At 30.1% G+C, this 72,089-nt stretch overlaps 4 protein-coding genes across 6 annotated transcripts; 1 reads left to right on the plus strand and 3 right to left on the minus strand.

The window, feature by feature from the left end:
* The first annotated feature begins 13,173 nt into the window (after positions 1 to 13,173).
* On the plus strand, positions 13,174 to 16,075 carry LOC124931710 (protein IMPAIRED IN BABA-INDUCED STERILITY 1-like). Its single transcript, XM_047472236.1, has 5 exons — positions 13,174 to 14,334; positions 14,432 to 14,659; positions 14,736 to 15,323; positions 15,405 to 15,537; positions 15,769 to 16,075. Exons 1-5 carry the CDS (start codon positions 13,399 to 13,401, stop codon positions 15,786 to 15,788), a joined length of 1,905 nt encoding a protein of 634 aa, XP_047328192.1. The 5' UTR covers positions 13,174 to 13,398; the 3' UTR covers positions 15,789 to 16,075.
* Positions 16,076 to 16,103: 28 nt separating this feature from the next.
* On the minus strand, positions 16,104 to 17,072 carry LOC124930083. Its single transcript, XM_047470448.1, has one exon. It carries the CDS (start codon positions 17,070 to 17,072, stop codon positions 16,104 to 16,106), a length of 969 nt encoding a protein of 322 aa, XP_047326404.1.
* Positions 17,073 to 34,380: 17,308 nt separating this feature from the next.
* Positions 34,381 to 35,816, minus strand: LOC124931345 (probable xyloglucan 6-xylosyltransferase 3). The gene has a single exon (XM_047471789.1). The coding sequence runs from the start codon at positions 35,657 to 35,659 to the stop codon at positions 34,421 to 34,423; it is 1,239 nt and encodes a 412-aa protein (XP_047327745.1). The 5' UTR covers positions 35,660 to 35,816; the 3' UTR covers positions 34,381 to 34,420.
* Positions 35,817 to 42,808: 6,992 nt separating this feature from the next.
* On the minus strand, positions 42,809 to 45,076 carry LOC124932921 (pentatricopeptide repeat-containing protein At5g61370, mitochondrial). Of its 3 annotated transcripts, none has more exons than XR_007098798.1 (3): positions 43,280 to 45,076; positions 43,090 to 43,201; positions 42,809 to 42,852 (listed from the first exon to the last, which is right to left on the minus strand). XR_007098798.1 is itself a non-coding variant. In XM_047473634.1 (3 exons), the coding sequence occupies exon 2, from the start codon at positions 44,760 to 44,762 to the stop codon at positions 43,323 to 43,325; it is 1,440 nt and encodes a 479-aa protein (XP_047329590.1). In that variant the 5' UTR covers positions 44,763 to 44,827; positions 44,947 to 45,070; the 3' UTR covers positions 42,809 to 43,201; positions 43,280 to 43,322. The 3 variants fall into 3 exon arrangements, 2 of the variants coding, with proteins under 2 accessions (XP_047329590.1, XP_047329589.1); XM_047473634.1 differs by having other exon boundaries at positions 42,809 to 43,201; positions 43,280 to 44,827; positions 44,947 to 45,070; XM_047473633.1 differs by having other exon boundaries at positions 42,809 to 43,201.
* Between the last annotated feature and the right edge of the window lie 27,013 nt (positions 45,077 to 72,089).

Below are 72,089 nucleotides of genomic sequence, written 5' to 3' on the forward strand. Positions count from 1 at the left end.
TTTATAATTCTAGCTAGGGTTGAACGTTGATTGAGTTGAGTCAATTTTGTTGATAAATTTAAATATGATCTTAGTACGTTGATTATAAATTATAATCTATGAAAACCCCTGACCGTGTGATTGAATTATCATATATCAAATATCATATATATATATATATATATATATATATATATATATATATATATATATATATATATATATATATATTGATGCTTAATTTTTAAAGTGCTCAGATTGCCGGGTCGAGAACTGTGATTAATTTGGATATATGTGAGAGTAAATGAATACTTGGGTCGGATTATGGGTTGACCCGTCCATAATTGTCGGGTCGAAAGCTGTGATTAATTTGGATATATATGTGAGAGTAAATAGATCATATGGTCGGATTGTGGGTTGACACGCCCATAAACTTAAAACGGTTACAAATAAAATTTAAAAACTATATGTATGTTTCGAACTTGCAACATAACAAAGCAAATATAACTCTTTAATCAACTAAACTAATAAGACTTTATATTTTTAAATTAACACCAAATATTATGAACACGGGACATTCTTAACAATATAAGTTCGACTTTTTAACTAACAAATATATATATATATTTAAATTGATGCTTAATTTTCAAAATGTTCGGATTACCGGGTCGAGAACTGTGATTAATTTAGATATATATGTGAGATTAAATAGATCATATGGTCGGATTGTGGGTTGACCCGCCCATATTTTAAAACGGTTAAAATAAAATTAAAAAAATTATATATGTATTTTTAGAACTTGCAACCTAACAAAACAAACACAAGTACAACACTTTAACTAATAATGCTTAATTTTTAAAGTGTTCGGATTGTCGGGTCGAGAGCTATGGTTACTTTGGATTTTCAGGCTGCCGGATTTTCGGTTCAACGGGTAGATTGACCCGGTTTAACTGAGTTGATTACATTTCCGATTATTTTATCAACCCAGCCCGATTTGACAACCAGTTCACCGGGTTTATAAGTCCAGCCTGGACCAAATTTTAAAACTGTGTTTAAGAAAATAAAGGTCATATATATCTGAGTGTCAATAATTTGATTTTATTTAAATAGATATCTGATCAAAATATATATTTTTTTTATATCAAAACTCTATATTCAACTAATTAAATACTTTTCCATTCGAAATAAATATATATAATAGTTAAGGGATGAGTTTTGTCATCAAAGTCATCCTTGACAATTTCTCATTCCATTCCATTCTTTTCCTTTCTATAACATACTCATAACGTCTCATATTTGATTTAAAATATTGACCCATAATTTCAACTCTAAAAAAGTATTTTCAAATCACCAAATTTATTTATAAGCAATTTTTAGACTTTGAAAAATAGGATTTACATATTGAATTTAAAGTCAATTTTTCTTCATAACCAATTAAAGAAAAAGTCACTGTGGTGAATATCAAAATTTAATTATCAATTTGAAGACAATTAGGATAGAGGACTTATTTTAGAAATATCAGAGATATTTTTAATTTGTTGTATAATAATATTTTTATTATTATTGGTTGAGTCAGCCGACCAACTATAATTAACTTTTCAATGAGTTGCTAAACGTGCTGTTTTAAAATATAGACTTTGACTGATCTGATTATTAATTTCAAATCTTATAAAAATAACATAAATTATCTTAATATTTTATAAGGCGATGTTCTCGATGTTTGTTGACAATTTTCTAATTAGTTTTTTCAAATGTTCTTATATATAGTAAAGTTTTGAAGTCAAGATATGCAATATATTATATTCAAACTTAAGATCCTGTTACAAATAATAGTCCACTTGTCTAATTAAATTAATATAGGCTGTTTTGTATTTTTTTTTTTCATATATATAATTACTTGTTATGATTTATATGATCTACTGAAAGTATAACTTATTATCTAAAATAAATATCATACTTATAAATTGCATTATGATAAAAACAATTGATTAGATAAAAAGAATGTGGCCTTGTCCATATTTCATAAACAAAAAAATATTATAAACTTTGATTTTTTTAACAAAATTATAATTATATATAACAAAATATTTGTTTTCATTAAAAAAACGGCTTAATACCATTTTATTAAAAAAAACCAAAAGTAGATAATGAGTTTCAAGAAACAAAGTTAGCCAAACCCTAACTTTGTTAAAAATAACAAATGAGTTTCAAGCAACCAAAATAAATTACAAAAATAAACAAAACAACTAACACATACAAACAAATTTTACCGAATTTTGGATTTGCTTTTCCTTATAACAATTTTGAAAGGGATATTCCATCTTTTACTTACTTTTAGATTTTCTTCATTTTCCGGAATTCCTCTCTTCTAAGTGTATATTAGTGCATTTTCATATATGACTATGTCTTTCCAGATTTTTTCCTCTCATCTTTGAATCAAATTATAAATTCTTGTATTACGCTCCCTCGAGATATGGTATAACAGGGCTCCAAAGAATTTAAAATTTTTTTAAATAATTTAAATAGATCTTTCATTTTTTTTTTAAATGTGAAAAATTCAAGATTTTACTATTCTTGATTAAAATTATTCTCTTGAAATAATATATTGCAAATTTGCAACTAGTAAGATTTTTGTGGGTCATAATGATCTGATGCAATTATGATTTAGATTTATCAAATTAGTTTACTTTAAAAGTGCAATCTCCAATGTTCATTGTAGAATCTAAGCTGGATTTGTGATTTACTACCTTATATTTTGGGAGGATGTTGTTGGATTTTGTTTAGACTTCCAAACATACAAAATGTTAATAGTTCAAGTTTACTTTAATTTATAAAGAGTAATATAGTATTTTAAAAATTATATTATAACACTAATTCTATTATATAATAATAATAATAATGTTTAATTTTTAAAGTATTCGGATTGATGGATCGAGAACTGTGGTTAATTTGGATATATACGTGAGAGTAAATGGATACATGGATGAGATTGTTGGTTGACCCGCTCATAATTTAAAACGATTAAAAATAAAATTAAAAATTTTATATGTATGTTTTGAACTTGCAACCTGACAAAACAATTACAACTCTTTAACTAGACATAATTGGGATGTGGTTTGCCGATAGATAATAGACCGATATCAATTGAAAGTAGTTAAAAAAAATATGAATCAAATATTTGATTGACCAAAGTGTGAGGTCACAATATTAAATATTAAAAAATATGAATCAAATATTTGATTGACCAAAGTGAAAGTATAAGGTCACGAGAGGTTCATTTGGAAAAAATATGTGATGACATATGTGAGAAGATAAGTTTTACGTTTTATCGAAGTGAATAAAATGTGGAATGAGAGCGTTCTATTTTTTTAATTTAATATATTATTCGTGATTTATTAAGAATTTTAAACATTGAAAATATATTATTATTTTTTTATTAAATTTATTTTATTTGTATTTTATCCGTGTGCTTACAAGAATCTTCCTAATAGCTCTAATATTTAAAAATGCAGCAGCGAAAAAGAAAGAAGTCAAAAATAAAAAGGAGGTATAGAGAGAAAATATAATAGATTTTCACGTGTAGTTTAACAATGTTCACCAAACAGACGATCATAGATTAAAACGGAGTCCAATTGAACTGAGATTTTGTCGAGATGTTGGTAACTCATTCATCTACATTTTCAATGGTTGGATCAAAGTTTAGATGTCTCAAAGTTTAATTTTCTTTGGATTAAAGTTTTTCAGACAAAAAAGCTTGTATCTTTTTGGTTATTCCCTTTTCAGTTTTTTTGCGCTATTAATTGTTGTTATACCTTGATTGTATACCCGACATTTAATTATAGTGAAGCTTTGATTTGGACGTAAGTCCCATGGTTTTTACTCCTAATTTGAGGAGATTTTCCACGTAAAATATTGTGTGTTTATTATGCTATGTACTTCCAATTTTTTTTGGAAAATTGTTAAAATCATTTCATTAAAATCCCAAAAGTGAGAGAGTCAAGAATCAAATCTAGACAAACCCTAGCTATGATTAAAAGATAACAATCAAACGATCTTCTATCTATCTTTTATATTTCCTTTTCAAAAACTGGTAGTAATAAATTATTTTTGCTTCAAAAGTTAATTCAGTTGCGGTATAAAGATAACACTTTTATGAATGATCACTTAAATGAGTTTTAGGGTGTTCTTGATCGGATGTTATGAACAAGAATTAAGTTTAAAGATTATGTTCAAGAACTTTGGTTATTGACTACTTTGCCTGATTCGTGAAAGACTTTTAAAATTTCTTTTTGTAACTCTGTTTCTAATAGTGTAGTAACTTTAAAGATTGCCAAAATTTGCATCATGAATGAGGAATTGAGAAGAAAATCTCAAGGGTCTTCGATAAATTCAAATGTGTTGGTTATTGAGAGTAGGGCGAGACATATTATTAAAGGTGAAAAAGATAATGTGATAAGAGTCAAAGTAAATCTAGATCAAAGTACAAGTTAGCTAAATGTTTTTATTGCGGTAAAAAGGGCACATTAAGAAAGATTGTTTTAAGCTAAAACGCCAAATGCGTGGACCTAAGAAAAACAAAGACAATGGTGGAGATCGTGTGTCAATATCGACTTCAAGTGATCTCATCAATGTCCATAACATAAATCCATTAACCTTGCATGCCATGAGTTAAGTTGGGTATTTGACACCAAAGCTTCCTTGCATGTTACACCAAGGAAAAATATTTTACGTCTTATACTTTAGGTGATTTTGGAGTGTTGAAGATGAGTAATGATGGATTAAGTAAGGTTATTGTTATTGGTGACATTTTCTTAGAATCTAGTAATGGTTAGAAATTGTTACGATATTCGACATACTCTAAATATTAGACTGATAACAACTAGAAAGCTTGATGATGATGGTTTCACAAGTTGTTTTGGTTCTAGAAAATAGAAGCTTTCTAAGGATAACTTGATTATAGTTCGAGGAGATAAATATTCTAATTTATATTTGATGAAAACTTTGATATGCAAGGATCATGTAAATGTTGTACGTAGTAAAGATGCCTCCAAGTTATAGCACCGAAAACTTGGTCACATTAGTGAAAAGGGGTTGAATTTGCTAGTTAAGAAAAATGTTATTTCTGGTTTAAGTGAGACATATTTGGAGAAATGTTCTTATTCTGTTGTTAGAAAACAAATTAGAGTATCGTTCAAGTATAATCTTCTTTTAAGAAAGTCAAAAGTCTTAGAGTTGGTGCATTCAGATGTTTATGGTCCTTTAAAGATACGAAATATTAGTGGTGCTCTTTATTTTGTAACGTTTATTAATGATCATTCCAAGAAGTTTTTTTATACATGTTGAAGTCTAAAGATGAGGTTTTATACAAGTTCAAAGAATTTCATGCTCTTGTTGAAAGAAAGATCGAGAAGAATATCAAGTGCATTCGTAGTAATAATGGTGGTGAATATTGTGATTCATTTGATGCATACTACAATTAGGGGTGAGGAAAATTACCGATATTAAAGGTATATCGAAGATATCCTACCGCAATATATCAAAAATATTAATTTTTAAGGTATACCAAAAAAAATGTAAGGTATGATACCGATACCGAAATTATTGGTAAGGTAAAGGTATGAGATTTTTAAAATTTTGGTATATCGAGATATACCAAAATAGTATTTATAAGTTAAAATATATATAAATATAAATATATATAATACTTATAAGGAAATATTTAAATAGATTTGATGTTAATTTAATTATAGATGCATAATATCAAAATATAATTATACTGAAATATTATTCAATATATGCAATCTCTACCTTACCGACGAGATTATTTTTTTTAAGTTAATATGTTTTTTAGGTATTAAAGGTATACTACCGATACCGTATCGAAATCAAGGTATACCGAAATCAAGATAAGGTAATGTATGAATTTTTTGTATATCAAAATTAAGGTATATCGAAATCAAGGTATACCGAAATCAAGGTAAGGTAAAGGTATGCATTTTTTGCATACCGAAAATTTAGTTAAGGTATAAGGTATGGATAAAACATGAAAGTATACCATACCGACCCACCCCTAACTACAATCACTGCGGCATCATACATCAAAAAATACCACCAAAGACTCCTCAGTTGAATGACTATACAGAAAGGATGAACAAAACAATTATTGAGAAGATTAGATATTTGCTTTCAGAATCAAAGTTACCTTAAACATTTTGAGGTGAAACATTACTCATAGTAGTACATGTTATTAATTTGACTCATACAATAATTTTAGATGGTGAAGTTCCAAATAAGGTATGGACTCTTAAAAATATTTTTTATGATCATTTACGTGTATTTGGATGCAAGTGCTCTGTTTATATTTCAAATGATGAAAGATCAAAGTTGGATGTGAAGAGTTGATAGTGCATCTTCTTGGGTTATGGACAAAATGAATTTGGTTACAGATTGTACAGTTCTATTGCAAAGAAGTTTGTCAGAAGTCGTGATGTCATCTTCTATTATGAAGATGAGACTATTGAAAATATTGATAAAATTAAAAATAGGGAGTTGAAGGAAAAATATGAGTGGATAAATTTAGAACTAGCTCAATTATCTCATTCACCTAGTTCAATAGAAATCAAGTGCAACATGTTGATTCTCATGATTAACATAATGTTCAAATGGAGAATATTAATAACAAATGAAAGTAATTATCTATAATTATAACTAGAAGATCGACAAGAGATCGATAACCTTCTACGAAATATTATATTAATGAATATGTGTTAGTGACTAATACAGATAATCATAGTCATTTGAAAAGCTATGGGTAGTGAATCCAAGCATAACTAGGTTGATTCTATGAAAGATGAGATGCAATTTCTACATGATAGTAATCATACATTTTTGAGTTGGTAGAATTATTAAAAATGAAAGAAAGATTTGAAAACATGTGTGACAGACTGACGCAAGATGATCATACTTAAGCTCCACGACATAAAGCTTGTTTGGTTTTTCAAAGGGTTTAGTCACATAAATAAAATTGAATTTGATGAAATTTTCTCTCTTGTTATTAAGATGACTTCAATCAGAATTATATTGAATTTGGAAGCTAGTCTTGATTTTGGAAGTTGAACAGATGGTCGTGAAGACGACTTTTCTTCACAGTGATTTAGAGGAAGAGATTTATATGGATCAACATGATGGTTTTGAAGTCAAAGGTAAATAAAATTGTGTTTGCAAATTGAATAAGAGTTTGTATAGTTTGAAGCAGAATCCACGACAATGGTACAAGAAGTTTAAATTATTTATGAAACATCCCGGTTATAATAATACTACTTCTGACCATTGTGTGTTTGTGAAAAAAAAACTTTCTCCTAATGATTTTGTTATTTTGTTACTTTATGTTAATGACATGTTTATTGATGGTCAAAGTTTTGTGAGAATTGATAAGTTGAAACCCCGGGAAAGTCATTTGCTGTGAAGGATCTTAGACTAACAAAGCATATTCTTTTAATTAGAATCAGTCGTGACAGAAAGATGAAAAAGTTATTGTTGTCTCGAGAGTGATATATTAAAAAGGTGTTATAAATATATGGATAATTATAAAAGTGTAGGCACACTTTAGCAACTCATTTTAAATTGAGCTATGAATATAGTCCTTTAAACGATGATGAGAAGGAATATATAAAAAATGTTTTCTATAGTTATGTTGTATGTAGTCTTATGTATGATATGGTTAACACAATGTCATACATAGCTTATGTTGTTGGTACATTGAGTAGGTTCCTTTCAAATCCGGCAAAAGAACATTTGGATGTGATTCCCTCTTCTAGCCTAGCGGCAATAAGAAGTGGATAGTAATCCTAAGTTCCTAGGTTTAAACCCGTCAGGCGACAAATTTTATACCTAGTTAAATGTGTTTACACGCTACATACTTAATCCGTTGTCCCATTTTAAATCATATCTTCTAGCCTAGCGACAATAAGAGGTGGATACTAATTATAAGTTAATAGGTTCGAGCCCGTCAGGCGGCAAGTTCTGTACTTAGTTAAATGGTTAAGTGTGTTTGCAGGCTTAGTTAAATGGTTAAGTGTGTTTGCAGGCTATATATTTTAATATGTTGTCCTGTTTTATCCACTCTTCTAGCCTAGAGGCAATAAGAGGTGGATATTAGCCCTAAGTTTATGGGTTTGAACCTGTCAGGCGGCAAGTTCTATGCCTGGTTAAATGGTTAAGTGTATTTGTGGGCTACATACTTAATCCATTGTCCCATTTTTTTGGAAATGGTGAAGTGGATATTGAGATATTTTCAAGGCACATCAAGTATGAGACTTTACATTGTAAATGAGAGTCCGAATTTAGTTGGTTATACCAACTCAAATATGGAAGATAATGCTGACTCAAGAAAACCCATTTCAGCTACTTGATTACTTTTGGAAGGGATCACCTCTTCTAGCCTATCGGCAATAAGAGGTGGATACTTACCTAAGGTCCTGGGTTCGAGCCAGTAAGGCGATAAGTTTTGTATTTAGTTAAATGGTTAAGTGTGTTTATGGGCTACATATTTAATCCGTTGTCACATTTTTTTTTAAATTTGGAGGGAGGCTATTTCTTTGCAATCAAAACTACAAAAGTGTGTTGTATTGTCCATCGCGAAGGCTGAACTTATTGCAGCAATGAAAGCCTGTAAGGGCTAATTTGGTAAATAAATTATTATGTGAACTTGGTATTATGCAAGAGTTATGTGTTTCTCTGTGATAGTCAAAACACTATTTATTTGGCGAAAAATCCAATGTTTCATTTTAGATCTAAACACATTGATGTAAGATATAATTGGATACGATGTGTTAGATGAAAATTGTTGATTTTAGATAAGGTGCATACAGACGATAATGACGCCGATATGATGACTAAGGCTTTACCACATAGCAAGTTCAAGTTTTGTTGTACAACCTCCGGGTTGACAATATCCTTCTCATAGTTGTGAGGAAGAGTTTGTTGAATTTTTGTTTGGAATCCCAACTACATGAAAATTTCCAATAGTGGTTCAAGTTCATTTTAATTCATTAAGGGTAATATAGTATTTACAAGGTTATTTTGTAGCCATAATTTTAATAGATGTAGTATTTGAAAGAGCGACAGTGAAAAAGAAAAAAAGTCAAAAAGAAAAAGGAGGTAGAAAGAGAAAATATAAGACAATGTTCATTAAACTGATGACTAGAGATTCAAACGGATTTCGATTGAACTGAGATTTTGTCGAGAGGTTGGTAACTCATTCCTCTACATTTTCATCAGTCGGATCAAGGTTTGGATCTCGAAGTGATATTTATGTTGCTTAAAATTTTTTCCTTTTTTAAATTTTATTTACTCGTTTGGCACCAAAAATTTTGTAGATTTTTGGTTATTCCCTTTTTAGTTCTTTTGCGCTATTAATGATTTTTATACCTTAATTGTATATCCGACATCTAATTATAGTGAAGTTTGGTTTGGACGCACAGTCGGCCCTGGGGTAAGATAACTTATGTAGTTGCATAGGGTCCCAAATTTTGGTTATATAATAGTATTATTAATAATATTTTTTTCTTTTTTTTCTCTTTTAATATTAAATATATATAACTTTTTTTTATCTCTTTATATCTCATTTTATATTATTACAATTTTTTTAAAGGCCACAAAATTTAAATTTATATTGACCCTATTTGAACGTAAAGTCCATACTTTTTACTCCTTAATTTAAGGAGATTTTCTACTATTTAATGTGTTTATTTACTTCTAATTTTATTTGTGCTTTATTTTCTACTAAAATTTTCAATAAGTAGAAAATCAAATATACATTTTTCTAACCAATTATGTGGTGTCGGATTTGGCTAGTGCTTTCCTTTAGTTGTAGCTATGGCCATTTTCAAGAGGTCATAGTTAATAGTTAAGAATATGTTTGATTATCGTCCTCTTAGTTTTTCTAGTCAAATCTTATATGAAAGAGGATTTATATATTTATTTATTTTATTTTTTTTGGGAGCTTTTTTTAGGTTGTTATGTTATTGAACATAATTAGTAGTAGATGACTTGTTCTTTGACTCCCGAATTCTCTAAGGGATAATGCATTTTTATATATGTCATATATTGCTTCACTTTTTTGAACGAGGCATCTATCTATTATAATATTTGTAAAAGAAGTTTTGAGAATCTTTAAGTTTCTATTTTTTTTTCATCTCTATGCATATCATATGGGGTTGTTTGTCTCCCAATTGTTTAGGTATTAAATATTAACTTATTTTATTTCTTGTAGCATTTAAAAAATAAAGCTTTGTTGTTGGACTCTTTGATTTAAACTTAATTTATTTTTTAGATGAAAAACTTCCTAATTTAATTTTTTCATTTTATAAAGATAAAAATATTATATCAAAATTATAGTTCTGATCAGTGATCAATGGATTTGAATTTTTACTCATATGTTTGACTATGATTAAATCAGAAAAAAATTCAAGTTATTAACACATGGTCACGGCCAATAGAAACAAACAATCCGTAAGGAAAAAGCAAGCAGTAGTAATAGCTGTTAGACAGCACGGTGTCAGTAAAAGATAAAATAGTGGGCAATGATTTTTCACTTTTATCACATTCTTCTTTTTTTTTTCTTTTTCACTTTTGACTTTTATTTAATCATTTATTGTACCACCTTCAAATTTTATTTAAATTTTAATATTGTGTAGACTAATTTATATCTTCTAGACCCATGTGTATATACACAAATGTGATAAAGGGTTATTTTAATTTTATTTTATTTAATTTATAATCGAGTGAAAATAATTTAATGAATTATCTTAAATAAATAAAATTAAATAAATTCTAATATTTTAATGAATAAATTAATATACCATACATACAAATAGAATAATGAAATTTATAAACACACCAAATATTAATAAATTATATATATATATATATATATATATATATATATATATATAAAAGAGTACTTAAGAAATAAATTAAAATATATAAATTAGAATAAATTGAGTCAAACTAATCCTTAAGATAAGAGTAATAAAGAAATTGAATTAGGAAGGTCTTTAGTCAACATCAACCAAACCAAACCACATGTTCAAACCACTTGGAATTGTAAATTGCTTTACAAAATACATAAAATATACTTATATAATTTTTTTATCAAACTTATATTAACTAATAATTTATTAAAACTTATGATAATTATAAATACATATGAATATTTTAATTTAAAAAGATTGATTTCTCAATTTATTTATTTATTTTTTAATTTTAAAAATTAACCAATCTCTATTTTCATTATTTCTCACTTCAATTTAAGTAAATGGATCGTTTAAAAATTATAATCGAAGTCATAATTTTTTATTATTTAATTTATTAAAGTTTATCGTTTTTATAATAAATAATATTAGACTAGCTTAAATGAAAGTAGTAATGCATGAGAGATCAATGTTAATAAATTTGATTAAACTTAAAAATGAATTAATTACTATAAGAATCATTGTAGTTTTTTTTTTTTCTAAAAAAATAGCATCTTCTCTATAAACAATAATTAATCTATTTTTTTAAAACAGCATAGTTAATATAATAGTTTTTGTTTTTTTAAGTGCATGTCTTCTTTGCTAAAAAAATAAATAATTCTTATTTCATCTTTATAATATTTAAGTTTTAAATATAAAAATATTTCAATAATTCAACTCATGTAACGTTTGATCAAATAATTTTTTTAATTTATATTATCTAATAACCCCAAATATGAGTTACACAAACACTATATGTTTTTCTTGCCATTAAATATGAATTATTAGTCTTTAGATACAATATTACTATCACTTTAATATTAATTTTATCTATAAAAAGATGTTTATTTTATAATCTTACCAAGATAGTTAAAATAAAATAAAAATTAGGTTGATTAGTACTAAGAATACCCTCCGTTTTTAGTAATATATATATATATATATTATATTTATAAAAACAAATAATTAAATAACCAACTTCTTTTTTATGTTTATTTTTAGTATGGAGAGGTGTTTCATTATTATTTTTACCACTCAAATGTGATATGATGTTGTTTTTGTTTGTTACAACATTTTAATTAGTTGAATCGGATTTGTAGTCTTGAATTTTTTAAAACGAAATAATATTTTTAATTTTTGTTGGGTCGTTTGTTGTTTGTACCTTCTAATCGTGTTAATGATCATTTCTCTGAGTCGTGTCCGTCTTCTTGAATAAGACAATTCCGCATCCGTTAAGGCCGGATAATTTTAGTGAATTGGTCTGAACCACCTCTCGGGCGAGTTTTTCTTGATGTTTAGTGGGGTGGTGGTCCACGACGTAGGCGCAAGAGGAATTATTCCCCCTTGTCGTGAACCATTGCGATTCTTTCTGCCACGATTCTGATAAGGACAGGTCGACTGGTAAAAAAAGGAGATGGTACCGAAGCGGGAGCAAATGAGATAATGTTATCAGATTTTAAAAAAAATCTAATAAAAAATTCTTGGGCCTTGTTCGATTTGAATTATTTAAAATAAAAACATATTTTCACTCTCCATCTCCTTCATCCTATCACTCAATTCATTAAATAAAATATTAAAATATTTGATATTTTAAATAATTATTTATTATTTTATAATTATATATTAATACCCTTTAAACTTTAAAAAAAAATTATATCTCTTTAAAATCACTACTAATCCATATTTTTAAATAACTCATATTTTAACCATAACTCCAATCCAAATAAGTCTTTGAAATTCATTTTAGTCTATAAACCTTTTTACATGTATCCTCTAATAACTTCTATAAATTTCTCCCTATTTTGACCATATTCGTAGATAGTTAACTCATTTGACATAAATTATTTCGACGTTGTTTACTAATTTTCGGATAATAACAAATTTCACTGCCGCTCAAAATATTGGTTAGAAATTCTTCTGACATCGCTTTATTGATATGTTCGACTTGCTCTTTCATCACTTATTGTTTTGAGACACCTTAACAAATTGCATAATTATTAAAATTCTAATATTTGTTATTTTTTTATTATTTAAAATTAATATTTTATTTATAACCCGTTATTTATTTAATGAGATATAAAAAAATAGTTTAAATTTTATATATAATTAATTAATTTTATAATAATAAAATTTCACAACAAATAGAAGACAAGAAATTTTTAACATCTCTCTGTTCAACTAACCCATCCGACAATGCCACTAGCCTCCATTTCCGTTGATTGAGCTCTCTTCTCTCTGCTCTTAACTCACCTTCCGCAATCCCCGCAGAAGTAACGAATTAGAAAGAGAAATACAGACACAGAATTAAACCCCATGAGCCTTGAAAGGGTTTAATCTCATTTACATTCCATCTAATCTCGTTTTACTCTACCTTCATATGTTGATAAATCCCTGAAATTTTCCTTTTATGGGTTGTGTTTCGTCTAAGCAAACGGTGTCGGTGACGCCGGCGATTTACAATTCCGGCGAAAATGGGAATCTGGGTGAGTCCGGTAGGAGCCAGGGGATTGAAAAAACCAAGAAGAAGAAAAAGAAGAGGACTGATTCAGGTGTGAGCGAGTTTGATTTGGGTGAATCAGGGAGAACGAGTTCCATTAACGAGTCAGTGAGTTTCAGACTGGGAGAACAAATCACTACTGGGTGGCCGACTTGGCTAACCGCCGTCGCCGGCGATGCTATTCACGGCTGGGTTCCTCTTAAAGCAGATTCATTTGAGAAATTGGAGAAGATTGGACAAGGTACTTATAGTAGTGTATTCAAAGCACGAGAAATTGAAACAGGAAAGATATTTGCTTTGAAGAAGATCAGATTCGACAATTTGGATCCTGAAAGTGTTAGGTTTATGGCGAGAGAGATAAAGATCTTACGTAAGTTTGATCATCCAAACATTATTAAATTAGAGGGTTTAATCGCTTCAAGATTATCATGTAGTTTATACCTTGTATTTGAGTATATGGATCATGACATTGCTGGTCTTATCTCCAATCCCGATTGCAACTTCACCGAATCACAGGTGAAATGTTACATGAAACAATTCTTAATGGGTATCGAACATTGTCATTCTAAAGGTGTAATGCATCGAGATGTTAAGGGTGCGAATCTTCTAGTAAACGATGAAGGGATATTAAAAGTGGGTGATTTTGGATTGGCGAATTTCTGCAATTCTTCCACTTTTGATGGTGTTAAGCAGCCTTTGACGAGTCGAGTTGTCACTTTATGGTATCGTCCGCCTGAGCTTTTGTTGGGTTCGACGGAATATGGGTCGGCGGTTGATCTGTGGAGCGTTGGCTGTGTATTTGCAGAGCTTCTTCTTGGTAGACCTATTTTACAAGGCAGGACTGAGGTAGGTATTAGAATTTAGAACTAGATCTAATTCTTGATCATGGGTTTTTCATTTGAGTTGAATATTCTTGATGGGTTTTTCTTGTTTATGATCAAAGGTTGAACAATTGCATAAAATCTTTAAGCTTTGTGGTTCGCCTAGTGATGATTATTGGAAAAAATCGAAACTTCCTCATGCAACTCTGTTTAAACCGCAACACCCTTATGAAAGTTCCTTATGGGAAACCTGCAAAGACCTTCCTAAACCGGCTGTAAAGCTTATCGAAACATTGCTCTCCGTCGAACCTCATAAACGAGGAACCGCCACTTCGGCTTTGGCTTCCGAGGTTAACAAAATGTCAATCTAAATAAGTTATGTTTCAAGATTTGAATCTAGTTATCATAATTACACTTGTTTTGCAGTATTTCACAACAAAGCCATATGCATGTGATCCATCAATTTTACCAAAATATCCACCTTGTAAGGAAATTGATGCAAAAAGTCGCGAAGAAGAAAATCATATGAAGAGGCCTCCGGTTGAACGATCACGTGGATCAGATGCAACAAGAAAGCTTACGAGAAGAAGACCAAACAGAGTCAACAAGTTAGCGGCTGCAGCTCCCACAAAGGCTCGGTTTAGTCACGGTTTGGCCAATAAAGGTTATAAAGCGAATAGTTTTAAGGAAGAGGGTTCTTCTTCCCATACCAAGAATGCATCATCACAAGGAGATGTTCCATATTCGGGTCCACTCCAAATTTCAGGTTCGAGTGGATTCGCGTGGGCTAAGAGAAGGCTTAACGAGTCTTCAAGTTCGAGAAGCCTATTTGAATGTCGAACGAATTCGAGGGAGGAAGATTCATTCGAGAGGATTAGCCATTCGATGCTGAAACAGTGGAGCCAGTTAGATCGACAACATGACTCTTTCGATGCTTCCGATGAATATCATTCGCAGGAACTATCGGACGCGATTTATCAACGCGAACGGAGTATAGATAAGAGGATCAACGTGGTAATTATAAGGATTTATTGAAACTTTTCTTTTAACTAATGTATTATGATCTTTCATTAATATTGTTGGATATTGAGACAGGTTTATGAAGATCAAGCTGAGAAAGTAGAATTTTCGGGACCTCTGCTTACTAAATCGCTTAAAGTAGACGAGCTTCTGGCTAGGCATGATCGTCAAATTCGACATGCAATCCGAAAATCATGGTTTCAAAGAGGTAACACTAAAAAATCAGTGTTTGATAATACAACTTATCAATTAATATTTGAAATAACTACATTTGACAGCAAATTATGTTAAGAAATGAAGTAGAATATCTTGAACCCTTAACAAGACAACTTTAACCCTTAAATTTTAATTATATTATGTTAATTGTAATGGTAAAATAGTCTTTAAATAACAACCAAAACGAGGTAAAGGCGATAAAACATGAGATTTGGAATTGCAGGTAACAAACATGAGAAGTAAACGCGAGAATGGAATCCTCAAACTCAAACTCGGGTTATTTCCCAAACCAACCAAACATCTCGGTTAACAAAAACATGCGATCATCGGCCGAACAATCACCGAGAACAGTTGGGGGAGAGACAAGGAACAAGACAATCTTGTACATTGTTTTTCAGTTTAGGATCTGATCAAATTGTATGTTGTGATCAAATATGACATTTTATAAAACCAGAGACAATATGGTTTATGTACAAATTATATGAATTGAGAATGCCTCCATCTGCAACAATGAATTTCTTTTATTTATATGAAACTAACTCAGAAAAAACTATATATTCAAATTAAATTCTTCATATCTTCTTCAGCAGAATCATCCCCGCTACAATTTTCCAGACCATCGATTTTCGCGAGATTCAAACCTTTGCAACTCCGATAGAACAAACAGTTGACGACAGTATCGAGCACGAAGATAGTCGAGTACAAGTAAGCAATTAGAATCCCTTCTACTGCCATTATGACAGTAATGTTATTAGAATTTCTATAAGCTCTCATCACCCGATAATGAAACAAGGCCTCGATTGCAGTCATAGCCATACTTATAGGCAAAGCCAACGCTAGAGCTGTTGCGGTTCTCCCCCTAATTAAAACACAAGCCCGGAGAATCGCGATATAACCGCCACCAACGCTTCCTTCAATTCCCGAACATACTAATGCCAAATTCGATATGATATATGCATGTGCAAGAAGTATTGAATAAAGAACACCTCCGGAAGCAGAAACAAAGATAATTACATTCGGAGATTTGAATCCGAATCCCTCCATGCAACTAAACGTAAACGAGACTAAGAAGAAGGATAACGAATTGGCTGAGAGTACGAGGAAAGAATTCCAGATTTGAGTGAAGAAAAGGGAGATGAAAGTTGACATGTAAGATCCGTTTTTGTTTCTAAAAGATCGAACCACGTATGTCTTAGCCAAGAGATGGAATGAGAAGGTAAAAGGAAGAAGAAGAACCAAAGATGTAATAGTTTGCGAGAGTTTGAGGGAAAGATCGAAGAAGAACTCCGATGTTGGAGGAAAACCAGCTGCGAAAAAGAGTGTGCGAAGACGGTTGTACACAATTGGGAGGAGATCGGAGATGGGAAGTATAGCTTGCGTGATGAGGATAGCAAAGGTGAATGGTATTCCGACAAAGGTGGCAGCTGTTATGGCGAATCGATGATAGTTTCTTAGATAAGTGATAACTGAACATCTAAATATCGTTCGAGCTTTCTCCATTGGAAATGATATTGGGTATTCCTCCATTGGGATGGGTTATTGAAGTTAATGACTAAAGATATGAACTTTATTATGAAAATCCATTCTTTGATATATGGGATTTGGTTGAGGATGAATTGGATTGGCCAACAACTATGGAGAGGTTGAGGGTTGTTTTGAGATTCAATTGAGTTTTGTTTGGACTCTTTGAGGGTTTGGAGGAAGGTTCATGTCATTAGTTGGTTAAACAATTATGTCATTTCTTTTTCTTTTCCCTCTTAACAACTCAAATTATATTCTACCAACTTTTCTATAAACAAAAACCTCAAATTGATGGATGGATTAAGAAATATATATGAAGTTTTCTTGGACTAATATAACATATTTCCTAATTAGATGTTTTAAATTTTCAGTTATTTTTGAAAAAATTGTTTAATAGATGTTTCACAATTAAATTTGTGTTTAATTAGTTACTTTAAGATTGAGGTTAAACAAGAATTAAAGCTTATAGTAACTGCATTTTGAAACCAAAATTAAGTATTAATAAATATATATGTGTCATGTCATAATAATTGTGATCTTTATTTGGCAAAGAAATTTGCATTATTCTCTAATTTTTTATTCTATTTTCTTAAACCAATAATTGAATGTAATATACATTTTTTATTCTTAATGGAAAACAGATAATGGAATATTTTAATTTGTTCAAATAATTTTATTAATATTTTTTTGAAAACTGTGATATTTGTAAAAGAATACAAGATGAAACTCGTCACCATTAATAAAACATAAGTTTAAGAAATTTAATTGTTATCACAATTAATTTTTTTTATTAGTATTTCGGGATTTTATCAAATAATTGTATCTCTCATTTGAAGGCCATGACTAATGTAATATAGGACCGACAGTGGGTTATTTTAAGGGACTTTATTTTAAAGTTTTTAGTTATTCAAAGCGATTTTATTTTAAAAAAAATTAATATATTTTTGTATCACTAGTAAAAAATCGACCTTTATCGACGGTTTTTTCCGAAAGTTTTATAAAACTCTCCTAAATACTCCCGAGAGAAATGAATCATTCGGTATTAAAAATAGATTCCGAAAGGGGTGTAAAACCTTCGGGTTTACTAATTATTACCGAAAGTTCTTTGTAGAACTTTCGGTTTTTACCTTTCCAAAAAACCAAAAATAATTCTAAGTGTTGGATATGGGTTAATTGCGAAGGTTTTTACAAAAATCTTCGGTTTTGAAATCCCGGAGATTTTTAATTGCGAAGGTTATTTAAAGAACCTTCGGTTTTACCTTTTTTGAAATTCTCTTTTGCGAAGGTTTTCCAAAAAACCTTCGGTTTTGACTCAATTAAAAATAATTCTGAGTTTGGTAATGGTTATTTCCGAAGGGTTAATAAACCTTCGGTTTTGACTAATAACAAAACCGAAAGTTATATGAAAATCTTCGGCATCTACCTCTATAAATACTAACCCTAACCCTTCTCTTTTTCATTCCACTTTCTTCTTTCTCTCTCTCTCCCGCGCCGCAGCCGCCTCCTCCACGCCGCTTCTTCTCTTCTCGCGTTCATGTTTGTTTCATTTGGTTTTTTTTGTTGTTTATTATTAGATTTAGATTTCTTAAGTTTATATATATTATCTAGATTTAGGCTAGTTTAAATTATTTGTTTGTTTCATTGATTTAGATTTGTCTATACGTTATTGTTTAGATTAGATTTAGGTTAGTTTGTTAAATATATATGATTTTGTTAGATTGGTTATTTTGTTTGATTGAAGTTATATTAGATTTAGGTTACGGTTATTTTGTTTGATTAATATATATATATATATACATATATCTGAAATGCATTTAGGATGGGTGATTCATGGATAAGTCTTCGGCGTACACCCGAAGAAACTGCCTCCGTGTTACCAGAATTTGCTAGCACAAACAGAAATTGCGGCACGTGAGGAAAAGGTGAGACAGATGACGCTGGAAATGGAGCAAATCCGATTGAGGGATGCGGAAAGAGGCCGATTGCTGAGTGAAATTAAAGCGGACAAGCTGAAATGGCCCAGAGATTAGAGAATCTCGAACATGAACTTGTATTGTTGAGGAGTAGACTGAATCAACCACCCCCTCCTCCCACCCCATCTAATAATTTCTAGATTAATTATGTGTTTAGTTTTCCGTACGAACGATGACATTTTTATGTGTTTTGTTTTAATAATTATGAATTATTATTATTATCTTTGGTTTGGTTTTAATATTGTTCATGAATTATTTTATTTTTGTTTGCTTTTCACTTTTTTTAAAAAAAAAAAACAGCATGGCCAAAACCGAAGGTTTATTTGAAAACCTTCGGTTTTGACCCTTGGTTAAAAAAATCTGAAAATTTTCTAAGTATGGGGTAGGGTAAAAACCGAAGGTTTTCAAATAAACCTTCGGTTTAGACCCTTGGTTAAAAAAATCCGAAAATTTTCTAAGTATGGGGTAGGGTAAAAACTGAAGGTTTTCAAATAAACCTTCGGTTTTGACCCTTGGTTAAAAAAATCTGAAAATTTTCTAAGTATGGGAAAGGGTAAAAACCGAAGGTTTTCAAATAAACCTTCGGTTTTGAACCTTGGTTAAAAAAATCCGAAAATTTTCTAAGTATGGGGTAGGGTAAAATCTGAAGTTTTTAAAATAAACCTTCGGTTTTGACCCTTGGTTAAATAAATCTGAAAATTTTCTAAGTATGGGGTAGGGTAAAAACCGAAGGTTTTCAAATAAACCTTCGGTTTTGACCCTTGGTTAAAAAATCCGAAAATTTTCTAAGTATGGGGTAGGGTAAAAACCGAAGGTTTTCAAATAAACCTTCGGTTTTGACCATTGGTTTAAAAAAATCTGAAAATTTTTCTAAGTATGGGTAAGGGTAAAAACCGAAGGTTTTCAAATAAACCTTCGGTTTTGACCCTCGGTTAAAAAAATCTGAAAATTTTCTAAGTATGGGGAAGGGTAAAATCCGAAGGTTTTCAAATAAACCTTCGGTTTTGACCCTTGGTTAAAAAAATATGAAAATTTTCTAAGTATGGGGAAGGGTAAAAACCGAAGGTTTTCAAATAAACCTTCGGTTTTGACCCTCGATTTAAAAAATCTGAAAATTTTCTAAGTATGGGGAAGGGTAAAAACCAAAGGTTTTCAAATAAACCTTCGGTTTTGACCCTTGGTTAAAAAAATCTGAAAATTTTCTAAGTATGGGGAAGGGTAAAAACCGAAGGTTAATGGTATAACTTTCGATTTTAACATTTCCCAAAAACATTCTGTTTAAGGTCAGAACCGAGAGGTTTATTCAAAACCTTCGCAAATACACATAAAAACCGAAAGTTAATGGTATAACTTTCGGTTTTAACACTTCCTAATTTGTCAAATTATAACCCACTAATCTTAACTCCAAACTAATATAATCAATTGTGTGTTGTATTTTAAAAATTAATATTGTGTTTAATGTTAAAATGTTTATGATTGTGTTTGATTATTATAGAGAAGTGTATTTGAATGTTTATGTTTGATTATCTTATGAATGTGTGTAATGTTTGATCATATGGATTGTGCAATATTTTATGGATATCAAATGTGTTAAATTAATGTTGTTAAAGGTCATTAGAATGTGAGAAACCAAAGAATTTAACAATTTGTCAAGCGATAATTCCGAAAGTTATATAATTAACTCTCGGAAATATCCATTTAAACCGAAAGTTTTATATAAAACTTTTGGGTTTTATACTTCTGAAGACCGAGAGTTTTATATAAAACTTTCGGTTTAGATGGATATTTCCGAAAGTTAATTATATAACTTTCGGTTTTTACACTTCTCAATTTTTTAAATTAAAGTATTTTTTCTTTCCAATATAAACTCCTAACTAATATAATCAAGTGTGGGTTATATTTTAAAAATTAATATTGTGTTTTATGTTAAAATGTTTATAATTGTGTTTGATTATATAGAGAAGTGTATTTGAATGTTTATGTTTGATTATCTTATGAATGTGTTTAATGTTTGATCATATGGTTTGTGCAATATTTTAAGGATATGAAATGTGTTAAATTAATGTGGTTCAAGGTCATGAAGGTGAGAAACCAAAGAATTTAACAATTTGTGAAGTATAATTACGAAAGTTATATAATTAACTTTCGGAAATAGTTATCTAAACCGAAAGTTTTATATAAAACTTTCGAAATGGACCCTTATCAAAACCGAAAGTTTTATATAAAACTTTCGGAATTGACCCTTATCAAAACCGAAAGTTATATATAAAACTCTCGGTTTTGACACTTATTAAAACCGAAGGTTTTATATAAAACTCTCGGTTTAATAAGGGTCAAAACCGAAAGTTTTATATATAACTTTCGGAAATGACCGAATAAAATTAAAAAAACGCCTCTTTCTCTTCTTCTTTCCCGATTTCCTTTCCCTCTTCTCCTCTTCTCTCCGTCGCCCCGCTTCTCTCTCCCCAACGACGAATACGCCGCGCCGCCCCGCTTCTCTCTCCCCGATGACCAAGACTCCGCGTCGCCGGATTGAAGACGACCGAAGACCACCGAAGACGCTTTTGAAGAATCGCCCTGCCGCCGCCGACACTTGAAGAATCGCCTCTGCCGCCGCTGCCCTACAAGGTTAGTTTTTAATTTTTTTTGCAATTAGGTTAGATTATTGTTAGATTTTTGCAATTAGGTTAGATTATTGTTAGATTCTTGTTAGATTTTTGCAATTAGGTTAGATTATTGTTAGATTCTTGTTAAATTTTTGCAATTAGGTTAGATTATTGTTAGATTCTTGTTAGAGTTTTGCAATTATGTTAGATTATTGTTAGATTATGTATATATTATTGTTAGATTAGGTTATAAGTTTATGATTAGGTTATTGGATTAAATTTTGGAATTGATTTTAGATTTGGTTTTGGATTTGGATTTGGATTTGGTTTTTGAAATTGGTTGTTGGATTTTGAAATTGGTGTAAAGTAAACGGATACAAATTATGTACAGAAAAACACGACGAAGGTTTGACCACTCAAAATAGTGGGGTGGTTGTTGAAGGATACAACGGGTCTGAAACTATGTCATACTACGGAGTTTTAACGGATATAATCGAAGTACAATACTTTTCTCACAAACGAGTTGTTTTATTCAAGTGTAAGTAGTTTGATACACACTCGGGGGAACTAGGAGTGAAAGTGGATAAATATGGCTTCGTAAGTATAAATGTAAACCGAATTTTGAAAACCCAAAGTCAAGACCCGTATATATTGGCGAGTCAAGCGAAACAAGTATTCTACGCCCTTGATATGTCAGCCCGACCCGGTTGGAAGATTGTGACAAAAATAAAACCGCGGTTTACAAACATATAGTTCAGATTAATTAATTAGGTAGATTTATGTTTTTTACATTATATTCATTCTTATTACTACTTTATTTCAATTATTCACTCATTTTTATTAATGGTGTGCATTAAGAATGTCTGACGGTCCTAAAACAACTTGGAAGAGTATGAGGAAAATACCCAAGAAATTAGATAAAAGCTACCAAAACCTACTTGCCCAATTAGAGACCTTAAGGCTCCGAGGATCGTCGTCTTCTAGGAACCAACCACCTATTATTGTGGTCCCGATAGCTACTGCTCCCCCAACAGACGAGGATGTTGAGGCTACGGAGCTCGAAGAGTTTATAGAGAGCACGTTTGCTGATATGGTGGATGACGATGAGGCTGAAGACGAGGGTCTCGAGGAGCCTATCGAGGAGGAGTACGGTTCCACTCCCGACCCATCATCAACAGGTAACTCGTTTACAAATTAGTTATTGTTTCAACTGATTCACATATCTAATTATGATGTTGATAATTTTGAAGAATCTTCTGCCCGCAAGAGACGGGGGAAGAACAAGAATATTGCGCTGTCTAAGAGGGTAGCGGGGATAAGGATTCCTCTTACGTTTAGAGAGAAGGATGGGAGGCCAGGCGGTACAGACGTGGGAAGAACACGGTGGTCTAGACATGTGGGGTCGATTATACGGGACCCCGCACCTGTCTCACACCGTCTTCTAAAGTGGAAGGCATTAAGTGCAGACCAATTGGATTCACTTTGGACTGCTATCAAGGTAATACTTATTACTTGATTATACATTACGTCATTAAATAATTATTTTTAATATTTGGATGTTATTTTTTTTAGGATCCGTTCGAAGCTACTAATGGTGATATTGAGTCTTTTCGAAAGACCGGATTGGGACACGCCAATCAGATATTGGATAGATGGCAGTCAGATTTGAACAAGGCATATATCCGCGTCCACGAAGGAGACGAGGCGGCGGTATTGGCTAATCCTCCACCAGACTACGATCGAGATGATTGGGAGTTTGTGTGTCGCAACCATTTCTTCACGGAAAAATTTAAGGTACGGTTTCATAATTCAAATAAAAGTTGATATTAATTAATCTAACTTCATTTTTTATTTCAAATACAGAAAAACAGTCGTACAAATATTATTAACAGGAAGAAGCTGAAATTCCCACATCGTACGGGAAGTAGACCATTTGCACAAATTGAAGAAGAGTTGGTAAGTACATTATTTGTAATAACTTAATCTAAAGATTGTTATTAATTATTTAAATCATTTATTTCAACAGGCGATTGAAATGGGACGGGCACCGTCTGTCATTGAAGTGTTCAAGAGGACCCGTACCCCAAAACCGACAAAAGAAAACCCAACACCCGTCCCGGACGAACACGTGCAAGAGAAAATTGTAAGTGAATTGAATATGCCTAGTTTTTTATTATAGAAATGATATTTTATTTCAATTATGCAGGTTGAGATGGAGGAGGTTGTTAGTAACGAACCAGGAATATCGAATTTTGAATTGACGGAAAGGGTGTTCGGACAACAAAAATACGGGGTAGTGTTCAGAATGGGATCAGGCGTCCGGCCCACACACTTTCGTGAGGATCGTCGAAGTGGAAACAGTTCACAGCGAAACAATGAGCGATTGTTAGAAGAGAATCAAATAATGAAGCTCAAGCTGGAGGAACTGGAGAAGAGGGACGAAGAAAGAATGCGCACAATTCAACAAATGCAAGCGGAAAAAAAAAAGAAACAAATCTGAGAATGGAGAGAGAGAAGTTAGAGATGAACGCAAGAATGGAGAGAATCGAATTGTATATGAGGCAACAACCACCTCCTCCCCCCCCCCTCCACAAGCTAAGGTTGTTTCGATTCAAAACATGTTTTCATTAGTAGTTGTGTCAATTTGAATTTATAACAGATTGTTCGGATTATTAGTTTGGTTGCGAATTTTGTAATGATCATTTAATGTGATCGTTTAATGTATGTGTCATTTCTATTTTTATTATTGATATATTGGTTGGCTGAACAGGTTTTGGTTGCGAGCAAAATAATCAGCACATTTTTAAAATTTTACAAGAAAAAACAGAAAATAATATTGAAATCTCTCAGTTTTTCTTCAAAGATATTAGAAAACTCTCGGTTTTCTACATTTGAAGAAAACCGAGAGTTATTAGAAAACTCTCGGTTTTTCCACAAAGAGGAAACTCGAGAGTTTTACAAATAACTCTCGGTTTTCTCCATTTGAAGAAAACCGAGAGTTATTAGAAAACTTTCGGTTTTTCCACAAAGAGGAAAACCGAGAGTTTTCTAATAACTCTCGGTTTTCTTCAAATGGAGAAAACCGAGAGTTTTTTAATATCTCTCGGTTTTTCCATTTGAAGAAAAACCGAGAGATTTCTAATAACTCTCGGTTTTCCTCTTTGTGGAAAAACCGAAAGTTATTTGTAAAACTCTCGGTTTTTCCACAAAAAGGAAAACCAAAAGTTTTTCAATTACCTTTCGGTTTTACTCTAGGGTATCTAAATCGAAAACTCTACGATATCTCTCGGTAAATGCCCAATTGTTTTTAACGAAAGAGTCAATACCGAGGGATGGCGAGAGTTACCAAAACCTTCGGTAATGTGTCTATACCGAAAGTTATAGGATCAAAACCGAGAGTTTTTACTCTCGGTTTTGACCCTTTTTCACCAGTGTATTTTGTAAAAATATTTAAAATTTAAAATATTATAGTGTTAAAATTAACAAATAATTAGTGGTTAGCCCTCGGGAGAGGATTAGCCCTAGACGGTTGTCTAGTTCTCGCCTTACCGTAGACCGACATAGGTGATCGTATAGTTTGGCTCAGCTGGCCACAAATAAGGAAGAATGGATCGTGTTAATGCTAACTTTTTGATTTTTCCATTGTTATGAAATTATATGTCAATAATAAACCATTATATATCCTCAAGTGATAAGGATAGATAAGAGACAAAAGTTTAATTCACACTTAAAACGTTTGAAATAAGAATTATAACTATTAGTGAAACTAATTTTTATTATAAAAAAATATTTTTTAAGTCAACATTTGATTAAAAAAATATATTTGAAATAAAATTCATGCTAAATATGAATAAGCTAAATGATTTCCATAATTAACTAGAATAACTTAATAAAAGATATTTTTTAGTAAAATAAATAGATCAATTAGTGTTGTAAAGAAGTTGTTTCTTAAGCTCAATTGACCTAAAATATTCAAATCTATATGGTGTCTTGGAATTTGAAGAAAAGATTATACAAGGATAGTGCTTGTTTTAGTATTTATTTGTTTATATTGTATATTTTTTCTTGAGCCAATCATGAATTAACCTTTTTTTTTAAGTATTATCTTTTTATTATCAAAATTACATTTAAAATTTGCATATATTTTGAAAGGAGACATGTATTTTGAACCAATAGATTCTTTTGGAGAATTTTTTTTTAACAGAGTAACTCATCCATATTTGTTTATTTCAGAGATAGGTAAATTGTGAATTATTTGTTGCTATGAATCATTTTTTCTGATAAATATTATTACACAAATACAAATTTAGAACAACATTGAACTATATTTTGAAGGAAAAATGATAAACTCACTTGAAAGGGTACCGAAAGCAAGTCTAGAAATCGAAAAGTCATATTTCAGATCCCAAAATGTCCCGATATGTCAGTTTTTTATCTCAAATTCTGACGTGGGAGCAACGTGGAAGACCACGTCGGATTTGTAGTCTTGCTTTCGCTATCCATTCGCTAAGTTTATCATTTTGAAGTAAGATAGTTGATAAATAATATGTATTTTCATATTAAAAAAAAATAGTTAAACTTTTTTTAATTAAAAATAGTTATAAAAAAAGAATTATATGACAATTATTATTTTAATATAAAATGAAAGTTGTCCAATGTTTTTATTCTTATTTTATTTTTATCTTTTGGTTAGAACTCTTGATTTTTATTACTTTGACAAAATTAAATAAAAAATTAAAACAGAATATGTGTGCCCACAAATTCTCACTTATTCTATCAACATTACATGAATCTAGGATTTGATTTGAGCATAATCCTAGTATTAATAATAATCTTCCTAACCATCCAATGTCAATTGATTTTTGCTTTCACTTTAAAAAGGTTATTTTAAATCCCTATTATTTACTTATAAGTTATTTTTTACCCTATTTGTGAATCCTTTCCAAAGATATCTCAAATTATTTGTTTTTTTACTTGTAATTTATTTTCAATGTAATTAGGGCTCGCAATTTTGGACCCGACACAAAAATACATCCCGGACCAAAAAAAAATATCAGGTATTTTTTTTTGTTCGGATCAAAATTATGTAAACTTGTTTAACCTGAATAATAAACATATCAAAATCAGGTGGATCTTAAATGACCCAAAGTAGACCCGATAATTCGTTTACAAGTTTCTTTTGTTGAGTTTTGTGTTATTCTTTCCTATTAACTTACTCATTTTCTTTTGTAAAATTTTTTTATAAGCGGATTGGTGATTTATCTTTATTTTGTTTTGTGTTGATGTCATTTTAATTTGAAACAAATATATGCGAATTAATTATATCTGGTTTGGTTCGAGTGGAGTTAGGTAAATCAGGTCAAACGGGTTAGGTTTGAGTCAATCACAAATAAACAGGTCAGGTTTAGATTAGAGATTTTGACCCGAATTACTAAACAAGTTAGGTTTAAGTTAATATCATTCAACCTGTTAACTTGTCAATCCGAACCCATCAACTTAAAACTAATTCAAATTGTCACCCCTAAATGTAATAAGTTAAATATCTATTTTTCTAAAGAAAGAAATAAAATGTAATTCCTCTTGTAATGGTCATCCATCCCATTGGAAATAAGTCCCATTGGAAATAAGTCTATTTGTCCTTGTTATTTTATTTGAGTTTATTATTTTTTTTATATCATATTATGCTTTTCTTAAATAGGTTCTTTGAAATATATAATAAAATGATAATAAAAGTTTGAGCCAAAATATTCAGAATTCATAGTTCATGATCAATAGTAGACAGTTGTGGTTGTGTGTTTACTGTTTAGTCGTAGTCTTTATTGTCTTTTTCTTATATCATTATAAATTATAACAGGAGGAATAATTTATTATAAATTTTTATTTTTTCCACATTACAAAGTAATGTTCATGACAATATATTTCAATTAAAAATAAATCCAACTTTAAAGTTTTTAATAAGTGAATGAATGAAAAAGACCCGATTTTGGCTACGCAACAACATAAGGCCACCCACCCTCCTTTAATAAATAATATTTTGTCATATCGGTTGATATTTCTCTATCATTTTTTTAGGGTTTTTAACTTGTTTTTTGTTATGAAGATCACATTTTATTATGTGAAAATTCTTTGAGGTATAAGAAAGTGAAAATCATCTTCTCGTTTTCTTTATCTTTAAAATTTATAATTAGTATAATTGTTTTAATTTTGTATTGAACATCTCCAATCTTAAGGTGAGCATGTGTTCTTGTAATTTTTCATTTAGCAATAAGAATAAATTTAAAAAACAAATTTATTTTTCACAATTGTAGTTATTTTAAAGAAAGTTATCAAAGTAAAAAAAAATGAAATTGATACTATTTATTTTAATATGTTAAGTATTTTTTTTTCTTTAATTTTGGTTGGAAATGAAATAAACTTTATACTTAATTTTGTCGAATCATTTCTCATTGTACCCATGTTTTAAACAAAATTTCTCAAACTACCAATTTTTTCATTCTTTTTTTCAAACTATTCACATTCTCTTTTAACCCATTAATTAACATCCTCTCTCTTAACTAGGGGTGTTCAATATTTGGTCTGAACCGAATAACCGACCGAATTCGAATTCACCGAATTTGAATAAACCGAATTCGAATTTCATTTTCAGTTTTCGAATCGAATTTTAAACCAATTCGAATTCAAATACAGTTTTTGAATTGGTTTTCGAATTTGGGTTTTAACTCGAAAACCAAACCGAAAACCGAATTAATTTTTTTATTATTTATTTTTCCAAACTTAGTTTAAGAAAAAGTTTAAAATAATCAAAAATATTTTGAACTCAATATTTAATAATAATAAAAAAGTAACAAAATCAACAATGGTCTAGTGGTCCAGATTTAAGAGTCTTAACTATTAATTAACTTCATCTCCATCTCTTTAAACTATTAATTAACTTATTAATTAATCCTCTCTTTCAATTAAATAATTAAATATATTATATAAATATTAAAATAAAATAACGTATATATTTTAATTCTATTTAAATTTATAAATATAATATATATAATCTCTTTTCTTTACCTTATAAATTTTACTTAAGTTTATAAATCTTTATTATACATTCATATCCTCTTTTCTTTATGATATTCTCTTTATATGATCTAGTAATCTAGTTTGAATTAAGAAAATATTGTGTTAGAGAGTTTATTAACCAAAATTAACTAATTCATCAAAAGTGGTAAAAATTAGCTTAAAAAACAAAAAATAAATTACAGATTCGTTTTCCATTTGAAAGCGTTATGAGTTGAAGCGAGGGGTGATTGTTGGGTGTTATAGTAGTTCTCCTTAATTAAAAAAAATTAAAATTAACTGAAATATAACAACTGTCTAATTTTGAAACGTAGAATTTCAACTATAATTGTTAAGTTAATTTATTATGGTATTCCAAGTAAAAAAAGTAATACCATATTATTTATATTTATTTAGAAGTGTATCATTATTTTAAATTTATCATATACAAAATAAAAATATGATATATAAGCATAGTATGTTATTTAAAATCAAATAAGTCAACTAAAATTTTAAATATTTTACTTGAGCATACTGAGTTATTTAATAGATTAAATAAGAGAATATATTATAAACATATGTAATCTAGTTTGTTGAGATGTTATTTGAAAAATGAAGGTTTAAACAAATTTATCATTTGGAAGTATAAGTTAAATTATTAAATATTTTTTATATTTAATATTGATTTTGTTTGATTATAAATCTAAAATGATTTAAATTAACCTCCTATTAAAAAAGTTCAAAACAATAATAATAAATTTTAAAATAAATAAATAATATTTTAACATCTTGAAAAATAAATTAAATTATATTATTAATCAATAATAATATAATATTATAAATGAATTAATTGAGATTAAATTCAAATAATGTAAAAAAAGGTATGAATTTATAATAAAAATTTATAAATTTAAATAAAATTTATAATATAAAGAAAAGAAAGTATATATATTATATTTATAAATTTAAGTAAAATTAAAATATATGTGTTATTTTATTTTAATATTTATATAATATATTTAATTAGTTAATTATGAAAGAATGAGTTAATTAATAGTTTAGAGAGAAAAGGAGATAAAATTTAATTAATAGTTAAGAGAGAAAATAGATTAATTAATAATTTAGAAGAAAAAAAAAATAGGTAGATCCTTAAAATTTGTTTGAAATATATTTAAAACAAGAAAGGGTTCCAATTTTGTCTACTCTATATATCCTCCCTGTCATGTCTATTCAAACAATGCATTCAAAATCATTGGTTGATAGTCACATCAGAATTAAATTTGATGTTCATCATTTTATATAATTTATTTTGAATTAGAGATTTAAAAAAATTAATTATTAATAATTTATATAATTAGTTACATATAAACAAAATATTAATTTATAAAATAAAATCAAAACAAATAAACGAGAATCTAGATCTTAAATAATATGACAGATTTACCAAAATTAAAATTATAGTGAAAAAATCTATTAATTTTATAATTTTTGTAGGGTGATTCAAAAATATTTGTAATGATAATTGATGAAATAAAACAAATAGAGCAAATCAATCAAACATTATCTAATGAATTTTTATTAAATATTTTGAAGTACGTCAAAAAAAATGTTTAATCAAGTGATACTTAATTATTGATAAAAAAAAATGAAGTAATTTATACAAATAGAGAAATGATTAGAGGATATAATTTAGAAGAAGAAATGAGTGAGAGAATACACAATCTTATTGACAATAAAATTTCTCTTTCTATTTTCTCTTTATAACTTTTTACTTTTATTTTTTATTTTTTATTTTTTTTATTTATTTTTTATTTTTTATGTATGACAATCTCAACTAAAAGATGAATAACCAGTAACTTATTATTTTATTTTATTTATTAGAAGTGGACTAACTGAACTAACAAATAATAAAAAATAATCGAAATTTATAAGCAACAAACGACCCACCATCAACTTATAATATTATTAAAATTATAAAATGTCATGATATAAAAATTCGATCTAGTTAAATAAGATGTTGCAATGCCCAAACAAGGCTACTATTATTATTATTATTATTATTATTATTATATGAGAAATTTCTTCTGAAAAAACAGATGGAGATAGCCGGTGAATTCGTTAATCCTCTTGTGAATTTTCTAACTCATTAACGCTAAATTTTATATTATGTTTGTCTATTGATGAACACTTTTTAATTATATTTTCATTATTGCTCTAAAATGATTAATTTTGTTGTGTTTTAGGTGTGTTTGGTGACATTGTGATATTCGTATTTTTGTATTATTTTTTTTTGTTAATTTTTAAACTATTATCATTTATAACATATTGAAATAATTCATTAGTTTTCAAGTTAAACAATTAGTGAATATATAATATAAATGCATTCAAATAAAAGTAAAGGTATAAGTAATCATTTCAAACAAGATAATGATTATACATATTACCCAAATACAATATCCAATAATAGTAAGAACTTAGAGCATCAGCAGCTCACAAGACATCTGCCCTCTTATTTCAAGACATCTGCCCTCTTATTTTGTGAAATCAATACATCAGCAGAAAGCGGACACACATTGTACATGGCCAAAACACTCCAATGCTTCCCCCCGCCCTCTTATCTAAATAATAAATTTTATTTATACTATTTTAAATAAATAACTAATTTATAATATAGGAATATTATAATATTCCTATATTATAGGAAAATTTGAGATTTTAAACTCACGTGTTAATATAATTAATAAAAAATATATTAATTTATTTAAAATATATATTTATTAATTAAATATATAAGTAATATTCCTGTATTATATATATTATAAGAGAATTTGAAAATTTCACCCTTAAAACATATTAATATAATTAATAGAAAATATAAAATATTTTTATAATTTAAAATATATTATAATATTAAAAATATTATAAAAATAATGAACTACAATAAAACACATAAAATTTTAAACATTTTGACGGACATTATGAAATTGTGAAATATGCTCCACCAAATCGGATATAACGGATATAATTTATAACGATATAAAACATGTTAATATAATTAATAAAAAATATATTAATTTATTTAAAATATATTAATTTATTAATTAAATATATATATATATAACTAATATTAAATAAATTAAAATATAAAATATTTTTATAATTTAAAATATATTATAATATTAAAAACAATTACAAGAATAAATTTGAGAATATATAACATATATTCCTATATTATAGGAAAATTTGAGAATATATAATTAATATTTCTATATTATAATAAAATATAAAATATTTTTATAATTTAAAATATATTATAATATTTTTATAATTAAATATATAATTAATATTATTATAATTTAATATATAATTAATATTCTTATCTTATAGTAAAACTTTAGAATATATATTTATTTAATGTTATTATAATGTTATTTAAAAATAGTAGAAAAAAATATTATAATTAAATATATAACTAATATTCATATATTATATAATATATTATATTATATAATTATGAAAAAGTCAGAGAAGGGTATGACCGGCATAGAGGGCATTTTTGCTTTTATCAACAATGCAAAAATGAAAAAAAATCAATGACCTGCCCTTTTTCACGTTGTCCGATGCGGGCAGCAAAAATGAAAAAAACTAATGACCTTCCTTTTTTCACGTTGTCTGATGCGGGCACAGGTCATGCTCTGGAGATGCTGCCCAATTAACATTTGAATGATTGTTAATGTAAGATGATGACTATAGGGACTAAAAGTCAAAACATGTGTATAAGAGTGTGTAAGATATTAATTATAGATAACGATTAATTGCCCACCACATAAACCAACAAACAAGGAATAAAGAAAGCTACTATGTTAAGTCTTGGAATAGTCATATATTAAAGATCTCCAACCACTATAAAAATAAACATACACATAACATTGAAAGCTAAGTCAAGTCGTGTAAGAGTCTTTTACTAATTAAAGAACTTGTAGATTATGAGGTAAATCATTGTGAAATTGTTAATAATAATCATTATTATTTATTTTCAATTTCATATGGAGTATGGACGAGCCAATGGGATAAGACAGACTCAATCCTTAAGCAAGCTCTTTTTTAAAATATAAAATAAACAAGAAAATAGGCCCATTCATATATTATTCATGGCCCAAATCTTAAAAGTTAAAAAGGTTAATTTTTTAATGGTTTAATTATTTTTACTTTTTTTATTGTTAATTATGCAAAAGACTTTTTTTTATTGTAATGTATATTATTTTTAAAATATATATTTTTATTTGCATGATATTAGAAACAAATTAAAAAAATAACCTTGGCCAACCCATACTTATATCATGCACTAATCGAGATTCAGATGATTTTAATTATAAAGTTAACTTTTAAATAATTATTTATGTATATTAAAAAAATATAATAATCACTTAAACACAAATAAAGTTTGACATGAAAAAATAAATAAAAATTCATAAAATATGAAGAAAAAAAAATACGCACAATAGATTAGCGAGTTCATAACTACTCGATAATCGACCGACTTTAAAATTTTCTGCATCGATGAATGTTTGATAATTTTTCTCAAACGAGTAAGTATATCATATCCACCCCTCAATTTCAAATGTCTCAGCAAATGTAAAAAACTCAAACATCATTTAATGATTTTGAATTATACTATGCAAAAGACTTAACTCACTTTAATATTTATATTTAATATTAGAAAAATGACAGGGTAACGAGAATATAATGAAAACAAAGTCACGAATCTATCGGTAAAGATAATAATTTGAAACCGCCCCGTGAAAACTGAACTGAATTGTCCCGTTTGAGACGGTTTTTCCCAAAATCGGACGGGGATAGAAAGAGGATGGTATTTGTGTCCGCTGCCCCGATCTCACCCCGAATATTATAAACATAATTAAATATATTAAATCACTAATATATTTATTTATCACAATACTTTGTAAGAGTTCTAAGTTTATTTCTTTATAATAATATAAATTTTCAATATATATTATATTAAAAAATTCGTTTATATAATTTTATTGTATAGTTTTTATTTTATTAACGGTGTTCCGCATAAATTCTTCGAAACCAAACAAAACCGAACGGGCCGAGAATGATATTAAAAAAATCCCCAAAATAAAAACGGGACTAAAATAGTAAATGCATTTCCCCTCTCAAACCGCCTCATTACCATCCCTAGTGATCTGTCACAATTATAAGAGAGAGAAAAAAAGTTATAAATTCATTTTCCGCAAATTTCTGTCTAGACGATTTCCTTCTTCTGGTGACTTCCTTTCTCCGCTTTCAATTAAGGACATTATTATTGTTATTATTATATATATTAAATGTATATTATTTTAAATTTATAAATTTTGGATAAATAAATTTAGCGGACAAATAACATCACTAGTCAAAGTAACATTAACTAGTCTTCACTCCCCCATGGCCTTTACCGACATCTTTAACTCCCAAACACGTATTTGTTACTTACCGTCGCTAATAACTTTAAACAACGGTAACTAACTTTTTATAAAGATATTACAAAGAGTTGTGAATAAAAATAAGAGGGTAAAAAGTCAACCCTTTGCCTCACTATTTTATTTTATTTTATTTTATTTTATTTTATTTTATTTTATTTTCTCAATGTTTTGATTAGGTTACAATATCAATACATATCTAATCTAACAAATAAAATATAAAAAATAAATAACACATCAAAATTTTACAATTCATTTTTGATTCTCCTAATCTTCGGACTCAACAAACCTAAATGACGAAATCCATACAACTTAATCACTTGATTATCCGCAAAATTAAACGCTCTCTCCATATTTTTCAAACATCGTTCAGCCGAATAACCACCATAACTCCCACAAGGTTTACATCCAACAAAATGCGTTACGAAAGGCCATCTATCATCCCCATATCCCGGCTTATATTTCTCAATCATCTCTTCATACCGATCTACTAATTGAACCCAATAACCATGTAAATAATAGGAGTTCTCCATAAACACTTTCTCCATCCATTTTTCGCCAATAACAGGAGAAGTCAACAAATAAATCAAAGCAGATTGATCATCAGCTTCAAAATCAGGTCTATCATATAAAGTAGATGTCAAAACCTTTCCAGCTTCATTTCTAACAGTACCATTTGGACCCATTGGAGCCCAAGCATCAAGTAAATCCAAAGACCATTGACAATTCCTCAACAAAAAACTACCAGTATTCAAAGCAATCCATGATCTTTTCTCAAACAAATCAGGAAAACCATGAATAACCATGTTATGATCCTTATATTTCAAAACTGGGATTTCAAAAACCATATCAGTAAACAAAGCATCACTATCCATCCACCAAATAAACTCAACTTGAGGATGAGCCAACATTAAACTCCTAATCAAAGGTAATTTAGACCAATACCCAGAAAATTGTTTATCTAAATAAGCCATATTATAAACAATCTCAATCCCATGTAATCTACAATAATCAATCTTGTTCTTAGTGAATTTCAACAAGTAATGATCACCAATTGGATTAACACATGGGTCAGGTGACGAACCTGTTACTAGCAAGATCCTCGGTTTACCGTTTACAAAATTAGGAAAGTTTGGATTTTGATTCAGAAATTCCTTTCGTTGTTCATCCCAGTTGCTGATTTTTGGACCGAGAGTAGTACTGTTTACAGTCGTGTTTGGATTTTCGTCTGGTTCATTGTAATCGTTACGGATTTCCGTTAAGATTCTGTTGGTTTTGTCGGCGAGATTTTGTGTTATTGCGTCGGCTTCTGGGGTGGCGAGGTTGAATCCGACATAACCACGGAGGACGAGGATGGTGACGAAACCGCAGATGACTGTGATTTTAATGTTGTTGAATGTCCGGCGGATTTGTCTGCGGCTTGGGAAGAAAGATGATTTTGAACCATTTTTATCAGTTGTTGAGTTATTATTATCTTCACCCATGATGTTTTTTTTTTTGTAGAATTGAGAGAAATCAGAATGGATGAATATGTAAGATTGATTATATATAGGAGAAGGGATTTTTGGAAGAGGAAATGGAATTTACGTGCAGGGATTTTTAGATCGTGCTGAAGTAGAATGGAGAACGTGGTTTTATATATTAATGGAGGTTTCAAATAAAAAATATATATATATTGAATGAGGAAGAAGAAGATGAAGAAGTGATTTTCAAATAGTTCTAGATCAAGATTATTTAATAATGTGGTTACTTATTTAAAAAGTAGTGATGTAAAGATAATTTTAATAAAAAGTTTAAAGGGGTGTTTTTTTTAGTTAAATGAAATTATTAAAAGTATAATATTTTCAAAATAAAAGAAAATTAAAAAAAAATACTTTTTTAAATCTAACAAACACTAGGTAGTTTCTAATAAACTAAAAGCATTCTAAATTAAAAATATACATATATCATCAACAACAAGACTATGAATCCTAATTTTGTTTAATTTATTTGAATAATTTTAAATAATTCATCATTTTTTAAAATGACTAAATTTTATAAGTTTATGACATTATTTAAATTATCAACTAAAATATTTAATCAGTTACCACTAACTCAGTAAATAATTCAAATGATAAGAACGATTATTAAAAGACCAGTTGTCAATGATTTGATTGCTACTTACAACACGTCTTAAATTGAGATATGTGTCATAGTTACCTAAATAATACTAGCATCTTACATTTAAAAATAAAATAAAATTATTTTCACTTAAAATATTTTAAATTAAATTAAGAATAATAATTATTAAAAAGTGGTTTGCAGTAGTTTTTCATATTAAAAAAATTATATATTGATAAATACTAATCTTTTTCTCATTTTTTTTTATAATTTTATTTAAAATAAAACTATTTAAATAACTCAATAAGTTATTTAAATAATTTGAACCATAAAAAAATCCAGTAAATTGTATAAAACTTACATGGTCACTCTTTTTTTATAAAAAATTCTGACTTTTTAATATATATATATATATTGAATAAAGATGTATGATCCTCTCACCGTGATGACATACACCTAGTTTAAAACGTTTTAAGTAAAATTGAACCGGTCATTTTTGTCTCTTATAATCACTCTTATTAATTAAGTGAGTTATATTATTAAATGAGATATATTCCATTTTCATTTTAATTTTTTTACATTTTTCTTAATTTTGTGTTATAATTATCATTATACAAAACAAATGTTTATATTAGTAAATATATTAATCCCCTTATCTAATAGACTATCTAAATTAAAAATAAATAAATTAAATACTTGAATATGATATATATAGGATCTTTGAGATTAAGCTAAACAAACAGCCATAATTATTAATTTACACTCAAATTTAATTGCATTATTTTTTTAGAAAAAGAGAAAAAATAATTGGTTTCAAAAAAGTATTATATATTGGCAATCTACTTCATTATTTCTCATAATGGTATGGCATGAAAGAAACAATTCCGATGACTTTTAATTGTAGTGTTGCATTATGACCTAGCAATCTTATTGGATGTTGGTCAGCCAATATCCAATCACGATTGTGATTGGATCCACTTTCAACATTTAGAAAGATTATGAATTAAGATAAAAAAAAAACATCATAATACTACTCAATTTAAATAAAAAAGAAAATTCACCCACTATGGGAGGTTCAATTGATTTGGGGGGTATTTTTGGGTTTTAAAATAAAAACTCATATATCACATTCTCTCAATCCTGATATGATTCATTTTATTAACTAAAATAATTTTTCTTACTTTTTTTTATAAAATTTTAAATATTAAAGAAACATAATAATTCAATTAAAAACAAAAATAACTTACATTTTTATCTACTATAATATTTTTTTGAAAAAAAATCAACTAATATTTTAAATAACCCAATATCAAACAAGCTCAAAGATGACAATGACATCCACTGGTTTGCAATTGCATATGCGATCATATAAGTGCAGCTAAATCATGAAATTTAATCTCACCCACTTCACTCCACTTTCTTCATATAATTAATTCGAGATATTTACAAAGAATGGATTCCAAATTATTTCAATCTTTCTTATTTGGTAATTTTAGACTGGATTAGTAGGAGTTTCAATGGATTCCAAAACTATTTCAATATTTTCTGGGTTTGTTTTTAAGGTGGTTCATTTATTCCTTAAAGTTTTAGGGTGAATCGAACCTAATGAGTTTATGTTTGAATTATCCAAACGAGTTAAACTTTTAAATTTAGTTAATTTCAAATGGGTATTAAATTTTTATTTTTTTAACGTTGAAAGTTAGCATGACTCGAGTTTCGAACTATAACTTTCACTTCAACTTAAGACGTTTTAAATTAAAATAAAACTCAGACATTTTATTAGATATTTTTTATTCTCTTTTGTTAATGAATTGAAGTTAGTATGTGACTATATTTTAAAAACAAAACAAAGTTAATTAAAAAATATGTACAATTGATTGTGTTATTTGGAATTTTTGTTAAATTAAAAACAATTATTTTATAAAAAAAATTAAATAGGATCTCAAATTTATTAAAAAGTCAAGTTGTTCAACACCTCCATTTAATAACTTTTACTAAACGGGTACGCAATAGGTAGAAAAGTAATAATTTGAAAATTAACACTTCTAATTTTATTTTATGTATTATAACGTAGAAGATAAGATAATATATATTTTATTTTTTAAATTAACATTTCTAATTTTTGTTTATATGTATAAGATAAGATAATAAGATATATTATTTTTAAATAATTTAATATAAACCCTACTTAAGATAAATTAATTACACAATTATAAATATTTTAATACATACATATATAAAAATAACAACATAAAATGGTAATTAATCGACATTATTCATGAGATCTACAATAAAATTCACTGTTCCCTTTAAAGTGAATTACGCTTAAATATTAAATTTATTCTTTCCTTTATTTTAAGGGGTTATATGAGTTTAGTACATGATCTAATGAAAATATTAGTAAAATAACACTTAAATAGTAATTGTAAGTCAACTCTTGCTTCTAATCTAATCAATTTTCATCCTTCTTTCAAAGTTAGTTATGTTTGGTTAATCTTTTGAGTAGAACTAGTAGGTAAGAATTTATTTCTTCGTATAATTTAATTGGACCATTCTACGAAAATATTAGTAAAAAAACAATCTTCGAATAAGTAGAAGTACGAAGAACTGTATACAAATTATAAGTCGACTTTATTTATATATCTATATTTTTAATGTAATTTTGATTGCATTTTTATTTGTTTTGATTGAGAATTGCTTCATCTCTTTCAAAGTGTGATTTATCATGTTGTTTTCCACTAAATTTGTTTTTTCATTAATTCACGAAATCACAATTTTCATATTTTAAAATAATACTGCACATCTTAATATTGATTAGTCATGTTACTTATTCACCACTCAATATTAATTACACATGATGATTATTTATCTTATAATATGATCTCCCAAATTACTTTATATAATAAAATATTATTATTTTACTCAATACACTCATTCCATCACATGTTGGAAGCATCTCAAGATATTCACTTGTCTCTTACTCAAGGTCAAATGTTTTGGTATTATAAAAAATATTATTATTATTATTTTGAAATTATAATAATAATTTGATGAGCATAAACAAGTTTTACCTTTCCTTCCTATTTATACAATAATCACATGTGACAACTGACATGCATGCCACACATGATAATAATAAACTAATTTAATTTTATCAAATCTCAATCTTGTAAAATCGAGTGATTCATCTCACCATATCATAGATCTTACTAATTATTTCTTTAAGAGAAATTTGACATTTCTTTTTAAATATTATATAATTTTAATTTATATATTACAAATAAGTTTGAAATATATCATTTTCAACTCTACAAAGTTAAAATCCTAATTAGTTAAATATATATTTTTTAATTAATTATTTTTAATATTTGTTTTTAATTTTTATTTTTTAATACATTTTATGTGTGTAATATTCAATTTAATAATATTTTTAAAAATAATAATTTTTTTATCATACAATAATATTATAAATTATTTAAAATATGTCAAATTATAGTGAATTATTTTTTAAATTTATTTTATGTTATACTAATATTTTTCAAAATATTAATTTAACTATTAATTTTTTTAACATGATATGGTATTTTATTATAAACATTTTAATAAGTACATTTTAAACTAATTATAACATATATTAAAATAAAAAACTAAATATATTTTTTTTTGAGGAGTGATAGAGGGAGAGAATTTGGTGAGCAATTTGGTGAGGAAATTTGGTTGGAAAATGTAAAAGTGGGAGGAAAGAGAGAAAAGAGAGAAATTATTTGATTTTTTCAGCGAATAAGATTATGACACGTCATTCCCTCACTAAATTCCCTCACCTAATCATTTTTTTTATTGACATTTTAATACTATTAATTATTCTTATATATATATATATAAGGTAAAATATTATTTATTTAGGATATTTTAAATAATTTATAATGTTATTCTATGCTATACACATATTTATAGGGGTGTCAAAAATGAACTCGACCCGCCAACCCAACACGAGTCGACCCAAAGAATATTGGGTTAGGGTTGGGGGTTTTCGGGTTTGAATCATTTCGGATCAGACCCAAAATATAACCTGAAAAAGAAAATTGGGTTGGGTTGAGTTGGGTTCGGGTCAACCCGGGTTGACCTGAATTAAAAAATCAGGTCACTCATCAACCCGAACCCACCCACCCAACCCGCCCTACCTAATATATTAATAAAAAAAATAACTTGTCGACCTTACAAAAAAACCCTAACCCTAACGGGCCTAACCCATATCCTTAATTTCTATTCCTTTTATTCCTTCTGTCTTTATCACTATTCCTTTTCTTCCATCTTTCTCACTTCTCTTCAATATACATTCCTTCTCTAATTTTTATCTTTTTTAATCTCTTGAACTCCGCTAGTATCCAGCAATAAAATGAGTTCACAAATTAATCTTGATCTTGAGAAGGATAGTGCAGAGGGTTCACCTATGGCAAATTTAGATGCAAATAAAGAAACTTGCATTGATTCCCAAGATCAAGCCTCCAAAACTGGTATTGGTAAACAAAAGAGACCATTAAAATCAAAGTGGTGGAAGTATTTTGATATGCTTCCTAAAATAGAGGGAGAAGATTTGCGATGTAAATGTAAAGCATGTGGAATTATATATAAAGTTGATAGTAGCATGGGAACATGTAATCTTCGCCGTCGTATCCTTAATATTAATGTTCTAGACAGAAAACTCGTGATATTGCTCAAGCTTTGTTAGAACAAGGGGATAAAAGTCTTAATATTAGGTCTCAAAAGTTTAGTCAAGAAAGATTTAGAGAGTTGCTAATCTTAGCAATTGTGAGGCATGATTTACCATTTCAGTTTGTAGAATATGAGGCAGTTAGATCAATATTTACCTATTTGGAACCTAAGTCAATCATTTCACTAGAAATACTGCAAGGACTGATATTCTCAAGATGCATAAAAATGAATGCAATAGGCTAGCTCAAGAAATGCATTCATGCCCTGGAAAGATTTGTTTCACATCTGATTTGTGGACTTCTATAGCAAAAAACTTATTTCGGATTAGTCGGGTTGGTTTGAGTTCGGGTTGAAAATTTTGTTATAATGCACCTCCTTCAATCCGACCCGAATCCACCTGAATTGACACCCCTACATATATATATATATATATATATATATATATATATATATATTTTTTTTTTTATCAAAATAAATATTAAATAAAAAATTGAAATAAAAGAATCATTAAAAATATATTTAAAATAATGAAAAAAACAGAAAAATAAAAAATATTTAAATTAATATATGTGGGTGTTAACTTTTTATTTAATAAAATATATACTTTTAAAAGCAATATCACAATTGAAATAAAGTTGAAATAATTATCCATTTCTTTAATATATATATATATATATATATATATATATATATATATATATATATATATATATATATATATATATATATATATATTATGTGTAACTTCTAAGTTCTTACACATCCATTTAATCTATTTTAATGAGGAGGGATAGGAAGAAGTGAGAGAAAAAAAGAATAATGTGATATCATTGACCTCATGTTAAAGAAACAAGTATGAACAGTGAGAAAAGATAAGAAAAACTTTTATTTACTCATTCAAATTCTCTCATTATAATTTCTCATATTTTTAATAGTTTTGGCTGAAATTAAGTAAAAAAGCGTGAAAAAATTTGGCTGCATTACTCTTTCCTTCCTTTTTTTTTTATTTAATTGTTCAATTTTTTTTTATTAGATTTGAACCTATCATTCTAAACTATATCACAATTAATAAATTTAATTAAATAACCTAATTTTTTTTATTAAATAGACTGCCCTAAAGATAAAGATGAGTTACCCTAATCCGTGGGCTATCTCAGAACCGACCATCCTATCCTATCCTATTTGAGCTTGTTCAAGGAGCCCTCCCATTTATAGCCTTCACTGTCTTCCTCAACCCAATGTGGAATGGTGGCAGTGCAATGATCAAGACACATATCCTGGTGTGGAATAGTGGCAGTGCTATGATCAAGACACACACAAAATGTTTGTGGATGTGTTTCTGCCCGAGTTCAACCATTTGATACTGTTCATCCCTCGATTGGATGAAGTCTTGTTGGACTACTCTGCAAAGGTGAGTCGATCAACATGTTATCCATTGAGATAATGGAATCAACATGGATCTCCTCTTCTTTGAGAGTGATTACAAGTTCATACCAAATTAATTCCTCAGTAAACAAAATGAAGCAAAACTATTTTTACCAACAAAGTGTGTCATACATGAAAATTTGTCATAATACCAAAGGATTTCTGCTTAGAAAAAATTGGGTCATCATGTTCTGCTTTCCCCACACAAACATAAATTCAAGAAACCATCACAAAACTCTTATTTTTCACGTTAAAAATAGTTCTCTTGGATATGTTAAGAAGAACTATTGGTGGATATGCTTGTCCGAGCTCCTCTCGAATATAGTTATGCTTACCATTACAGTGCGATCCTCCCAACCATTATTCAACAGTTCTCTCGCAGCATCCTCCACCTCTATATCATTTGCATAACTTTCATACTTCAATGGCTTCTACATATCTAAGATGTAAACAAATTTGATAATATAATAATTTACAAAAGAAAGAAACTCTTGCTCAGTCAAATTTGGTAAAAATGGATCTTCTTTGGTTGGCATATGTTTTCTCTTGTCCCTTTTGGCTGGATCCAATGGAGTCTAATAACAGTCAGGCTAGGTCATCTTAGGAACCTTGTTTGATTCCCTTCCAAGAAATTTATCGAAGACAACAAATGAAATTGAAGTTGAAGACAACTTACATTTAAGCAACAAACATTACCCAACTAAGGTGTGAACCCACATTCATTAGTCATCTCATTAAATGGCCCCCAACTCCGCAATAACTCAACAGAAATCGAGGAGATTGAACATCTGCGCCAAATGTTTAGAATTTCAGAACAAAAGTGTAAGCAATGTGCTAATGAATCATTAACATAATAAAAAAAGAACCTGATATTCTTCGAATTTGGACCATCCTCTCCATTTTATGCTTCTATTTCTTCTTCTTGCTCTTTCTACTCCTTTCTTTCAATTCGAGTCTCAAAAGTCTAGACTCCATAAGAGTAACTTTTTTCTTTTCCTTTCTCACAGGCTCGAAAACCTTAGTGATCAATGGATCCAACACTTCACTCGAAATACTTAAACAAACCCCCATTGATCGAGCCTCGTCCCAAAGCTCTCTCCCCTTATCGAAATCACCTCCTCTACATAGCTTCGGTATTAGCAAATCATAAACAGGACCATAACCACCCAAAGATTTACTCTTCATTTTGTCAAACACCTCTATAGCATAATTCACTCTTTCAACACCACACAAAATCCCAATAACATTGTAAAAGAATTTATGATCTTCAACCAAACCCATTTCAATTACATAATTCACTATCTCATTACCTTTTCCAAATCTCCCAGTCAAGTAAAGAACTCTGGCAACAAGGTAATAGCTAACTGAATCAGGAAAGCATCCGGTTTTCCTCATTCTTTCAAGAACTTGAAGAGATTCCTTAACCCGTCTTACCTTGCCCAAGCACGATAGAATTATGTTGTAACTTGTCGTGGAGTGTCCCAATCCATAACTCCTCATCTCCCTCAAAACATTCAAAGCCTCTGGAAGAAGAACAGAAGGGTTAGATTTCAGATTTCTCTCGCAAAGACACCTCAAGAACTCATTAAAACAGAAAATATCTGGAACAAATCCTGCAGACTTCATTTCCTGAAGAATTCTACGCGATTCCTTAACATTACACTGCTGAGACCAACCGTAAATGAGGCTCCTATATATTAAACGCTCAGAACCTGCTATTTTATCCTTATGGTGTAAGAAAACACCTTCGGCTCGTTTAGCATGCCCTTTCGCACAAAGAGCGTTAACTATTGCTGTTACTGTGATTACATCATGTGGGCAGTTGAATTTATCCAAGTTCTTGAAAATTCCCAATGCCTCGTCTTCTTTCTCGTGTTTTACTAATGTTTCGGCTACAAGACTGAAAGTAGAGCTATTCAACGACCGAGCTTGCTTAACGAGATCAGACATTAATATCTCAACTGCCTTCAAGTCTTTTCTTTCACTGAAAACTTGAATTGCTAGATTGTAATCTTTATCTTCCAACTTAGATTCCAAATTTTCCATTGACCATGAGAAGAATCTGAGCAGTCTTCTAGTGGGTGCTTCAGATTTACAAGAAGACTCAAAGACTTGTCTGACAAGTGAAGATGCTAAAGGAAGATTTAAATTATCTAAAGACAATTCCAGATCATCTAAACTGCCTACTCCTTTCGAAACCAAGCTACAAACCTCCGTTATTTCTACAGCGGTTGTAGTCTGTAATTGTATTGTGCTGTAAGGAAGGTAATCGTATTTCTTGGGTACAGTTCTTCGCATAATCAAGTTTGTCAATTTTATTAACATCTTGAGCAAACGACAATCATTCATTCCATCACGCAAGAAGGAAAAATACGAATCCAAATCCAAATCCAAATCCAAATAGACTAGAACATCTAAATTTGCAAAACAGAAGCATCAAATTCACTCAGGACTTGTGTCGAACAGTTGGTGATAGATTTACAAAGTACCAGTACATAAAATCAAGAAAGATTCAAGGAAGCAACCGTCTGACCTTTGTATTATCAGGTGATTAAGAATCGCCGTTCGTCGCCGGAAATAGAAGAGAGAAAGAATCGCCGGAAAGACGTCGCCGGATAGATGCAGAGGGCATAGTAAAGAGAAGCACAATTTCGCCGGCGGCGGGGAAACAGGACGTTGTCCACTGTGGGCAAAGATTAATATGAAAATATTATATTAGTCCTCGAGCTTCCCTTTTAAAGTAAAATAGGACTACAACTAATCTAGTATAATTAACAACCTAAAGATAACATTATTATTATTACTATTATTGTTATTATTAATAATATTATTATAATTAGCATGTCTAAAATAATATTATATATAAAGTTTTGCAAATAGTTATTTATCAACATATTCATTCATCTTAAGTTTAAAAAATAATACTTATCTTTTCAAAAAAGTGTTTCAATATTTTTTACTAACTAAAGAGAATTATAAATAAAAAGTATTATGAATAAATTGTCCAAATTTAAGAAGTTTCAAACTAAGGCTAAACAAAAGACGTGCACATTTGAATTGAAAAAAATGTTGGGATTCTTCATCAACCAAATGGAGGCAATCTCTGCCATTTAATACCCCGCAATGAGAAGTAGGTTAGAGGGTTTCTAGGCCTATGTAATTCTCGAGAATCCCGCAACATACATAGTGTGTGTTAGGCACGTGCACATGCGGGCTCGGAGTGGCTCGAGGTTCGACGATTTCAAATTTGGGTTGCGTGTCAGTCATCTTTTAAAATAAAACATTATTTAAAAATGATTTTGAGAGTACTTGCCGCTTTTAAAATTAATTATGTAAAAATAATTAATTCTATTTAAATTTAAATAATTTGGGGATTTGTTGTAATCAAATGACGATTTGATAAAATCCAATTTAAATTAATTAAACATAATTAATTTAAGAAAGATTATTTATTTGAAAGACATAGTCGCCAATTAATTTTAAGAAAATTAATAAAAATGGTGTATGTGTACAAACATATTTTGCACTAGAGTTTCGTTTGGTTCAAAGTTTGGTGATACTCGGGAAAGGGCTTTCGCGCTATGTCCTCCATCTCCGTTAAATAACGGTCTCTACTTTATATACTTGACTTTTTGAAAATCGGTTGTATAAAGTTTGAGTTTAAATCGATTATTCTTCTGGTCCTAGTCATGCTCTTAGGTTTTAGCATTATTTGAAATATTGAAACAACAATATTAAAATGCTGATACATGTTGTAGATGATTGCTAAGGAGGATTATACCTGAAGAATATCAGTCATTTTTAAGGTTGTTAGGGTTTAGAAATAAACGTCAAACGAACTTTGGTTAAAATATTTGTTGGGAAACATCTTGAAAATATTTTAAAGTAATTTTCCAATCTCTTGGGATTTTTAGAAAATAGATTGGGGTCCCACAATTACAAAAATAATTTTGGATTTTCAAAACTGTAAGCAAACAGGTCTTAGGACCGGAGTCCTAAAGTTTGAGTTTAATTTTATCGGTTAGGGTCCGGAGACCCTCGGTCTGGGATCGGGAGCTCTCGGTCTGAGAACCGGATACCCTTGGTCAGGGTGCCAAGGACTCGGTCCTTTCCTGGGATTTATCGGTCTATGTGTAAAAACCTATTGGTCTTAGGCTATCTTGGGGTTATGTTTCTTGGTCGAGGTGTAAAAACCTCTTGGTCTGGGCTAGCTCTAGACTAAGTCCCTCGGTCATAGGCTTGTGAGCTCTTTCTCCCAAGGTTAGATCTCTCGGTCCTGAGTCTCAGGATACTTGGTTCGGGACTTCGACCTCTCGATCTTAGGTCTTGGGAGTCTCGGCCCCAAGTTTGGATTTCTTGATCGTGAGTCTTAGGAGTCTCGGTCCCAAGTCAAACCTCTCGGTCCTAAGTGAGGATCTTCAGTCGGATCTATTCGTCCTAGCTCCTTTGAGAAATAAAAAAATAAAAAATAGTCGTTTATACACGAGATTGAATTCAAAAGTGATAATTTTGAAGTCGAAAAAAAAGAAAAATCAACTTCTTTTTTAAGACAATCCAAAGATTGATGTTCAAGACTAAACGCTGAAAATGTTTTGAATCCTAAAAAATACTAATAACTAAATAAAACGTGTTAGAGGGGTCAATGTTTTATTCTATTTCCAAAACAAAATAAAAATAAGAAACAATGATGAAACCCTATATAAAGCACATTTTGTTAAAAAAAATGCATCGCTATTTTAAATAAAACTCTTTCGATAAAAGCGATGGGTAAAAAAAGAGGGATTAACCCTAAAATAAAATAAAAAAATGTGTTAATAAAAAATCGACAGGGGAAACATTCATCAACTCTCCCTAATAGTACAAAGTTGTCGTTATGAGAATCTTGACTTGAGAAAAATAATCAAGAAAGGAAATCAATGGAATACATGTTAATAAAGAATCTTGACCTTTGAAAAACGGTCAAGACTTGAGTGACGTTAAAGAAGTCAAATTGAACATTGATCTATAAAGAGGAGATAATGAATAAATTAGCGTGAAAAACGTTAAGAAATAAATCTTAACTCATTAAAACACAATCAAGATTTGATTAACATAACAATCGTGAATTAGGAAATATACATTGACAAACCAAACCATCAAGATTTGATTGACATAACAATCGTTAATTAGGAAATATCGTGACAAAACTAAAACTATCAAAATTTGATTCACACAACAATCATCAATTAGGAAATTTCTTGACAAAACAAAAACCATTAAGATTTGATTGACATAACAATCTTCAATTATAAAATATCTTGACAAACCAAAACCATCAAAATTTGATTGATATAACAATATTCAATTAAGAAATATATTGACAAACAAAAAATTATCAAGATTAGATTGACATAACAATCGCCAATTAGAAAATTTCTTTACAAAACTAAATTATTAATATTTGATTGACATAACAATCGTCAATTATGAAATATCTTAATAAAACTAAAATCATTAGTATGTAAAGGCTCTTCATCTCTCTTAGTATGTAAGGCTCTTATCTTGACAATGTTGGTAATCTTATTTCGTAAAAATTACACGTAAATAATATATGAATACAATAAAATGATAATAGAACAAATACAATAGATTATGTAATGAGATGAAGAAATGTCTTCTCGTTTGCTCTGAGGCCTATGAAATCACAATTCCCTTAAAATAGTTTCACCGTCTCCCGTTTGTGCTGGAGAGTTTCGTCGGTGGCTGCTTCCCAGGGTACAACGGAACCTGCAATGATTTAACATAGAAAAACCACTACAACATCGAACTAAACAAAAGTACTTGAATCACAATCACCGGGTTTCATACAGAAATAGTCGAGTCAAGAAACTCGAAGAACACTAAAAAAATTACTCACAAAAATAAGAAAAGACTTTTAGAATTCTAGAGAGAGAAGTGATAAGATCATGTGTAGAGAGGAATACAATGTGAAGGGATATTTATAGTTAAAAATTAAACTCATAATCAATTCTTTAATCCAACGGTCACTAATCCATCATCCATTCATCCAACGGTTATCGTTGTTTGCCTTTTCATCATCTAAGTTACATCCTACAATAAATATTTTGTAGTTACAATAGCAATTAACATCATTTGTTAATTGTCTTATTCAAAAAATTTATGTTAATTGTAACAATTAACAAATTTAATTCACAATGAATTTAATGTGATTTCATTTGGATGAAATTTCACCTTAATTCACTTTTGAATTTGTGGGAATTTCATTTGGATGAAATTTCACCTTAATTAACTTTTGAATTTCATGTGAATTTCATTTGGATTAATTTTACTTTAATTCACATTTGAATTTCATGGGAATTTCATTTGGATTAATTTCACTTTAATTCACATTTGAATTTCATGTGAATTTCATTTGGATTAATTTCACACTTAATTCACATTTGAATTTGGTGTGAATTTCATTAGCCCAAATATCATTTCTATTTAATTAATGGAATTAGTTTTATTCCAACAATCCCCACATTAATGGAAATTGAAAGATTAACCCGGTGAAAGGTTCAACAATTGAATTCTACATAGGATAGGTAGATGTAACCCTTTGAACCTTCCCTTATGAAAGTATATAACTTTAGTAGCCGATTAGTAGACTCGATGTCCTTGAACTATTCTGCTTTCTGTGTAAACGATTACACACTTTCACATAGAATTCTTCTTGATACTTGTCAATTCTCATGATTGTGTTCGTTTTGGCCATGAACACTCTCCTAGTTCAGTGAGAGGGTCTAGAATTGAGCCGTGCAATTCTTTCGAAGCGGCCCCACTTCTCTCTCACATAAGTGATCTCTTTGTTCACAAAGAATCATTAAAAGCCTGTGTGCTTATCCTTTTCCGAAATGCTATTTTATCGTAGAATTTTTTTGTTCATAACAATCTATCAAGTTTAGTACAATTAGGTTGTCTCATTGAACCTGGTTCTTGGAATCTCTAGTCATCATAGGTTGGGTTTCCCTTCATACTAACTTATTGTAGGCTTAAGTCTCATTCCTTGTGAGAACTTTAACACCAACTCTCTGTTTAACCCTTTAGTTAGCGGATCCGCAATATTACCTTTTGATTTTACGTAATCAATTGAGATAATTCCAATAGAGAGTAGTTGTCTAATGGTATTATGTCTACGACGTATATGTCTAGACTTACCATTATACATATGACTCTTAGCTCGTCCGATCGCAGATTGACTATCACAATGAATAGAAATTGTTGATAAGGGCTTAGACCATATTGGAATATCTTCTAAGAATAGACGTAGCCATTCAGCTTCTTCACCACATTTGTCAAGAGCTATAAATTCAGATTCCAACGTGGATCTAGCAATAACAGTTTGTTTAGAAGATTTCCAAGATATAGTTTCACCTCCAAGTGTAAATACATATCCACTTGTTGACTTAGAGTCTTTCATATCTGAAATCCAATTAGCATCAGTGTACCCTTCGATAACAGCGAGATGTCTCGTGTAGTGAAGACCATAATCACGAGTATTTCTTAAATACCTAAGTAATCATACAATGGCTTTCCAATGATTATTACTCGAATTACTCGTGTATCTACTTAGTTTGCTTACTACATAGGCTATATCTGGTCTTGTACAACTCATTAAGTACATTAGACTCCCAATTATTCGAGAATATTCTAATTGAGAAACACTCTCTCCGCGATTTTTAGATAGATGTTGACTCGTATATATCAGAGTCTTAGCCAGTGCCGAATCATCCTTGTTAAATTTTTCAAGGATCTTATCCACATAATGTGATTGACTTAGAACTATTCCTTACGATGTTCTAATCACTTTGATTCCAAGAATCACATCAGCCAATCCCATATCTTTCATGTCAAATTTTGAATTTAACATATCTTTAGTGGATTTAACCATTTTATCATTACTTCCAATGATAAGTATGTTATCTACATAAAGACATAAAATGACGTAACCATTTTTTATATCTTTAATATAAATACATTTATCACATTCATTGATCTTAAATCCACTTGAGATCATAGCATGATCAAATTTCTCATGTCATTGTTTTGGAGCTTGTTTTAATCCATACAATGACTTAACCAATTTACAAACTTTATTTTCTTTCCATTGAGAAGAAAACCCTTGAGATTGATCTATGTAAATTTCTTCTTCCAAGTCTCCATTTAAGAAAGTTGTTTTACGTCCATTTGATGAACTTCTAGATTGCGCAAAGAAGTAATCGCAAGAATCAATCGAATAGAAGTTATTCTCGTAACTGGAGAACATGTATTAAAATAATCAAGCTCTTCTCGTTGGCGATATCCTTTTACCACCAGTCTTTCCTTATATTTATCAATTGATCCATCAGCTTTTATTTTCCTTTTGAAAATCCATCGGCAACCTAGTGGTTTATTTCCCGGAGGCAGATCCACTAGTTCTCATGTATGGTTTTGTAAGATAGATTCTATCTCACTATTAATTGCCTCTTTCCATTGAGGCCCTTCAAACGAGGTAATTGCCTCATTATACGTTTGAGGTTCACTTTCCATCATGAAAGTAATAAAATCTGGACCAAATGATTTTTCGGTTCTAGCTCGTTTACTTCATCTAAGTTCAACCTCAACTTCATTCTCCTTTTCTTGTTCATCTAGTTCAAGAAATCTTTTTGGAGAATGTTGTTCTTCATTAGACTTATATGGAAGTATATGTTCAAAGAACGATGCATTTTTCGATTCCATTATCGTATTCTTATGAATATCTGAAATGTTCGATTTAAACACAAGAAAACGATAAGCACTATTGTATGTGCATATCCAATAAATATACAATCAACAATTTTTGGTCCAACTTTTACCTTTTTAGGTAATGGTATGGCTACCTTAGCTAGACACCCCCACATTCGTAAGTATTCATATGATGGTTTTCTTTCATGCCATAACTCATATGGACTTTTATCTAGCTTCTTTCGTGGAACCTTATTTAAAAAGTAATTAGCCGTTAAAATAGCTTCTCCCCACATGTTCTGTGGTAGACCAGAACTTAATAAAAGTGAATTCATCATTTATTTTAATGTTCTATTTTTCCTCTCGGCCATACCGTTTTGCTGAGGAGAATAAGGTGTTGTCGTCTCATGGATTATACCATGTTAAGCACATAGCTCGGCAAAAGGTGATTCATATTCACCTCCTCTATCACTTCTTAGCACTTTGATCTTTTTACCAAGTTGGTTTTCAACCTCAATTTTATAGAGAGTGAATTTCTCTATGACTTCATCTTTACTTTTAAGAATATACACATAAAAATATTTTGTGTTATCATCAATAAAAGTAATGAAGTATTTTCCTCCACCACGTGTTGGTATTCCTTTTAAATCACACACATCTGTATGAATTAAATCAAACGGTCTATTACTTCTTTCAACGTTTCGAAATGATGATCTCGTCAATTTCTCTTCAACACAAATTTCACACTTGTGTTTCTTATTTATTTCGAATGTAGGTATACTCTTCAATTTTATTAATCGATGCATCGAATCATAATTAATATGACCTAGTCTACCATGCCATAAAATGGAAGACTCCAACAGATAAATAGAAGAGTTATTCTTTTCATTCATATTTGGCTTAACTGCAATTACATTGAGTTTAAAAATCCCATCAGTAGCATAACCTCTACCTACAAACATTCCACATTTGGATAAAATAATTTTATCTGACTCAATCACAATTCTAAAACCATGCTTACTTAGAAGAGATCCGGATATCAAATTATTCCGAATCTCTGGAACATACAACACATTAGTTAAAGTTAAATCTTTCCCTGAAGACAACCTTAACACCACTTTTCCTTCACCTTGTATGTCAGAAGTGGCAGAATTCCCTATGAACAGTTTTTCACCATTCTTCACTTCTTCGAGGATTGAAAATACTTCTTTGTTGGAGCAAACATGTCTTGTAGCTCCTGTGTCAACCCACCATTCTCGTGGATTAGACCCCCACCAAGTTAACCTCAGATATCATCGCACATAGATGCATGTCCGATAATCCTTGAGTCAAGTTAGCCTCTCGAACTCTTCTCGGTTTCTTGCAATCGGAAGATCTATGTCCCATACCATTGCAATTGAAACACTTGCCCGTGAACTTCTTAGAAATTCCTCCTTTAGGATTAAGATTTCGGTTCTTGACAAAAGAATTTTGTTTCTTTTTGTCTTTACCATGCTCAACCACATTTGCTTTAGCCACATGTTGACTAAAGTATTTCTTTAAGGCGCTTTTATTTTCCTCTTCAATGCGTAGACGAATCACCAATTCTTCTACGTTCATCTCCTTTCGCTTGTGCTTAAGGTAGTTCTTGAAATCGTTCCAAGACGGTGACAACTTCTCAATAATAGCCACCACTTGGAAAGTTTCTCCCAAATTCATGCCCTCAGCATGAATTTCGTGCAAAATAACTTGGATCTCTTGAACTTGTTTAATGACCGGTCTTGAATCTACCATTTTGTAGTCCAAAAATGACCGACCATAAACTTTTTTGCACCTGCATCTTCTGTTTTGTACTTACGTTCAAGAGATTGCCATAGTTCTTTGGTCGTATTCTTTTCACTGTACACATTGTACAATGAATCTGACAAACTATTCAACACGTAATTTCTACATAAGAAATTTGAATGGTGCCAAGCATCAATGGCCGAAGCCGCTTGCACATCAACTTTCGGATGCACGTTTGCATCCGACGATGAAGCCACGTTTGGCTCATCGATTTTGGGAGTGGGAGGATCCTCCGTGAGGAATCATGCAAGACTTAGGGTCGTGAGGTAGAAAAACATCTTCTGCTGCCATCTCTTAAAGTTTGAGCCATCAAACTTTTCTGGCTTATCCAGATGGTTAGCTGGAACCGACATCCTCATGTTAGAAATAGGTGTTTCGGTAGTCATTTCTGAAACAAAACCAGAAACGTGTAAGAATCTGAGATAAGTAATACTTGAGATTGTTTTAAGATCGTTGGTAATCTTATCTTGTAAAAATTACACGTAAATAATATATGAATACAATAAAATGATAATAGAACATATACAATAGATTATGTAATGAGATGAAGAAATGTTTTCTCGTTTGCTCCGAGGCCTGTGAAATCACAGTTCCCTTAAAATAGTTTCACCGTCTCCCGTTTGTGCTGGAGAGTTTTGTCGGTGGCTGCTTCCCAGGGTACAACGGAACCTACAACGATTTAGCACACCACTACAATAACGAACTAAACAAAAGTACCTGAATCACAATCACCGGGTTTCGCACAGAAATAGTCGAGTCAAGAAACTCGAAGAACACTCACAAGAACACTCAAAAATTACTCACAAAAACAAGGAAAGACTTTTAGAATTCTCGAGTGAGAAGTGATAAGATCATGTGTAGAGAGGAATACAATATGAATGGATATTTATAGTTGAAAATTAAACTCATAATTAATTTTTTAATCCAACGGTCACTAATCCATCATCCATTCATCCAACGGTTATCGTTGCTTGCCTTTTCATCATGTTTGCAAGTTATATCCTACAATAAATATTTTGTAGTTACAATAGCAATTAACACCATTTGTTAATTGCCTCATTCAAGACATTTATGTTAATTGTAACAATTAACAAATTTAATTCACAATGAATTTGATGTGAATTTCATTTGGATGAAATTTCACCTTAATTCACTTTCGAAATTTCATGTGAATTTCATTTGGATTAATTTCACTTTAATTCACATTTGAATTTCATGTGAATTTCATTTGGATTAATTTCACTTTAATTCACATTTGAATTTCATGTGAATTTTATTTGGATTAATTTCACACTTAATTTCACATTTGAATTTGATGTGAATTTCATTAGCCCAAATATCATTTCCATTTAATTAATGGAATTAGTTTAATTCCAACCGACAAAACTAAAATGTAAAGGCTCTTCATCTCTCTTAGTATGTAAGGCTCTTCAGCCCTCTTAGTCCGAATCAATTGATTGAACTCATCTATTCATCCCAATCTTCATTTATCAAGTGATTCTACCGATTGATTGATATTGTTCGGTTTATCGATTAACTATTAATGTTAGGCCATAATTCATGAATCTATTCCGCTTGACATTAATCCTAAGTTTTGGCTAAGTCTTAGGCAAATCATTGTCGATACTGTTCGTCTATATATTAACATGACTTATACCTAATAATCCTAACTTTGATTAGAAGAAAAATCCAAAACCTAATGGGGTGCGAATTATTTTCCTGAAGTCTCTTTGTTCTTATTCACACGAGCCTAAATGTGATTTTTGAGTAACGCTCATCTCTTATTCGCAAGCTTGTTGGTGATAATAGAGGATTGCAAATTAAACTGAAAATTTAGACATAAATGTGTGTCGCGTGCTTAGTTCGATGGAGATATAGATGATGATGAATATTAACAAGTTGAGCATAAATATTGTTTGAAAAAGAAGATTTGATGAATGAAGATGAGACTAAATCAAGAATAAGAAAAGGTGAAAGTGAAAGTGAGTTTTTATTCAAATAAGACATATATGTTCTTTAGAAGTTAATATCCTGTTTTAGTAATTATAGAGTCTTACATTAATTAATAATAAACAATTTAAATATAAATGACATGTAAATCTTTTAGCCCTTAGATTGTTATGACAGTGAGTTCATTCATTTCTTTTGTTGAAGCTTTAGGTTTAGGTTTGTGTAGATGTCGTGACAATATTCCCCATATATCGTAAATGATACAGAGCGATAAATTGTGGCAGAAATACATAGAGAATGACATGGCAATGCTTACATGTCAAATTTATTCAGATTTCATCTTCATTCCTCCTGTTAGTCTTTCTCTCTTCTCAATCCAGTTATCTTTTCCATCTCCTTTTCCCTGCTCACACATACACATAGTTACTTGCTCATTTAGATTTCGTCTTCATTCCTCCCGTTAGTCTTTCTTTCTTCTCAACCCAGTTATCTTTCTCGTCTCATTTTCCTTGCTCACACATAGTCACTTGCTCAAACTCACTAAAGAATCATTTTTGATTCTTCGTTCGTTCTCACATCTCCATCGTTTATCCTTTCTCTCTGACCTCCGCTTTCGAGCGAAAGATAATATTCATCCACCGATCATGTCGCTTCTATGTATTCTTGCCAGTTGATAAGAAAGATAAACTTTTATTTTGTAGATCTATTATTTTTGTGTGGATTTTCTGTATAAATTCTTTGTTTTTTCTTTGTTTTGTGTAGATTTGAAAGATGTATGCATGATTTTAGGTTGCATTTAATTTTTGACATCCCCAATGTTTCACATTTAATGTTCTTTGAACCTATTATGAGCTAGAGATCGAATGTATTAGAATCTGAAATGATTCACTGTAAGGATTTAATCGTTGTCATTAGAGGGCTGATGCAAGATGTAAGGCTACATATTAGTATTTTTAAGATGTTATTATGTTTATACTTCTCATTTGACTAATGCATATGATGTGCCTTTTTCACCATTTGTTGGAACAAATCATTCCGGTGAATCTGTGTTGCTTGGTTGTGGTCTGATTTCGAAAGAAGATTCACAAACTTTTATTTGGTTATTTAAATAATGGTTGACATGCATGGGAAGTCAAGCTCCACAAGGTATTATTACTGATCAATGTAAAACCATGTAAATTGTCATTTTGAATCCCTCCACAACATTATTTATATTCTATATTTTAATATATATATATATATATAATATATTAAAATTTTATATTATTTAAAAAAATAAACTTAAAACAGTTATAAAAAATAAATAAAAATTTTATTAACGGTAAATATTTAATTGTGTTTATTAAAATTTTATGAAGACACAAATATCATCACAAACTTCATCATCGGTCAACTACCGATCAAATAGTTGAAAAATTATCTTAAAAGAGATAATTCCAATAAAAAACCTCGGAAAATGGATCTTAGTAAAGTTGATATTGAACCGTATAAGAGGACTTGATATCAATAGATCCCACTTGGCCACACTATTATACCAAATATATGTAAATCCATATCCAAAATTTCAAATTGATTCATAAATTAACAAAATAAATTGTGTATTGAGAGAAGATCGACCAAAGTGATGTGAGTACTAAATAAAAAAGTGAGAAAAAAAGACTACATAATTATGGGTTTGGTTTTGACATATAAAAGACTTAAGAGTGAAACAAGAAAATGTAATAAAGAGAGCTATTCTAACATATCATCAGATAAGAAAAGTATGTAACTAAGAGATTTTGCACATTTTGTTTTGCCTTTCAATTGACAGTCATTACTCTTGGTGTGTTTGTCGGGTAATGAATCCATTACAGCACAGTCTTCATCCTCCTCCTCATCGTCTTCATATTCATCAATATCAACAGAAGAATGCTGCCCTTTAAGATCTAAACAAATCACATAACCCTTCATCCTATCAAACTGTCCATTTACCCTAATTCGGTTCTTGCCAAGTAGTGTTCGATTCGCATACCTAATATTCTTATCAAAACACCTTTCTTTCCTCTTCTGTCTAAACCTTATTATAGCATCTTCCCTTGTCTTAGATGATGATGAATGTCCAAATGAAAAAGACCAATTTTCTATTTGGGCCTGAATGCAAGTGTCACAAGGGTCAAACGTGGATGATGGAATCATATGGTGGTGGTTGTATTGTTGTTTTTGTTGTTGCAACATGCCCATTTGAACTTGGGAAAGGTTGTTTTGAGAAACTTGTCCATTTCCTGGAATATCAGAAGGATGCATCTTTGTTCTAAGATGATGATGATGATGTTCTTGTTGTTGTTGTTGTTGATAGTCTTGTAATATTGGGGTGGGTGACCTCTCGAGAGAAACTGAATCGGGATAATTGCCACCAGTACTACTTGGCAAGTCGTCTGCAGGTTGTGAATGGCTCTCTCGCCCCTCTTCTTCTACTACTATCTTGTCATGTGATGGAACTGTTGGAGCATCCATGTGATAAATAGCCGGAGGAGGAACTACTACATGGTTATCTACTTTTGGTGTGTTTGATTTAACTAATGTGAAGAAGGCAAATGACTTGCTTATCCACAGCTCTTGAAGAGAAGAGAATCCTCCTGTCCAAAAACAAAACAAGAAAAAACCATAACATTTATTAAAGCTGTAATGCTATGTTTGATTCCGGAAGATTTGGTTGGTATTGTGAATCAATGTATATGACATTTTATGCTTCAATTTCATCATTTTAAAACTTACCATTCAATATTTTCTCCAAACTTATGAAAATTCTAGGAATTTAACACAAATTAGATTCATTGTGATATGTAATGTCCAAAAGTAAGTAGTATTATCTAGATACTACAAATTAGATTCATTGTGATATGTAATGTCCAAAAGTATCTAAATTGTCACAAGATCATTTATTATCGGGCAAATTAGGGTCAAAAACACATATTAGCAGGACTAATATATGAGAAAGATTCTTCAAGGTTTGAATATCTCCAATAGAATCTTTGTATAAGATTAATCAAGGTCATGTTCAATAACTGCATTTAGTATTTAATTCGAACATGCAGTTATACTTGTCAAATAACATAACAAATCCAAATCCAAATCCAAATCCAAATAGACTAGAACATGTAAATTGTCAAAACAGAAACATAAAATGAAGAAAGATTCATGGAAACAACCGTCTGACCTCTATGTATAATAAGGTGATTAACTTGATTAATCTAAGAGTTTGATCAACCCTAGAATTAGATGATGATGAATGTCCAAATGAAAAAGACCAATTGGCTATTTGGGCCTGAATGCAAGTGTCACAAGGGTCAAACGTGGATGATGAAATCATATGGTGGTGGTTGTATTGTTGTTTTTGTTGTTGCAACATGCCCATTTGAACTTGGGAAAGGTTGTTTTGAGAAACTTGTCCATTTCCTGGAATATCAGAAGGATGCATCTTTGTTCTAAGATGATGATGATGTTCTTGTTGTTGTTGTTGATAGTCTTGTAATATTGGGGTGGGTGACCTCTCGAGAGAAACTGAATCGGGATAACTGCCACCAGTACTACTTGGCAAGTCGTCTACAGGTTGTGAATAGCTCTCTCGCCCCTCTTCTTCTACTACTATCTTGTCATGTGATGGAACTGTTGGAGCAACCATGTAATAAATAGCCGGAGGAGGAACTACTACATGGTTATCTACTTGTGGTGTGTTTGATTTAACTAATGTGAAGAAGGCAAATGACTTGCTTATCCACAGCTCTTGAATAGAAGAGAATCCTCCTGTCCAAAAACAAAACAAGAAAAAACCATAACATTTATTAAAGCTGTAATGCTATGTTTGATTCCGGAAGATTTGGTTGGTATTGTGAATCAATGTATATGACATTTTATGCTTCAATTTCATCATTTTAAAACTTATCATTCAATATTTTCTCCAAATTTATGAAAATTCTAGGAATTTAACACAAATTAGATTCATTGTGATATGTAATGTCCAAAAGTAAGTAGTATTATCTAGATACTACAAATTAGATTCATTGTGATATGTAATGTCCAAAAGTATCGATTGTCACAAGATCATTTATTATCAGGCAAATTAGGATCAAAAACACATATTAGCAGGACTAATATATGAGAAAGATTCTTCAAGGTTTGAATATCTCCAATAGAATCTTTGTATAAGATTAATCAAGGTCATGTTCAATAACTGCATTTAGTATTTAATTCGAACATGCAGTTATACTTGTCAAATAACATAACAAATCCAAATCCAAATCCAAATTGACTAGAACATGTAAATTGTCAAAACAGAAACATAAAATAAAGAAAGATTCATGGAAACAACCGTCTGACCTCTATGTATAATAAGGTGATTAACTTGATTAATCTAAGAGTTTGATCAACCCTAGAATTAAATGATGATGAATGTCCAAATGAAAAAGACCAATTTGCTATTTGGGCCTGAATGCAAGTGTCACAAGGGTCAAACGTGGATGATGGAATCATATGGTGGTGGTTGTATTGTTGTTTTTGTTGTTGCAACATGCCCATTTGAACTTGGGAAATGTTGTTTTAAGAAACTTGTCCATTTCCTGGAATATCACAAGGATGCATCTTTGTTCTAGGATGATGATGATGTTCTTGTTGTTGTTGTTGTTGTTGATAGTCTTGTAATATTGGGGTGGGTGACCTCTCGAGAGAAACTGAATCGGGATAACTGCCACAAGTACTACTTGGCAAGTCGTCTGCAGGTTGTGAATGGCTCTCTCGCCCCTCTTCTTCTACTACTATCTTGTCATGTGATGGAACTGTTGGAGCATCCATTTGATAAATAGCCGGAGGAGGAACTACTACATGGTTATCTACTTTTGGTGTGTTTGATTTAACTAATGTGAAGAAGGCAAATGACTTGCTTATCCACAGCTCTTGAAGAGAAGAGAATCCTCCTGTCCAAAAACAAAACAAGAAAAAACCATAACATTTATTAAAGCTTTAATACTATGTTTGATTCCGGAAGATTTGGTTGGTATTGTGAATCAATGTATATGACATTTTATTCTTCAATTTCATCATTTTAAAACTTACCATTCAATATTTTCTCCAAACTTATGAAAATTTTAGGAATTTAACACAAATTAGATTCATTGTGATATGTAATGTCCAAAAGTAAGTAGTATTATCTAGATACTACAAATTAGATTCATTGTGATATGTAATGTCCAAAAGTATCTAGATTGTCACAAGATCATTTATTATCGGGCAAATTAGGGTCAAAAACACATATTAGCAGGACTAATATATGAGAAAGATTCTTCAAGGTTTGAATATCTCCAATAGAATCTTTGTATAAGATTAATCAAGGTCATGTTCAATAACTGCATTTAGTATTTAATTCGAACATGCAGTTATATAACTTGTCAAATAACATAACAAATCCAAATCCAAATCCAAATAGACTAGAACATGTAGATTGTCAAAACAGAAATATAAAATGAAGAAAGATTCATGGAAACAACCGTCTGACCTCTATGTATAATAAGGTGATTAACTTGATTAATCTAAGAGTTTGATAAACCCTAGAATTATATATATATATATATATATATATATATATATATTTATTTTATTTTATTTTATTTGTAGAGCTTATTTTTAAGCCGCCTTTCAGCTTTTATTTATTTTTGAGGAAATCGACCTTTACCGTTAATTTGTAAATATTTATTTATATCTCTTTTATCCTTAATTTATTTAAAATAATAGAATAATTAAATACTTAAAAATATCACATTTATTAAGTAGGGAGAATGGATAAACATTTAAATATCACATTTGTTATTATATTATGTTATTTAATTGGATAAGAATATGTTTATATGATACATTTTTACATATTTTTTTTTATGTATATTTAGTCGTACTCTTAAATTAAATTAGATTGTTAATATATAAATTGATAAGTAAATGTTTTTAATTAAGTATAATATAAATAATTATTATTTATTTTAATTGGAATCATTATTATTATTTATAATAAAAAGGAGAGAATAAATTATTAAGCTTAATAAAAAAAAAAATTAAAAAAAATATTTTTTTCTTCACTTTCTTTATATATATATATATATTAAATTAATATATATATATATATAAATATTGCTCTTAAAATTATAAAATATATATATATATATAAATATTGCTCTTAAAATTATAAAATATATATATATATATATATATATATATATATATATATATATATATATATATATAACAAACTCAATATATATAATAATAAAATTATATAGGTAACAAATATATATAATTTAAAAAACATATTAATATATTAATAATTAAAAAAGTTATTATAATAAATTAATAATAAAAAATTAAAAAGAGAAAACCTATTAAATATTTTTTTAATAATAAAAAAAGTAAAGAAAGAAAAATTATTAAATTATGTGTTGATGGTGACAGGTAACATATACACTAAGAGATAAAAACTATAAATATTTTTGCCCTTCCTCATAAAATAAAGATTTGAACCAGTCTTTTTTAATATTTACATTTATAATTTATAATATTTTCTCAAAATTATTGTTTGAAAAATTCAAAGTCACAACTTTATTTGATGTGTTGCTTTTTTCACTCAATTAAAATAAGTCTTTAAATTTGTTTATTTATTTATTTTAAAATAGGTAATTAAAAAACTTTTATTTCCCTCCTATTTTATAGATTACATTTCATTGGTTAATCTACACTTATATATTTTTTTTTATTCTCTTTAGTACAAGAAATTTAACCATTTTAAAATTATTTATTATGTATAGATTTTAATATTTAATTATAAAATTATTTGTTTAAAAATAATTTTAATTTAAAGATGTTGGCATATAGGAATTATGCCAAACCATAGGGTTAAAAAATATTGAATGAAATTAGCCAAAATTGTAAGTTGCCTTATTCCACGATTTTACACATCTATTGAGATAAGTGCAAATATTCATCAAAATGGAATGTAGATCTATTCTATTTGAGCGATGATGCGAGAGGAAAGCCTAGACACATGGGATTGACCCTCCTCTTTGGCAATGAGTCGTCCAATAGGACATAGGCATTGTGGACATGGGGGGAAATTCTCGATTGAGTTGATATTCTCTGATTTTTGGCAGTGGTATACCCCCTCCACTATCGGTAAATGATACTCTCTTATGATTCCCCTTAGCACAAAAATCATGGTTACATTATCGAAACTCGTTGTTTGATGTGCTCAAGCAATAAAACTATGTTACGTGACTACTCTATTTATAAATATGTGTATCAATTATAGTCAAAGTGACACTTCTAAGTAGATCATGACTTAAAAAACATTAAATAAGAAAACCTTAAATCTTAAAATTATGGACAATTTCCCATATCAAAAGAAAAATGAGAAAAAATGTGTTCACTCATTTAAGAAAATGTGTTTGTACATCCATTACGTGCATGTCACATGAGGCATTAATGCAAAGCCAAAATGATCACCAATATAGGGTTATCTTCTGAAATGGTCAAAATAAAGTCATGATAATCCAAATAATTCCTCCAATGGTTGTGTTAATAACTAAATTTGAACGCATGATAAAGAATAACACGTTCTCTCAAAATTGAACAAACATGGTAAGAGAATAAAGGCCAAGAGGCATTTCGAATATGTCACTCGAGTTATCACAAATACAACAATTACAAGGTCATGTCTAGGTCACACAAAATTCTCTACTAAAACATGAGTGAAGGGAACCACATCTAACGAAGTGTTCCCCGATCGATCTATATATATATATATATATATATATATATATATATATATATATATATATATATATATATATCGTCTTTTTGTAAAAATGTTTTATAAAAGTTTTGTCATGACGGAACTACGTATCGACTTGATTTTTCTGTAATGGAAGATACGTAGAAGTCTGTTCTCAGGTTTAGTCGAATGTTTATAGAACTTTTATGTTTTGTAAGAAAGAACAAGGTTTTGACCCATTTTACTATAAACAAAAAAAATAGTAAATAAGAATTGTAGAAACAAGAGTAGAGTCAAGATCATTATTTCAAAGTGATCGTCTCAAAAGAAACTCGATCTTTTCACTAAAATTCGATTGAGATGCATCATATTTAATTCCTTCTTGTGTTTGACGAATATGAAAAAAGAGTTAATTCTCGAAGGAAATTGTGTGAAAAATAAAAACAAAATAAATTGAGGCCGAACTGAAAGCTATAAATTGAGAAAATTTATTTCATCTTTTCCAAAAACAAATATGTTTTAAAAGATCAAGACTTTGAAAGACAAAAATACAAAAGAACAAATTACTTTTGTTGGTTGAGATATTGAAATCACCACATATTGTTCACTCCTACTCTAGTTATTATTGTTACGGTAAGAGCATGGGTGTATCGATTCTATCAGATATACCCAAAGTGAAAAAAAGGAGGCTTCTGTGTTGGTTGAGTTATTGAAATCATCATTTATTGATCATTAAGACCTTAGTTTTGATTGTTACAACAAGAGCATAAATATACTAATTCTACCTGATACACCCAAGTTGCCAAAACGATTCATCAATATTAAGATATTGAAATCACAATTTGATGTTAATTTCAAAAAAATAAAAAAGAACTCAATTGTACTGATTCTATCAAATATATCCCGAGTCAATAAAGCTCTATTCAAAGCCAAAAAAAATTGCAAAACATTCTCTATAAAAATAGAGGTGAAGTAAACATTCAAAGGAATGTGTCTCGAAGTAAGGCCTATAATAAAAAAAAATCATCATCAAAGTTATATATTTGATCAAACTCCTTTGAGAAATTAAAAAATAAAAAATAATCGTTTATACACGAGATTGAATTCAAAAGTGATAATTTTGAAGTCGAAAAAAAAGAAAAATCAACTTCTTTTTTAAGACAATCCAAATAATTGATGTTCAAGACTAAACTCTGAAAATGTTTTGAATCCTAAAAAAATCATAATAACTAAATAAAACGTGTTACAGGGGTCAATGTTTTATTCTAACTTCTAAAACAAAATTAAAATAAGAAACAATGATGAAACCCTATATAAAGAACATTTTGTTAAAATAAATGCATCGCTATTTTAAATAAAACTCTTTCGATAAAAGCGATGGGTAAATAAAATAGGGATTAACCCTAAAATAAAATAAAAAATATGTTAATAAAAAAATTGACAGGGGCAACATTTCATCAACTCTCCATAATAGTACAAAGTTGTCGTTATAAGAATCTTGACTTGAGAAAAATAATCAAGAAAGGAAATCAATGAAATAAATGTTAATAAAGAATCTTGACCTTTGAAAAACGGTCAAGACTTGAGTGACGTTAAAGAAGTCAAATTGAACATTGATCTATAAAGAGGAGGCAATGAATAAATTAGCGTGAAAAACGTTAAGAAATAAATCTTAACTCATTAAAACACAATTAAGATTTGATTAACATAACAATCGTGAATTAGGAAATATACATTGACAAACCAAACCATCAAGATTTGATTAACATAACAATCGACAATTAGGAAATTTCTTGACAAAACTAAAACTATCAAGATTTGATTCACACAACAATCATCAATTTGTTAGGATTTGTATCTCCTAAATCCGACCTGCTTGAAAACAATCTGTAAAAACACAAGAAAGAAAACACAAGAATACACAGATTTATAGTGGCTCACTCAAATTGAGCTACATCCACTTCAGCCACCACCAGATTTACTATGAAGAAGAAGAAGGAATACAGAGTTTTTGCCTCACATTTTATCTCTCTAGAATTTTGTCTTCTCAATGTAAACCCTTAATAATTACATATTTATAGGGTAAACATTCAGGTAATAAACCTAAATAACTTTGGTCAGGCCCAAGCCCAAAACCAAAAAAAAACCCAATAAACTCTAATTAACAATGTAGAGTTTATTATAAGTGTAGGCTCCATAACTCAACAATCTCCCACTTGGAGACTAACTTCATCATCTCTCGATCGGTAGTGGCTTTCCATTCGGTGTCTTAACGAAGAAGACCAACTGAAGTTGCACACAACTTCAGTTTCTTATTTGTCACAGTTTTCGTCAATATATCAGTTGGATTCTCACTCCCGGGAATTTTCTCAAGAGCTAATACTCCATCTTCTAAAGCTGACCGAATGAAATGATAACGAACTTGTATATGCTTCATCCTGCCATGATAAACATGATTCTTTGTCAAATGAATGGCACTCTGATTGTCGCATCGCAACACACTTCCCTCGTAGTCTTGACCCAATTCTCGCAAAAAGGGTTGTAACCACATCATTTCCTTAGCATCTTCTGTCACAACAACATACTCTGCCTCACAACTAGAAAGAGCAAAAATCTTCTATAATTTTGAAACCCAACTGATTGCAGTACCTCCTAGAGTATAAATGTACCCTGTTGTGCTCTTCCTACTATCAACATCACCACCATTGTCAGCATCAACATATCCTTCCAAACCCATATTAGACTTTCGAAAATACAAAGCGAGACTCGTACTTCCTCTTAAGTATCGTAGTATCCACTTTACTGCTTCCTAATATTATCTACCCGGGTTGCTCATGAATCTGCTAACAACTCCCACTACATGTGTTATGTATGGTCTTGTGCAAACCATCGCATACATAATACAACCAATGGCAGAGGCATACGAAATAGTGGCCATGTAATTTTTCTCCTCCTCTGTTGAAGGCGACTGATCTTTAGATAGTCTGAAGTGACTAGCTAAGGGGGTAGTAACTGGTTTTGCATCATACAAGTTGAACCTGCTAAGAACTTTTTTTCACATATTCTTCTTGTGAAAGCTTGAGAACTTCTTCATCCTTGAAAATTCTCATCCCAAGGATTTGTTTAGTAGCACCCAAATCATTCATTGCAAACTTTTCAGACAACTCTTTCTTGAGATTGTTAATCTCATACAAGCTTGCTCCAGCAATCAACATGTCATCAACGTAGAGGATCAGAATAATGTACGATTTATCAAATCTCTTGATATAACAACAATGATCAGCTTCACACCTTAGAAAATTGTTACTTTTCATGAAGCTATCGAACTTCTTGTACCATTGCCTTGGAGCCTGTTTCAAACCATACAGACTCTTCTGAAGCTTACACACAAGCTCATCTTTTCCTTTGATTTCAAATCCTTCTGGTTGTCGCATATAAATCTCTTCATCTAAATCACCATGAAGAAAAGCAGTTTTGACATCCATTTGTTGAAGATGAAGGTCTTCTTTCACAACCAAACTCAAAATAGTTCTGATTGTCATCAATTTAACTACTAGAGAGAAGATTTCATTGTAGTCAATACCTTCTTTCTGTTGAAATCCTTTCATAACCAACTTTGCCTTGTACCTCATGGTTTTATCATGTTCTTCTTTAATCCTGAAGATCCATTTGTTGTGAAGTGCTTTCTTTCTTTTGGTAGCTCAGTGAGCTCCCAAGTCTGATTCAGCATCAAAGAATTCATCTCATCTTTCATAGAAGACTCCCACTTAATCGATTCATCAGATTGTATTGCTTCCTCATAACATTCAGGTTCACCTCTATCTGTCAACAAGATATAGTTCAGAGATGGAGACCACCTCTCAACTGGTTTTCGATTCCTTAATGATCTTCTCAACTGTATAACCGGTGTTTGCTGATTTACCTCTGGGGCCACGTTCTCAATGATTTCATCTTCAACAACACATTGTTCTTCTTCGACAACTGGTATATATTCAGCTGAAAATTCTCTCAAATCGACTGTACCAGTTTCTTTCAACTTGGAATCACCATCTGATGTCTTCCCAACACAATCTTTGTAGAGAACCTGTTCATTGAAGATAACATTTCTGCTATGAATGATCTTCCGATTTTGATTATCCCAGAAACGATAACCAAACTCGATATCACCATAACTAATGAAAAAACATTTATTAGACTTTGGATCAAGATTGCTCCTATCACATTCATTAATATGAACATATGATAAACAACCAAACACTTTTAAATAAGAAAATTTTACCTTTTTATTGCTCCAAGCTTCTTCAGGAATTCTGAATTCAAGAGGAATAGAGGGTCCCCTATTTATCAAATAGGCAGCAGTATTAATAGCTTTTGTCTAGAAGGTTTTAGGCAGCCCTGCATGCAATCTCATGCTTCTAGCACGCTCGTTCAATGTTCGATTCATTCGTTTAGCTACTCCATTCTCTTGAGGCGTTCGGGGAACAGTCTTCACCATACTGATCCCATTCACAACACAATACTCTTTGAAATCTGAATTGATATATTCACCTCCGTTGTCGGATCTCAAACACTTAACTTTCTGATTTGTTTCATTTTCAACCAAAGTCTTCCATTTCTTGAAAATAGCAAATATTTCAGACTTTTGCTTCATAAAATATACTCATACCTTTCTTGTCGAATCATCTATAAATGTCACGTAGTATTGTGATCCGCCAATAGAAGAAACAGGTGCATGTCCCCACACATCAGTGTGTACCAACTCTAGCCTTTCTTTCTTGAGCTTCTTCCCAATTTTTAAGAAACTCACCCGTTTCTGTTTTCCAAGAATGCAGGTTTCACATAACTGATGTTCAACAGACATCAGTTCTGGAATCTGCCCATTCTTCAAAAGAATTTTCATCTCCTTTTCGCTCATATGGTCCAACCTGCAATGCCACAGCTCATTGTTCTTCGACTCATTAACTACAGCAGCAACTGATTCTCTACAAGTTGAAGTCATGTATAACGTTCCAATTTTGTGACCTCGAGCAACAACTATTGCTCCTTTAGTCACCTTCCACGCACCATTTCCACAACTGAAATTGTGACCTTCTTCATCAAGTTGTGTAACAGAGATCAAATTGTGCATTAAACCTGGAATGTGTCTCACCTTATTAATCTTCCAAACATAACCATTTGCCATCTTCAATTTGATGTCCCCATGCCAACAATATCTAGTGGCTCACCATCTGCGAGATAAACTTTCCCACAGTTTTCAGCCACATAATTCTCCATTAATTCTTTGTGGGCAGTGGTGTGGAAAGACGCTCTTGAGTCCAAAACCCATGAATCTATCGGGCTATCAACAGACAGAAGTAACGCATTAGTGACAGATTCTGTAACAACGTTGGCTGTATCATTTTTATCATCACCATTTTTCTTCGGTGCTTTGCAGTTCCTCTTTAAATGACCCTGTTTACCACAATTCCAGCACTCAAATGTCCGCTCAGACTTGGACTGACTCCTCCTGCTCTTTGACATAGATCTGCTCTTACCTCGGTTGAAATTTCTATCATTACCTCTTCCCCTATTTTTCACATTCAGAGCAGAACCTTTGAATGTTTCACCAGAATCAATTTTACGAACCTCTTCAGCAAGAATACGATCTCTAAATTCAACAAATTTCAGTTTAGCATTTCTAACTGAATTACTAATTGCTGCCCTCATAGGTTCCCAACTATTTGGTAGAGATGCTAACAAAATCAGGGCACTAACTTCATCCCCAAAATCAATTTCAACAGATAGCAATTGATTCACAATTGTATTTAATTCATTCAAATGAGTAGTGACAGAAGTACCATCAACCATTCTTAAGTAAAAGAGTCTTTTCATTAAGTGTACCTTGTTGTTAGCAGATGGTTTCTCATACATATCAGAAAGAGCTTTCATCAGACCCATGGTGGTCTTCTCCTTTGCTACATTGTGAGCAACTGTCTTGGCTAGCGTCAATCGGACAACTCCCAAAACCTGTCTATCAAGGAGTTTCCATTCAACTTCATCCATCTTCTCTAGTTTCTCACTCAAAGAAACATGAAGGTTCTTTCCATAGAGATAATCTTCAATCTGCAATCTCCAGAAGGCATAATCTGTCCCATCAAATCTTCCAATCCCATGTCATATACTGTTCTCACTTGCAATTGTTTCCAATGCTCAGATCTAGCCTAGCTGCTCTAATACCAGTTGTTAGGATTTGTATCTCCCAAATCCGACCTGCTTGAAAATAATCTATAAAAACACAAGAAATAAGAACACAAGAACACACAGATTTATAGTGGTTCACTCAAATTGAGCTACATCCACTTCAGCCACCACCAGATTTACTATGAAGAAAAAGAAGGAATACAGAGTTTTTGCCTCACACTTTATCTCTCTAGAATTTTGTCTTCTCAATATAAACCCTTAATAATCACATATTTATAGGGTAAACATTCAGGTAATAAACCTAAATAACTTTGGTCAGGCCCAAGCCCCCAAAACCAAAAAAAGAAAACTCAATAAACTCTAATTAACAATGTAGAGTTTATTATAAGTATAGGCTCCATAACTCAACACAATTAGGAAATTTCTTGACAAAACAAAAACCACTAAGATTTGATTGACATAACAATCGTCAATTATAAAATATCTTGACAAACCAAAACCATCAAAATTTGATTGATATAACAATCGTCGATTAAAAAATATATTGAAAAACAAAAAATTATCAAGATTAGATTGACATAACAATTGCCAATTAGAAAATTTCTTGACAAAATTAAATTATTAATATTTGATTGACATAACAATCGTCAATTATGAAATATCTTGACAAAACTAAAATCATTAGTATTAGTATGTAAAGGCTCTTCATCTCTCTTAGTATGTAAGGCTCTTATTTTGACAAAACTAAAATCATTAGTATGTAAAGGCTCTTCATCTCTCTTAGTATGTAGGCTCTTATCTTGACAAAAACTAAAATCATTAGTATGTAAAGGCTATTCTCTCTCTTAGTATGTAAGGCTCTTCAGCCCTTTCAGTCCGAATCAATTGATTGAACTCATCTATTCATCCCAATCTTCATTTATCAAGTGATTATACCGATTGTTTGATATTGTTACTTGATGTTGCTCGGTTTATCGATTAACTATTAATGTTAGGCCATAATTCATGAATTTATTCCGCTTGACATTAATCCTAAGTTTTGGCTAAGTCTTAGGCAAATCATCGGCACTGTTCGTCTATATATTAACATGACTTATACCTAATAATCCTAACTTTGATTAGAAGAGAAATCCAAAACCTAATGGGATACGAATTATTTTCCTGATGAAGTCTCTTTGTTCTCATTCACTCGAGCCTAAATGTAATTTTTGAGTAATGCTCATCTCTTATTCGCAAGCTTGCTGGTGATAATAGAGGATTGTAAATTAAACTAAAAATTTAGACATAAATGTGTGTCGCGTGCTTTGTTCGATGGAGATATAGATGATGATGAATATTAACGAATTGAGCATAAATATTGTTTGAAAGAGAGATGAAAATGAGAAGAAGATTTGATGAATGAAGATGAGACTAAATCAATAATAAGAAAAGATGAAAGTGAGTTTTTATTCAAACAAAACATATATGTTCTTTACACGTTAATATCCTATTTTATTAATTATAGAGTCTTTAATTAATTAATAATAAACAATGTAAATATAAATGACATGTAAATCTTTTAGCCCTTAGATTGTTATGATAATGAGTTCATTCATTTCTTTTGTTGAAGCTTTAGGTTTAGGTTTGTGTAGATGGCGTGACAATATTCCAAGGTTTTAAAATACGCGGTCCGATCGGCGGTCCAACCGGTCCGACCGGCGGTCCAACCGGTCCGACCGCGAAACGGTTTGGTGAGCGGTCCGGGTTTTGCCTTCAAAACGGTCACCTTTCGAACCGTTCAAAATCCGGTCCGACCGTCCGGCTTAATCTGAAAAACAAACCGGTTTTTTCCGGTTGGAAAGGTAAATTATATAAAGTTTATATAATTATTATTATAATATTATTATAATAATATTTAATTATTTCTTTGTCAGTACTCACAGTAATATACTATTAAACCTATTAATGAGCTGTGAGCCTATATTATTACTTTTTGCTTTTTCGTTTTTACTTTTGTACTTTTGTTTTTGTTCAGTTAACTTATCACAGTAAATAGAAACAGAGAAAGAAAGAAGAAATATGTTAAAGACGACGAAGGAGAAAGGTTGAAGAAGAAAAAAGACTGTTTTGAACTTTTGATTGTAGGGAATTATGACTAATTGGTGTTATTGTTGTTTTGAATCTTTTGATTGTAAGGAATTATAGATATTTGGTGTGATTGTTATATTGATTGTAAAGAATTATAGTTATTTTATTTGTTAATTTGATTGTAGAGAATTATAGATATTTGGTATAATATAAATTTAATTGACAATTATTAAGTTCAATTAGCATTTATTTGATTATTTTTATATGCCTAACTAATTTATATATATAATTTATGTATTAATATATTTAAATTTATTTTAAAAAAATAAAAAATAAAATAAAATAAAAATCCGGTTCAACCAGTGGTTTAACCGGTTGAACCGGTCGGACCGAAGTACACCACAAAAACTGGGTTGATGACCGAAACGGTTTTCAAAACCTTGCAATATTCCCCATATATCATATGCTTACATGTAAAATTTATTCAAATTTCATCTTCATTCCTCCCGTTAGTCTTTCTCTCTTCTCAAGCCAATTATTTTTTCTGTCTCCTTTTCTTTGCTCACACATAGTCACTTGCTCAAACTCACTAAAGAATCATTTTCTATTATTCGTTCTCACACCTCCATCGTTTATCCTTTCTCTCTGACCTCCACTTTCGAGCAAAAGATAATCTTCATCCACCGATCATGTCGCTTCTATGTATTCTTGCCAGTTGATCAGAAAGGTAAACTTTTATTTTGTAGATCTATTATTTTTGTGTGGATTTTCTGTATGGATCCTTTGTTTTTTCTTTGTTTTGTGTAGATTTGAAAGATGTAGGCATGATTTTAGGTTTCATTAAATTTTTGACATCCCCAATGTTTCACATTTAATGCTCTTTGAACCTACCATGAGCTAGAGATCGAATGTATTAGAATCTGAAATGATTCACTGTAAGGATTTAACCGCTGTCATTAGAGGGCTGAAGCAAGATGTAAGGCTGCGTATTAGTATTTTTCAGATGTTATTATGTTTATACTACTCATTTGACTAATGTATATGATGTGCTTTTTGCACCATTTGTTGGAACAAATCATCCTAGTGAATCTGTGTTGCTTGGTTGTGGTTTGATTTTGAAAGAAGAT

This window comes from Impatiens glandulifera, chromosome 3 (assembly GCF_907164915.1).
Source record: "Impatiens glandulifera chromosome 3, dImpGla2.1, whole genome shotgun sequence".
Classification (NCBI taxonomy): domain Eukaryota; kingdom Viridiplantae; phylum Streptophyta; class Magnoliopsida; order Ericales; family Balsaminaceae; genus Impatiens; species Impatiens glandulifera.

Bases quoted from the DNA above. Each gene is read 5' to 3' on its own strand.
- LOC124931345 (XM_047471789.1), bottom strand. From the start codon at position 35,659: ATGGGTGAAGATAATAATAACTCAACAACTGATAAAAATGGTTCAAAA.
- LOC124930083 (XM_047470448.1), bottom strand. From the start codon at position 17,072: ATGGAGGAATACCCAATATCATTTCCAATGGAGAAAGCTCGAACGATA.
- LOC124931710 (XM_047472236.1), top strand. From the start codon at position 13,399: ATGGGTTGTGTTTCGTCTAAGCAAACGGTGTCGGTGACGCCGGCGATT. The intron at 14,335-14,431 runs GTAGGTATTAGA...TTATGATCAAAG, and splicing joins TTTTACAAGGCAGGACTGAG to GTTGAACAATTGCATAAAAT. The intron at 15,538-15,768 runs GTAACACTAAAA...TTGGAATTGCAG, and splicing joins AAAATCATGGTTTCAAAGAG to GTAACAAACATGAGAAGTAA.
- LOC124932921 (XM_047473633.1), bottom strand. From the start codon at position 44,762: ATGAATGATTGTCGTTTGCTCAAGATGTTAATAAAATTGACAAACTTG.